Source organism: Vicugna pacos, chromosome 30 (genome assembly GCF_048564905.1).
Source record: "Vicugna pacos chromosome 30, VicPac4, whole genome shotgun sequence".
In the NCBI taxonomy this organism is placed as follows: domain Eukaryota; kingdom Metazoa; phylum Chordata; class Mammalia; order Artiodactyla; family Camelidae; genus Vicugna; species Vicugna pacos.
Window position 1 is genome coordinate 17,813,072 of NC_133016.1, and position 72,089 is coordinate 17,885,160.

The window sequence follows — 72,089 nt, forward strand, 5'->3', positions numbered from 1 at the left end:
TTTTGGGGGCTTTAATGTTGCATGTTAGGTGCCCACTTGGCAGTCAGTCCTCTCTTCTAACTAATAGTACCTGGACATCTGCAATGCGCCCAGCCCCAGGGCATGAATGATGATTGCCTAATGCAGTCATGACTGTATACACCACTAGTCAGGACTAGGATATACCCCTGCCTCATGCTCTTTTCCCAGCCTTCCTGCTGCTGGTGTGTGTGGCCAATCAGAACTCAAAGAAAGTTTGGGAAATAATGGTTATCTCCATCGAAAGAAGGAGCAATCATACAAGGACCTTTTCATGTTCCCTCCCTGGTTGCCTCACTGATTCTTGCCTTTGAATGCAAGCCTCGCACTTGAAGCAATGGCAGCCATCTTGCAGCCATGAGGTTCCAAGCAGAAGCATGAAGGCCAAACTATCAAGGATGGCAGATCTGCTTAGTAAAACACAGACTGCCTGGCTCTGGACTTTTTGTTTAATCAGCTAACTGATGTTGTGACTCCTTAAGTCACCACTAGTCAAGTTCTTTATTTGCATTCAGAAGTATTCCTGGCTTATATGGCAGATTTGTATCCAGAATATATACAGAACTTCTACAAAGCAATAATGAGACAAACAGCCCAATAAGCCAGAAGGAGAAAGAAAAATACCATATGATATTGCTTACAAGTGGAATCTGAGACAAAAGACACAAATGAACTTATCTACAAAACAGAAACAGACTCACAAACATAGAAAACAAACTTATGGTTCCCAGTGGATAAAAGGAGGTGGGAAGGGATAAATCATGAGTTTGAAATTTGTCCCTTTTGGGAAGGGATGGAAATGTTAGCTATCGTGATTGTGGTGGTGGTTTCATAGGCGTATACATCTATCAAAATTCACCCAATTGTACATCTGAAATATGTGTGGCTTACTATACAGGAATTACATAACAATAAAGGCGTCAAAATAAAAAACAGCAGTAAATTGTCTCCAAATTAAAAAAAAAAAATACAGGTGAAAGATTTTAACAGGCACTTCACAAAAGGAGATACACCAGCAGACAATAAACCTACAAAGAAGAGGCTCAGTAGGACGGCTCATTGGAGAAATGCAGATTAAAACCACAGTAAGAGGTCGCGACGCATCCACCAGAATGCCTAAAAATGAGAAAGACTGACAATACGGGTCTCAACAAGGCTGTGGCATAAGTGGGGCTCTCTTCCATGGTTGTTGGGGGTGCAAAATAGTGCAGCCACTTTGGAGGACCAATGGCAGTTGCTAACAGAGCTGGATGCCTGCCTCCACCGTGGGACAGTCTGAGCCAAACCGCAGCCCCTGGACCACAAGCACTCATGGTTTAGCACTGGTCGCACGCAGCCCTGGACCGGACGAGCTCACCACTCCAGGGGAACCAGACTCTCCCGCCCCCAGTCTCACCCATTCACGTTGCCTCCTCATGTTGCATCTTTTGTCCTTCATCGGTTCATGTGTGACAGCCCCAAACGAATTCACGGAGAGCGTTCTTATCTAATAGACAGATGTAACTCTTTTGGAACCCCCAATTAGGTATTTAGGCTGACAGCATTAGATGTAGTTATGGAGACGGGAAGTAAAAGTATGTTGTATCAGAGCTTCTCCGAATAATCTAGGACTTGTGATAAACATATTACTTTACAGCCTCATAACACCTTACTACATAAATATGCATTTTATAGATTATAAATAAACATCTGTTGATACGAATTGATTTTACAGTTAAGGCCTCAGAGAACAAATACTAAGATTTATAGATAGCTTTCCTCTGTGCACACGTTCACATGTACACATGTACACACACACACACACACACACACACACCCCTTTCATTCCTCCCGTTCATGTCAAAGCAGAAAACGCAGCAAAAAAAGGGCAGGAGTGATCCAACAGAGGGAAACTGTTGATGACGCTGGAGCAAGAGAGTACAACTGAAGGCAAGACGTCTCTGAGGAGGGTGAGGGCAAGAAACACAGTGCCCATGTGAAGGGTCTGTGCTGCATTGTCCATTATAAAGGGAAAGATGGCTCAATAAAAGGGTAGATATGAGTAGGTCAGTATATTTGGTGGTAGGAGCACGAAGAGGTCCCCCCTTCATTGCTTCTATTTTTCTAAATGAAATAAGAAGCCAAGGCACTGACTGAGAGTGAGTTATGGGGAGGAGATGTTTGAGGTTCGAAGAACAGAGAAGATGACATCTGAAGACTGAGAATGAGTTACCTGGGGAAACAGAGCAGGACATCAGGGTAGTTCCAACAACCCCCTGGAGGCTAGTGGTCCGGATTCAGTTAAAATCCCTCAGTGTGTGTATTATTTGAGATTAAATATGGTTGTGAGTATCGTGTAAATACAAAATAGCAATGCATAAACCACGTGGTGTGTTACTTTTCTATTACCGACGTTACAAAGTACCGCAAACGTAGTGGCTTAAAACAACGCAAACATATTAACTTACGATTCTGTAGGTCAGAAGTCCACAATGGATCTTGAGGGTCAAAATTGGGTATTGGTGGGTCGTAGATTATTTCTGGAGACTCTGGAGGAGAATCCATTTTGTTGCCTTTCCCAGCTTCTAAAGGACGTCTGCCCTGTTTATCTTGTGTCATCTTCCTCAATCTTCAGAGCCTGAAATGTGACATCTCTCTGATCCTGCATCCGTATATCTCTCTGACTGATTACAGCTGGGGAAGTTCTCAGTTTTAAGGGCGCATGAGACTGGATTGGATCCCCTGAATAATTCAGGCTCCTCTCAGCATCGCAAGGCCCTTAATTTAATCACCTCTGCCCAGTCCCTTTTGCCGATGTAAGGGTACAGATTCATAGACTTTTGAGATAAGGATATCTTAGGAGCCATTATTCTGCCTAACACACCAAAGTAAAAGTTCATTTCTCTCTTATAAGGGGTCCAGAGATAGGCGGTCTGGGCTTACATCACACTATGACCATCACGATCATTAGGACTCACACTCTACATCCTTAACGTGCAACCACATTACCCAAAACAGCTGATCAGGTGCCAGCCTTCACATCCACATTCCAGACAACAAGAGGGAAAAAAATTAAAGAGGTTCTCTCACTCACACACATACCGTTTCTTTGTGAACATTTCCCTAAAATTTCATAAAACAGCTCTGCTTACATCTCAATGGGCAGAAGTGTCTCCATGCAACCATGAATCCAGCTAAAATTCAGGTGTGATTCTCCTAAAGGAAAAAAAAAAAAAAAGAGGAGGAAGGGTTACTAGAGTCGAAGATTAGCAAGCTCTGTCACAGCATTGCTGGTTGGTTTCGTCTCACCTGATCGCAAGCTTGCCATTGGATAGAATCAGGGTTAAGGTTCTGCCCAGCAAGCACGTAAGAGGGAGAAAGATCAAGAGAAGCTGACGGTGTACAAGGAATGATGATAACAATGACCCATGGGGTTCAAGTCCACGAAGACAATAAGCAACAATAAAGGAGACACGAGAAAGGTAACCGACGGTGAGAAAGTACTAGGGTTATTACACTGGAAAGGGGTGGTTTGGAAGTAGTGATAAGGAGCAAGGGTGATAAGGAAGGCAAGCACTCTCCTTCCAGGCCCCGAGGACTGAGGAGTGTAGCAGGGAAGACAGCCACCACTGGGGAGGGATGAGGATAAAGATGTGCCCTCGGGAAAGAGCCCAAATTCAAAGCAAGAAGGTATAAAGGGAAAAATCTTTGAAAAGGTTGAAGATCTAAAGGTCTTTTATTATGTCCGAAATGGCCATATGGCTTAGTTTACAAACAAAGGGGGATTCTACCAATAATTACACAAGACCACAGGCAACAACTCGGACTGTCCCAAGCAAACCAGGATGTGCTGTCATTCTACTTACGACTGACTTAGTGACACCCCGGCTACAACTGAAGCACACTGGATGCCACCGTGCACTCTCCCCGCCACCGGCCTTAGACCTGGAGTTGCTTCCACCATCTCCTGTGATGCCCGGATGGATTCTCCGCTGCCTTCTCTGTGCTTCCTTAGCAAACGATTCTGGGCGGGGGTATCTGATTATTGACTGAGCCAGAATCGCCAGCCCACACTGGCTGCAAAGGAGACTAGGGAAGTATCTGGCCTCTGCAGTTTGCTACCCTGCCACCTTCTCAAGCAGGAGGAAGATTCTGTCCCCGCCCATGACTCACGAGGTGGGGGGTTCCTCAAACAAACCTGGTTTCAGACTCCAGGTAGTCAAAAACACTGGCAAATGCCCTCTTACGTCACCAGCTCCTCCTCCTTGACTGAGGCCTTGAAAAGCATCCTTTGGGTCTTTTTATTTAATCTTATAAGACAAGATTAGGCCTTTTACTTGGGAACATTTGATTAATGATAGAGTCAATCAGAACACATTTACTACTAATATCGCAACAGTCTCATATTGGAAGAGGTAATTGTGAGCCATAAATTCGCTTTCTAAAATACTAACTTTATACAAATAAAATCCATTTGAAATTGATTTACTCATAGCCACTGACATTTTCTAATAAAATATGGATGATTTAAATTATTTTTAATCGGTGTTACAGAAGGCTTGAGGTTTTCATGAGGTTTCCCACAAAGCATGTGACGACTTCATGCCTCCCTGTCTGTCTACGAACGGTGTGGCCAAGGCTTCTCCCTGCCCGGGGCACACCCTCTAATCAATGCTCCTGGGTGAGATACAGCAGTCCTCCCTGACCACAGACACACATGGGGGTGATTTTTTTTTTAAACACAGACATCTATTAACTATCAAGGTTTATTTGGCACAATATTTGCAATGAAGACTTCCTTTCAGAATAATAACAAAATAACAATAATAATATCAGACCAGATACTTCTGGCTGATCAGTATCACCCCTCATTGTCTCCCTTCCCTTTTATCCAGCCTGAAGTGTCAGAGCCCTGATAGGGAGTGAAAACGGCGAAGCAGCAGACGTGGGTTTACGTTTCGGGCTTTTGCCATTAACTTGCTGTGTGATCTGAGATGAATCAAGTAACCTCTCTGAGCCTTCTACTGAAACTATCTTTAGCTCCATTGCCCCCTCTCCAGTTTGCACTTACCTAGAAAAACCCCGATCCTTGTCAAACTGAAATATCTGTATGCCTCAAATGCCTCAAACCTTCTAACAGCTGAATGTTTCCAGAGGTGGGGGGTGGGGGAGAAACACATGTATATTATGTCAAGTCACCTTAATCTAATGACATAAATGCCGAATAAGCACTAGACACTGAATCCTACTGAAGGGCCCCAGCAATTTCCCCTTACATTCTCCAGGAGATATTTCACATCTTTTCTCCATCTTCAGCTCTCCAGTGCATGCCCCCTAGTCACCAACCTCACTACTTGGTACCTCCCCGCAAAGGCATTGAGAGCCTGGAAGCTCTGGGACAGAAGCACCTGCATCTCCCCGCCATGAGATCCACCTGACCATGTAAAGCCGCCTGAACACGCCTCCTCGTTCTCTTCCTCCTTTCACTGTCCCTCCTCCCATCAAAGGCCAGCTCCTACACTTGTACGTGTGACATCACTGCCCCTTGCCACTCAAGGCCTTTGCCCCTGCAACTGTCCCCTCCTCTGCATCATTATTTTCCCTCCTGCCTGACTCATTCCCAATATACACATACGCTCTAGTTTAGTCTCTTAAAAAAAAAAGCGAACGAACACTTCTGTCCAGGTCCCACCCACTCCAGACATCCACTCCATTTCTCTACTGAATTTCAAGACACAACCACACACTCTGTGCTAGACCTTCTTCAGGGAAATTCAAACTATGAGGGAGGGTTTTAGGAATGGGCAACTCCTGAGTCTATGTCCCCTAAATTCTTCCTCCCTTAAGTAGTAAGTCAGAAATCCCAAAGACCTTTGCAGTAATACTTTTGTTCCTGCTAAAAGCACACCATCAGATCTTTTTTCCAAGTTTTCAGGCATTTAGCCCTTGAGTAAATGAAGTCTCCAGTATCATGTTCCTGTGGGTAAGAAGAGGAAATGCATGAGAAATACTTCAATAAACCAAAAAACTCTGTCTTTGCTAATGCCGGGGTCCTTGGGGCACATGCTTCCTAAGTCTGCTTGACGGTGGTCAGGCTGGGAAACGTACTGGTGAACTGCCTGGGCTCCCAGGGAGCAGACGGAGAGACAAGGAAGGGGAGACCAGAGGAAAGAGATGGGCTTGCTTCTGTCTTTGGTAAAATCCAGGCCAGGAGGCAGTGCAAAAGCCTGGGTCTAACCTGGACTTGGGATGTGCAGGCAGGCAGGCAGCCATCAGAACTAGACACTCCTACTGACAGAGCTGAAGCTGTGACTGCGATCTAAATATGCAGGTGTCTCAGCAGAGGTGGGCTGACTGCAGGCTGGAGAAAGACTTGGTGCACATGGAAAAACGCTGCCCGAATCTGAGACTCAGGTCCCTGTTATCATCCCGTCATCACCCCTCACCTGAGTCCGTGGGTGTGGTCACTGCTCCTAATGACTTAGGCTTCCGAAAAAGACTTAGGGTCCCAGATGGACTAATGAGGGCTGTTCACAAAGCTCTGTACCCCGTGGGAGCTGGATTAGACTTCCTACTTCCAGGCCATCAGCCTAGCCTCTGTGGAGGTACAGGTGTGCACGGAAGGATGTCTATGAGGGTGACTGCGCAAGGACTTTCCTACCGGCTCAGCCTCTAATCAGCAGCATGAGGAAGGTGTTGGCTGACCTCAGTCTGGGGAGTCTGTCCCACACTGTTCCTCCGTCGCCAGGCCCAGCAGAGAAGACGCAGGTGGCTTGAGAGAAACCTCCCTTTCCACAGCTCAGTGCATTCACACACCCTCGCCGCCCCTCCTTTTATCCGCCTACCTCCTATTCACTTTTCAGAACTCAGCGTGGAGTCACTTCTCAAGTCTGCAACTGATGTCTCCCCCTTGAACTCCCGTAATTCTAGAACTCACCATGCAGGGATTGTCAGTTTGTGTGCCTAATTCCTATTATACGTCTTTTGTCTCTGTCCCCAGGGCATCAATGAATATCTGTTGGATAGTCATGGCTTACTCAGACCTTCTGAGACCATAAGGAAAAAGCAGCTTCAGTCAACCCCTGACCTTTTCATGCACCTTAAAAATTCCCCCAGCCCCGTCTTTTCTGACCTCACATGAATGCATTTCACTGCAGGGTGTGCATTTGCCAGCTGCTCAGGCTGGGCTGCCAGGAGAGACTCCCTGCCCGTGGGGAACCGTGACCGTGGGGAGCTGATCTTGCTCTGCCTCTCTTCTATGTGAGTACAGCACCGTCATATCCAGCGTTCAGCTCCCTTGTGTTTTCCCTGGCAAGGCCAATACCGAGACGCAGTGGGCAGAACGTCTGAACGTCCATTCCTGGTGGCTGGCACAGTGATGACCTTTGCTCTCCTCCATGTACTTGGATTCCTCCCCTGACTTCAGTTTCATTAATATCTTTTCCCCCCAGACTGAATGTTTTATTTCAACAGACATCCCTGGTTTGAGAAAAAGGTGGAGGGAGGGGTTCAACATTTCATCATACCCAGCAGGGAGCAAAACTCCCATCCACGAACTCAGGGCCCCTTCTGAGGCATCCCTTGAGTCTTTACCAGATCCAAGACAGAAAGGAGCTGAATTTTCTAACTTTTGTTAAGAAAAACCTATCAACAATGTAAGTTCTCACAGAGGAGAGGGCTAGGTCCTCAGGGAAAGAGATCCTGGGCTTGGAGCAGCTGGGGTCCCAGAGATGAAGCTGGGGGCCATCTGGGCTGCAGCAAATCCTAGGGGCGGTCAGGTCCAGAGTTCCAGAATCCATAGCTGGCTTGGGGCTGCCGGCCGCTAAGCCTGTTCTCCGGCCAGGTGCTCTTCAGTTCCAGCTCCCGCTCCTTAGCCCGGTGAATTAGATCTGAGCAGGGTACTCTGCTTGACAATTTCCAGTCACATTTGATTGGCTAGAACTCAATCACATGCCACACTTACATCCAAAAGAGCATGGCAGAAGGTAGACCGTGGGCAGCTGCTTCCCAGTGATGGAACTACATAGTCGGAGAGGAGCCAGCCGCCTGTGCCACTCTCTCAGGAAAAACATCAGCAAGCATTTAGAGAATATTATTATAATTTTCCCAGCACTATATTTTATTTTCTCAAAAGGCACTCACATGCACACACACGTGCACGCACACACACCCCACATAAAATGAGATCTGATTCCTCCCAGAGGCATTTCTATTTTAACAAAAACTGAAAACTTAAGCCAAAAACATATTTCAGCTTGTGGAATTCCAACTGTCAGCCATTCACCTGACAGCACGCAGAGGGGGCTGAGGGACCTCTCCGCTGCTCTGACACCTCAGTGCAAAGAGCTTCTGCCAAGACACAGGGTCAGCCCTGTCAGGCACCCCCGGCGTCTGAACACACGAAGAAAGTCAACTGTGAAGGATGCGAGAACACAGCAATGCTAGATCAAGGTCCCGCAACTGGCGAGCCCCCAGCTTCAAAGGTATTTGAATATTTGCTTCAACTTTCTGCAATTCAGCCTCTCATTTTTCGACATGAGAAGAATAAGTCAAACCCCAGAGTAAGCACCAGCCTGGGAGACGTCACACTGACTCCAATAATCCCATTGCAGGCTCTTTGTAGTCACGAACTTTGATGTGTTCTTTAGATCCAAGAAAACACTTGTTGTCAAGCCCCTCCCCTCAGTGAGATACCTTCACAAACGTCTACAAGGGCTGGCATCTGGGCTGGGTCTCGTCCCCTGCTGGATGGGGGAGGTGCTGTCTCAGGCCCCTCTTTTGGTCAAAGGACCTGAGGATGTGATTAATGAAGATTAAAGAAACACTGTCATCCAAAAGGCAATCTGAAGTAAGGGCACTCAGTTAAGACATGCTCTTTTGCCTCTTTATTGTGCCTTCCTGCCTCATACCCCCATGCTCAGTGGTTTTTTTTCATAGCCTTATTTTGTACCACTTTGCAGGAAAAATGAGTATGCTGGGAAGGTAAAGCCAATATTCCTGACTGACTCACAATGAAAAGCTAACTGGAGACTATTTCTACAGCAGAAGGTACAGAGACCCCAAAGCAAAGGGCTAATCAAGGTCTGACTCTTTTTCAGTCTCCATCCGCATGTGTCCCAGGAAGATTTAAGTCAAAGGTGGTGACGCTGTTTACACTGACCCATTGAAAAATCAATGGAGGGCCACAAACAAATGAAAAGCAACCTAGTTCTTTACTTTCCCTGGAGAAACATAAAGCATTCAATTCATCTGCTTCCTAAATTATAAATAAGGAGGCCGTGGAACAACTCAATGAAATTATAACCGAAAAAAAATAATGAAGAAATAAAGATCTGTAAGACAGAAAAAAGGGCAGAATTTTCTCTTTTTTTTAACACTTCTGCCCCCAAACTGATCAGCTAATTAATTTTCTTGATTTTTTTTTTTAGGTCAACCTGAATCTTCTAGTACAGTGGCTTTAACCAGACAGGTGTACACCAGAATTACCTGTGGAAAGGAGCAAAAATGTGTACTTGTGGGCCTGTGACAAGATTTTGATCCCTAGGGCTTTGTCATCTATGTACATGATTCTCATGAGATGTCCTGGCTCCGACCTCAGTTTGAGACCATGCTGTCAATAACTGGCCACAAAGGCATAAAGAACTCTACTCCTCTGCCCCCATCGATAACATGCTTAGCCATGTGACTTGTTTTAGCCAATGAAAGGTGGGCAAAATGATATGTGTCACTTCAAATAAAAGAGCCAGCTCATTCTTCATTAGCTTCTTTCCCTCTATCACTATGATTAGTATATCCCAGTAGAGGCTCCTCTGTCCCTCTGGACCCCACAGTGAAGAAGAAAGATGCAATTGACCCACAATGCACCTGCAGCATGAACAGAAAATAAACCTTTGCTTTATAAGTCACTGAGATTTGGGGATTGTTTGTTACTGCGGCACAATCTAGCCTATCCTGACTAATATACACTACTTCCCCAAAGGAAGTCAATGTCGTATCTCTTTCACAAGCTGCCTCTGCTTTAAGTAAAGGAGGAGACTAACATGAACTGGCGAAAACTAACTTATTAAGTGACTACTATCCACTTAGTGTTTACATATGGTGTCTTTTCAGTGTTTTAACAGCTTCATGAGGAGCTTCATGCTCATTTTATAAATAAGGAAGCTCTGACTCAGAGAGTTACGTAATTCGCCTGCGGTTAGCAGTAAATGATTGATCTTGGAATGGAACCCATTCACCATCTCTCACTCTCAAGCCCATAGCCTCCATCACAGAAAGATATGCAGAATTTATCTGCTTCCATCACTCTGCCTTTTATTTTTCCCTTCTGCTCTACCAGGCTCTCTGATCATGATATTACAAAGGAAGGCTCATAACAAGAGCTGGGAGTTCTTCCTCTCAAAAAACGAGAAAGCCACAGTGAGCCACAGTAAGAAGGACTCACTCTGGGGCACCTGGGCCAGGCCTCTTAGCATGGCTTCGCAACAGATGACCATTGGGAGCGTGTGTCACATGCCAGCAAAGAAAATGCTGATAATTTAATAAAAACGAAATCACTAATTCAAATTGCACTAAAATGTAATCTCGCTTATTTCAGAGAGAGGGAGGGTGCCGGTAACTGATTATGAAACATACCCAAAGAGCTCTGATCTCTTGCTCAACGAGTTCCATATTTATAGCCCCTTTAAAAATAAATTGTCATGCAAGTGTCATGCTGGGTTCTGAGACTCCGTTGCTCCCAAAATAAACACGGGAGTGCAGCGCAGAGCAAGCAACAAAAGGCCCCCCAGGAGCAAAGGCTTCCTCATGATCACGCCCGAGGCAGGCCGGAGACCCACCGCTGCCTCCCACTCTGCGGCTCTACCTGCTAAGTCCGTTCCCTTGCTGAGCCGTGTGCCATGGACGAGACTGAGACACCCGTCAGACCGTTTCACTCCTCCCCGGCGTAACGTGACTCGACGCGCAAAAGAGACAGTTCTTGAGATAACACGACACAGCACACACACAGACACACACACAGCATATAAAATGGGACTGCCTGCAAACCAACACGCTGCTTTCCAGAACACAGGTTCTAAGGGGAGCTTCTGCCGTGTCTCAACACAGGAGGACACGGATGTGTCAGGCACCCAACACGCCTCCCCACGCCACCAGCACCCGTTCCCTGGCAGGGAAAGCAGGCAGTCTGTCCCTGACTAAGGCGTCCTCCTCTTTCTGAGCTCCCTCCCCCACTTCCTCAGACACCTGCCTTTCGTTTCCCGTATTTATTTCATTCCAGGTCTTTACTCACCTTATTAGTCTGACTCCCCAATGATCTGATCTCATTCATAAACGTCATAACGTGAAAGAATTTGTCACAGAGTCCCCTCTCTCCAGGAATGGGCACATAAGTTGTTTCACGAGCACTGTCTTCATGATGCAATCTCAGGCACCCGTCAGCAGGTAAGGAAGGGGTCTGAGGAGGAAGGAGCCTCCCTTCCTCCTAGGCGCTCCCTTGCTTTGCCAGGAAAGGAGGCTAATCCTGAACTCTCTCCACTCCCTTCCGTGGTCACCAAAGCCTCCATCATTTAATAGGCCTCAGATCCCCCAGATGCAAAACAGTGCTTTGCTTCAGTTGGGGGAAGCTGAGCAAACATGGAAGAGTAAACCATCGCAGGTAAATTTGCTGACAGACAAACTGCCATAGTAAGGAGTTGTGCCTTCTACCATCTTTTGTCTGGGATGAGCCGTGCTGTTGCCTTGAGATGAACTCTCACTGTCTCAGGCTTCCCCACTCCGTTTTCTTACCTGCGTCTCTGTTTCTTCTCTTAACCACTGTCTGCCTGAAAGTTTTCTCTAAAATCTAGGTCGAAGAGCCCCTCTGTATGAAACGGTCTCTGATTATCCTCATTTCTCTGTGATTTCCCTCTTCTTAGAAGCTCCTTCCACACTGCCCTTCTAGGTTCTGCATTTCAGTATTTAATTACACACCAGCTGGTATTGCTTATTGTTTCCAATTCGTCTACCGTACTGCCTAGAGTGAACACAGAGATCTGTTATCTGCACAGCGTTCCTTCCTATGAGACATTTCCTCTCCTCTTTTCTAAGGTAATTCTGTTCCATCCCTGTGGTTGAGATGGGTTAGCCTGGCCACGTAAATCGGACATAAGACCCAGATTTAGCAAATCAGTGATATCACCCCCTCCCTAAGAGCCCCCTAAACTGAGATCACTTCTAGAACCATCGTCCAAGAGGGATTAGGAACTATAACAGTCAGCCCTGAGACCACCAGAGCCACGGTGCTAACACGAGAAGGAAGCCAACTGAGGGAAGCAGAGCCGAGATACGGGGGCGGTGGGGTGGGGATATTGCTTGATGCCTCTGGACCCAGCCATGCCTGGAGCTAAGGGTACTCCCCTCAAACTTAACATTTACATCAACTAATCCTTTTTCTCGTCTCGGTTAGTCTCAGCTGGCTTTCTGCCCGTTGCAATAGCTAAGAATTTTTGCTGGTGCATCTTCCCAATCCGCATAAGCTCAAGTTATTCGTCCATGTCTTATACTTCTTTGCATTCTCTAGTGGGAGAATGAATGAAACAGAAACAGCCCGGACATCGATCCCCATATCTGTGGACATCGGTATAGCTAAATAGAAGGAAATTCTCAGATCTAGTGCCTGACTCTCCGGAGAGCAACACGAGCGTACCAGACACTTACAGTAAGTACACAGGGCAGGAAAACGCTTGTCAGTTAGGTGCAGGAAGAAGTCAAAGTGTCTTTAACACAATAATACAAGGGCTTAGTAACAGGTGAAGTGGAGTCCATGTTACCTCTAGGATTCTCCGTTCTTCACGTGACATTAAACTGTGTTGTCTTCTGGAATTCTCTTGCTTTGGCCAAAGGTGCTTGCTTCCTAGGTGAACAATGAGGAAATGGGCTGTAGTTATTGGTACCAGAACACACTCTGCTCAGCCTACGGCAGCCGAGCCAACAAGCCCTTCTACTACTATCTGGCCAAAGAATGAAGCTTTGTAATTTACAGGAAGTGGGGGGACCAAAGATCCCACCTTTGCTTCTGAGGGGGGGATGGGAGGAAGAAGGCCTCTCATGAAGCTGAGGGTAAAGAAATCCAGATGGATGCATTTCAAAGGAAGGGATGCATGAAAACGGGGAAGACACAGGGACAGGAGAGGGAACATTCTCGAAGGATTCTCCATTCAAAGACCTAAGCGTGAACCTCCCTTTGGAAGCATGGTGCAGAGGAATGAATCCTGCTGGGGACAGGTTCCAGTCACTGACATTTTGACCTTCTAGGCCTCTTATGCTAAGATTCCTCTGTTATCTTCCCACAGCCTAGAGTGTTCAATCTGGTGAAGCCTGGCGAAGTGGGCGACCCTTGCCTAGTCACCCTGGGTCACACGGGCCCTGCAGGAGACCTCCTTGGGGCAGACAAGGCAGCACAGCCCAACTTCCTGATGATTAAGTGCTCTCTCCTGGGGTTGGCAAAGACTACCCCTTAGAGAAAAGAAAGAAAGAAAGAAAGAGAAAGAAAGAAAGGCAGGAGGGAGGGAGGGAGGGAAGGAAGGAAGGTAGGAAGGAAGGAAGGTAGGAAAGAAGGACAATGCTGGATCAAGTTCAAATGCCAACATCCACGGCAATGACCACTCATTCTTCCACTAATACCCAACACGTGACTATACAGTCAGACCCAGAGGTCTATATATTTCTTAGTAATGTTCATCAGAGACTCAGTTCTCTCAAAACAACATCGCTGAATAGTTTGGGATTTTCACTATTACAATGTTGTAATGTATCTACTAAATGAGAAAACACACACACACAAACATACAGAGATGACGTGTTCTTAACAGTCAGAAAATCACTGAAAGAAAGGAGACCCTCCTTGGAAAGGGCAGAGTAAAAAGGAACCTATTGGGGTATCATATGGCGTAGAGAGAATCTATTTTTCACGTCCTTTTAAGGCACTGCCTTTTCTCAGGAGAAAGTGTACCAGAAGTCCCATTTGAATGGCCAGCGAGAAGTAATCTCTCTGCAAACAACAAAATTCATTATTTGAAGATAATTCTGGCATAAAGATACTAAAAATGACAGGTAATTCAGGAAAATGACAGGTAATTCAGGCAAATGACAGCTAGCCCAGAAATCACACCCAACCAAATTAGACAAATAGGTGGGTCATTCCAAAGTTCCATCTTGAAAGCTACAATTCCGGTATGCTCAGTTTTCAGCAAATTTCATAGGAAGACTTGGAAGGCACATTGAACTATAAGTTGAAAAGACTTAAGGTTTAGTCTTGTCTCTGCCACGAATCACCTCCGTAACCTTGAATAAGTCATTCCAAGCCTTCAGAAATCAAATACGGTGATCACCAAGAGCCTTCTAACTCAAACCTTTTATGAGTAAGTAGAAACTCATTTAGGTTACAGGGAAAAAAAAAACTTAAGGAAATTTAGAGTTTGACAGTAGTATGTCATACTGATAAAAATCCACTGGTGATAATTTTATTGAAATTAAAGGAAAAGCTACCATTTAGTAAGCACTTCTTACCTGTCCAGTCCTTTGTATATGTCATTTCTAACAATTAAGCTTACAAAGAAATAGTATTATTCCTATTTGACAAATCTGGAAATTGCGACTCAGAAAATTTAGGTAAACTGCCCAAGATTTACACAATTATTAAACATTGGAGCCAAGATCTGATCACAGGTCTTCTTCAAAAAATTTTGTCACTTTTTTACTGTCACTTCCTGCCAATTCTATTATGGGTTATATAAAAATTGAAGTAAAGAGTAGAAGGAAGTTTCTGAAACCTGTGATGTGATATTTCTGAGAATTATATAAGGGGCCGTGACAGGGATGGACAGCTGACTACCAAAAATGCATGCATATCCGTCATGGGAGTATGGCTGGAAGGGAGACACACAGCCAGATACCACACTTCCTAGCACAACCCCACTTGCTCCCAGATAGGGCCATGTGGCTACTTTCCAACAGAATATGGAGGAAGTGAAATATTCCACCAGCAGACCATGGCTTTTGAGACATACATGGGACTTACGTAAAACACTAACATTTTAGGGTTTGTTTGTTACATCATCTAGCATTTCCCTAACTGACACAAGGTATCAGACGAACTAGACAATGATGACCTTATCTCTTTGCCCCTACGTTCCTCTAACATGGGTTTCTCAACCTATGAGTTGGAAGGAAGCAAGGGAGTTAAGACAGGAGGATGGGGAACTGCAATTTCATGACTTAAAGGACAGGGAAGTAGGCGAAAGCAAGGGTGTATCAAATCTCCCCCACCCATTCACAAACAATCCCATCTTGGTAATTACAACACTCACATACATTTCAGTAGTAAAGCCTTGGCGATTACGGCATGTACCGCACACACACTGCATGCACCTCCGTAACACCCCAGCCACACGTATCAATTGAGAGCCGGTGCCCTAACATTTGAAGATTGCCACTCCTTCTGGTTCAGCCTTTTACCCATCTTTAAAACCAGTCCTACCCTCATGCAGAGGCTATGTAAGAAGGACCAGACCAGCACTTTGGCGGCTCCACATTAGATTAACTTGGATACCGTGTTTGTTTCCTAGGGATGTCACAACATTACCACAAACTGGGTGGCTGAAAACAAAATTACCTCATTTTCTTATATAGTCCTGGAGGCTAGAAGTCTGAAATCAAAGAGAGTTGGTGCCCTCTGGGGTCTCTAAGGAAGAATTTGTTCCATGCCTCTCTCCTGGCTCCTGGGGGTTGTCAGCAATCCTTGGAGGGCGATAGCTGGTAAGCACGTGATTCCAGTCTCTGCCTCCATCCTCATGTAGCTTTCTTCCCTGAGTCTGTTTCCAAATTTCCGTCTTCTTATAAGGACATCAGTCCTGGATTTAACCCACTTTAATCCAGTGGGACCTTACCTTAACTTGGTTACATCTCCACGGATTCTATTTCCAACTAACATCACAATCACAGATTCAGGGTTGGGGGCGGGGGTGGTAATCTTCAACATATATTTGTGTTGCTGGGTGGAGGAAGACACAATTCAATCCACAGCAGCTACTAAGGCAGTTTTCATCTCACAGCCAGGTTCTTCTCACTGGCCCACTGTAATTTCATCTCTTGAAACCAAACCTTGTTGAACAAGGCCTCTTGGAAGAGGGTTCAAATCTTACCCTCTCATACACAGGTTCCAGCCCTGCCTTTCTCTCTTGTGTTCTAACTGGAACTGGAGTCCTGACTTCTGCAAGTCCCACCAGTGTCCTTTCCCCCTGTCCTTGAGTCTCCTGGATTAGACGCCTCTGGACTTCAGGCTGTCACCTACTGCAGTGTTGCCTTGAAGCTGACTCCCCATTCATCTGCCACAGTCACTGCTAGTGGACTGGACCTCCTGATCTCCATCAGTTTGGCACACTATCCCTTTGGCCAACTAATCACAGTAGAGATTCATCCCAGGCCAAGAATATGTGCCTCTGATCTGGGGAAGGAATCAGGAGGGTACAAATGGGATACTAGACCCAGGGAAGTGCTCAGAACAGGCAAAGCCCTTCTAGGAGAGCCCGGAGTCATGGAGACACGTGCATGTGCCAGAGTCTGTGCAGAGGATGGTACCTGAGGGGCGGGGCAGCACTCCCGATGCTACTGCAAATTCTCAGAGGCCAAAGCAGCCCAGCGATCAGAAACCCAGACTGCCCAGCATGAGCTCAGGAGGATGTGGGGGCCTGCGTCCAGGTCAAGAAGGAGGCTGGGAATCCCTGAAGAGCAGAGCATTGCTTTGGGTGGCCTGTGTCTAATCATGTCCTGTGGCAAGTCTGGCAAGAGGCAAGTTTCCTGCTCAGCCTCTGATGTACTTCCTCTTGATCTGAAACACATTCCAAGAGATGGGCAGTGCTGAGGCTACAGAAGAGGACCTGTAGGTGGAAATGGTTAAAATAGGAACACAAGGCATTTTGAAGCCAAGAGGTACTTTAGAGATCATCTTCAAGTCCTTTATTTTACAAATGAAGGATTAAGTTGCATTTGCCTGTTATAACCCATGAGTTTCAGATAGAGAGAGACAAAGACAAAGACGGAGAGGGAGAGGGAAGGAGAGAGAGAAAATGAAACAATAAATGACTGTAGTCACTTCGTGGTCAGTTGCTCACTAGGCACTGAGCGCAGGTAGAGCTACAGGTCTTCAATGTCATCGAATGCTTCACGCAGCAGGCTCTGAATGCGAAGAGCTGGCCTTCCCAGAGGGAGCAGTTACACACTCAAGGCTTCCCAGGGGACTCGCAGAGGTGGCCAGCTTGGTCCCAGTTTGGAACCCCCAGGATCGATGAGGCTGACTCTTCCCCGTTTCTCCCTGGCAGGTGGCTTTGGGTGGCAGAAGCTGGATTGGGTGGAATCACCTCCCACCTCCCAACAGTGTTGAAAGCAACAACCGGGCCAGACAAACCTCAGCCCCGTCGCACCAGACCCTGCTGAGAAGGCTGTCGGGCTTTTCAAGATGTACTCGAAGCAGAAGCGCAGCCCAGACCGGGGCAACAGGAGGTACTCGGAGAGGCTGGGCTGTAATCAGACCCCATTCATTAGCGAGCCCGACTCCTAGGACAATCAAAGTGAGGAACATTCAGGCTGGCATCGCCCGGTGTTTAATCAATCAGCGGGACAAGCTTGTTAGACGCGCCATCACAGCGGGGCCTCTGAGCTGCCTGCCAAACCATCCCTGTAAGGAGCTTCTGGAAAAGAAAAAAGGAGCGAAAGAAAACGAAAGCCAGTAAGCCGTCTGTGTGATGGGAGGTGGCTCCCATGGGACTGAGGGCAGCTTTTCCCAGGGAGGACGTGGAGCTGGGCCAACTGTGGCTGGGAGGGTCCCTCAGGCAGCCAGTCCTCTGCTCTTCAAAGAGGTATGACATTCAAGCATGTCGGCCGTTTGGGGAGGAGCACGCAGCACATCCGGAGAAAGGCTTCTCTGTGTCTCCATCTGTCCTGTTTCAGTCTCCCTGCGTCTTGCCTCGGAAGAGGACCAGAGACTCCCCATTGCCAGACCCTCTCCCTTAGCTACAGACTCCCCTCCGATCTCGGCATCACGGAGAGCTTTTGTGTTTGATGATCTTCCGTTTCCAGGAGGCAATGTTTTCCATGGGTCACTCTCCGCCTCCCGGCCTGGCTGACTTCTTGTTTAACGAGCTTCATTCCCAGAGGTTTTGTTATGCAGGATGTTACAATCAGAGGTTGTACTCAAAGGGATCTTTGAGAGCACAGAGTCCAGCCTTACCATTTTTCAGAAGAGAAAACGAGAGTGTCACAATACAGCGCTGTCTGACATCTGCCAGATGTATGATGCTTTGTAATAAACTGTTAAAAACCATAACATTTAAAACATTGAGTCAAAATTATAAAAGTCCTACAGAAGCACGTCGTGGCTAAAGCCACCTTATGTTCCTTAGCTCCAAAGTGAGGTGATGTGTTCGTTTGCTAGGCTCCCACAACGAAGTCCGACAAACTGACAGGCTTAAACCACAGAAATTTATTCCCTCTCAGTTCTGGAAGCTACAAGTTGGAAATCAAGGTGTCAGCAGAGTTAGTTCCCCCTGAGAGCCTTGAGGGAGAATTAGTCCCATGCCTCTCTCCTAGCTTCTAGTGACGGCTGGCAATCCTGGGGTTCCTTGATGCATAGAAGCACCACTTAAACCTCTGCCTCCATCACATGGCTTCCCCAGTGTCTCTTCACATCATCGCCCTTTGTGTACATCTCCTTTTATCTTCTTATAAGGACCCCAGTCATCAATTTACAATCCACCCTCATCACATATGACCTCATCTTAACTTGATCACATCTGCAAAGATCCTATTTCCAAGTAAAGTCACATTCACAGGTACCAGGGGTTGGGATGTCATCTCTTTCGGAGGACACAGTTCAACCACAACAGGCGGCCATTGCTTTCCCACCAACTTTACGCTTGAGGATAATAGATGGTAAAGGGTTTTGAAGAGCATACAGTTTGCAGACATAGTTTTAAACTTGATAAACAAACTGTGTTTCCCAACACCCTTTCACATCTGTTTTCCTTAAAAGTAATGGATATAAAACATATATCTTGAGCCCCATTTCACTTCCTCCCTGGGCAGTATGACTAATACCCACGTTGCTTCTTCAGAAACCCAAGCTGTGTGTACACGATGGCTAGCGATGGCCAAGGGGCAGGTTTCCCTAGGCCAAGTCTGATTTCACATTCACCCACGCTTTCAGCGAAGACAGCCAACGTCCCGCCCCACCAGTGGCCTGCCTGCCATCTTTCAGTGACCGTGAGATCCTCTTGGATGTGTTTGCATGTGTGTCTGTGTCTCTGTGTGTTATGAAGAATTGGAGAGTAAGGAGACTGGAAGCAAACTTAGCTTCTTTTTAGGAATTTAAAAGATGGGAAAAACCTTACATTTGTAAGTTTCAACTTTCCTTTCAGAACTTCATCCACCCCATTCGCCATGTCTCTTTAGCATCCCACTGACTCCTTGTGGCTTTGATGATGAGATGGCTGGGGTTGAGAGGCCACCTCACCAGCCCAAGATTAACCAACTAGTTACTGGCAAAAACTAGGACTGGGCTGTAGAACTTCCATTCTTCACGTTCAGAGCTTTCTTTTACATGCTTCAGCTCTGCAGACGTCTGAGATTCTTAGAAATACAAATGGTCTCTGGGTTTGGAGTTTAAGCAAGAATGTCAAAGTCTAAGGGAAAACAATTCAAAGGTGGATCCCACAAGAGTTGGAATGAGTCGAGGAACTAAGAATGAGTTGTAGCTTTCACGTATATTCTTACTGACCATTAAGAATGCAACTTTTCTTAGGAGGAATCAGATTTTAAGCTCAACTCACTATAGTTACTTCAAAGTGAACCAAGGTCTGAAGCACTAGGTCTGACTGAAAGACGGGGAGGCCGTTTGGTCTCTTCCAGTCCACATGCAATTAAACACCTATGAGGGGCCAGGATCACTACCCTCTGAGCACTTGGGGGTCCCATGACTCTGCTTCTTCCCTCAAGGACCTTGGAATATCATGGGGAGACCTGACTGACATATCTGAAATGAAGAGTTTTAAATGAGAGCGTAAGATGCAGTGCTAAATAAAATAAAATCGAGGGTACCACGTGCAGCAGAAACCATTTCTGGGAGTCCCCAGAAGGAGGGGTGGCTATTGCGTGGATTGATGGGGAAGACTCTCTATGGGGTCAGTCCTCCCCAGCCTGGCTTGACCTGGCTACAGTTTCTGAAACCTTCCACTTGCAGCTCCGGAACAATTCCTACTGTTAACTCCAGTTTTTCTCAACTTTTTGATCACAACACAGAGTCTAAATAAATAAATAAATACATACTTCCTGCCGCAACTCCGTGCTCACAAAAGCATCCAGAAGCCATATTATTCTGGATTTGCTCTTTCTGCTCTTCCAGATCCACTCTCCACCCTCCTCCAGCCAATGCACATGGACCAGATCAACAAACTCTTCTGCTCTCCATCCAAAGGTAGTTTTGGTTGACGGGAAGCACCAGCAGGAGATGGGGGCGGCAGGAGGGGAGTGGGGCTGGCCATTATTTTACACTGAGTCTCTCCTGCCAGCTGGCTGAGGGATGTCTGCCTGCCTCTTCTGAAGATCACAGCCCTCTCCTTAGAGTATTCTGGAGACTCTCTTTCTCTTTCCCTTTTCAGGCCTAGGAAGGATAAGGTCTCCCGCTGATATTAGGCCCAGACACTGTGTCATCTCTTGCTGCATCTGCCTTTGCAAACAGTTTTTTTATTAACTTCTCCTCAAGTTTAAAACTCAAGTTCAACTTGAGTGTCATCTGTTTCCTGAAAATATCTCACTGATACAAAGCCTGACCATGTGTGATGCACAAGTGTTTTGCTCAAAAACTCCATTCTTAAAAACAAACGTGCCAAAAGACTATGTATCTCACTTAACTGATTTCACAATCAACTAATGGGTAGTGACCCATAATGTGGGAAATAAAACCAGTTTTTTATCAAAAATAGCTGACCTTTCTGTTCTAACATAAACCACATTCCCATCAGTGGGGTGTCTGGAGCTAGTCTCATGGTGCTGATGAGCCCCCCTGGCCCGCCAGCATGCCCTGACCTGCAGCCTCTCCTTTACACCTCGCCCCCTTCTGAGCACCTCATCCCTGTGACTGGGCCCCTTCCAGTGCTTGTTACTGGTTTTACCCAAGACCTTGTGGGCCTATAACCTGGCCTGGGTCTGAGCCTCGTGTCCTGGTGGATTTGTTTACCAGGGTTTCTGTACCACATACTAGGTGGCTGAAAGCAACATAAATTCATTCTCTCACAGTACTGGAAGCCAGAAATCTGAAATTAAGGTGTCAGCAAGGCCACACCTCCTCCAGAGGCTCTGAGAGAGGTTCTGTTCTTTGTCTCTTCCAGCTTCTGGTAGCTGCAGGCACCCCTGGGCCCGTGGCTGCACCCGTCCAGTGTCTGCCTGTCCTCACAGGGCCTCCTCTTCTCCGTGTCTCTTCCTCTGTGTGTCTCTTGCAAGGACACTTGTCACTGGATTTAGGGCCTACCTGGATAATCCAGAATGATCTCATCTCAAGATCTTTAACTTAATTACATCTGCAAGGAACCTGTTTCCAAATAAGCCTTTTTTTTTTTTTTACTTCATAGGGCCTGTGGATCAGAATGTAGACATATCTTCCAGAGCCACCATTCAACACACCACATTTAGTAACTTGACAAACCTGCTAGTTCTTGAAAGCTCCCTGGCAGAACTTGTTCCTGTACATTCAACTTGGACAGACCCTCAAAACCAAGACACTGGCAGCCACCTCTTCAGGATAACTACCACCATTCAAAGGCTGCTGGACATGACCCCACCAAACAGATCAGCACCTGCAGATGGCCATGCTAGGAAGGACAGGCTTTAAGCCATTATATTTTGGGCTGAAAGTCACATTGCTTGGCAGCTAACTATCTAGCTGAGTCTGTGCCTCTGCTCTGGCAAAATCCAGACACAGTTTCTTATTCTCCTGATCAGCCAACCCAAGGCAGCATGAGACATTAAACCATAAAACAAGAAGGATGGATCCTGCAGAATAGAAAAGGTTTTAAAAAGTGAGAGAAAGAGTGAAAATATATGAGGGGGAAAAAAACACGAACAAAGACGCAAGCTAGCCCTATTCTTTAATCAAGAACAAATCTGATTTGAAGCTCCGAATGGCAATAATGTCTTCTTTGAATTTCTCTGCAAGTGAAGGGAGCATCTTTCCTGCATGACTCAAATTTTCTGGGTACTAATATCCCTCAGACATTGAAAAAAAAATCTTCCTGCAAAAATTAAAAAATCCTACTGGCTTTTTCAAAGATCATTTCATTAAACTGGCTGATCCTAGGAGTCTGTCTCCATCCCGTGTTCAAGGGCGCTGGAGCAAGTCCATCCCCTGTGCCAAGGCCCTGGGCTCAGCAAGTCAGCATGCTGCGTCTTGCTGGTGTATCTGAACAGCATGTGTGGAACCGGGAATAAATGGTTGGCGTTTTCATGAGCATTTACCCTGTATCACCTGTTCAAATCTATGAAAGAATAAATTAAGGTCTTAAAATCTCAATAATCCACTTTGTACTTATTATTCACCGAGCTGAGGGGCTGTAATATTGAATACTGGCAGCACTGAGTATGACACAGGGAGGTAGCTCTCAGCTGAGCCTTCTGAATGTTGGCAGGAGGAGAAAGCTGCAGTTTTCATTCTGTTGCCTCATAAGGAATGAGCACACTGGCTAAGATGGGGAAGAAAGTGTCTTCCTCTACCCAGGGGAGTGGAGACTACCCGGCCTGGCCCTTTGTGGGAACCGCCTCATCTGAAAACTGTTCAGTTAGATGAAAACTGTTCAGTTAGGATCTGACAAGTTCCATGAAGAAAAGCTAGCCCGTTCCCAGGTTTTTGAGCACTTAGCGTCTGTGAAAAGCATGAGTCACCTGGGCCTGCATCAAGGGTAGACTTTTACCCTGCTGCCCAGGACTGGCCATTATCAGCGTTGTAAAGAGGCTTCGGTAATGCAGTGGGGAATAAATAGGTGGGCTTCTGACATCTGAAGTCTTGACCTTATTAACAACGATCTAATGAGCTTGGACTAGCCATTTACTAACTCTCTGAGCCTCTATTTTCTCACTGTAATTTAGGAATAATAGTAATCCTTCCATTATGGGTTTGTTATGAGAGTCAAATGAGAATATTCAATAAATATTTATTGAGCAACAATTGTCCTAGGCATTAGGGCACATAAACACACAAAAACTGAAGTCTTGTCCTTGCTGGGGTTCCAGTCTAGTGAGAGAAGCTAGACAGTAAACTATTGTTCAAGTGTTTCCCCATTTTTTCTATTGGATGATGTGTATTCTTATTATTAATCTAAAGGATTTTTGAAATAGATTCTAGACACAAACGTTTTACTTGCTAGATATGTTATGAAAATATTTTCCCACTCTGTGGTTTCATCTCTCATCATCTGTCGTCTGGTGAGCAAAAGGCTTTCATTTTAATGTCATTGAATATATCAATTCTTTATTTTATGGCTAGAGATTTTTGAGTCATTTTTCCACATCTGAGATCTTGAAGACATTCATCTATGTTACCTTCTAAAAGCTTTTATGCTTGCCAGTCACACTTAGGTCTGTATCTACCTGGAATTGTTCTTTATATATAGTATGAGAAAAGGGTCCTATTTCATTTTTGTCTACATGAATATCCACTTACCCTAGCACTATTTATTTAAAAACATGCTCTTTTCCTAGTAGTCTATGGTTACCTTTGTCACAGCTCAAGTCCATACAAATGTCACTGAATATCTGGGCCATCTCTTCTGTTCCATTGGTCAATTTTTCAATCCATTTCCCAATACTACACTAATCTTAATTACTATAAATTTATAAGTCTTAACAATTAAATATTCTATTTGGGCTTTAAAAATGATATACATTCTACAATAGTGGGGTGCAACGTTCTGTATACAAGCATTCAGTAGTTTTGTTAGTTGCACTGTTCAAATCATCTATATTATTAATAAGTTTTGTCTGTTTCTTCTATCAATTACTGAGAGATGATCATATTCCATTATGATTGCAGATTTGTCTATTTCTATTTGCAGTTCTATCAATTTTTGATGCATAAATTTTGAACATGTTATTAAAAGCATATAAATTAAAAATGTAGATACAGCCAAAAATTTAGCAAGGAAATGGAGACTAAAAAAATAACAATACATTTTCTTTTGAAAAACCTAGAAATTCTAGAATTGAAAAATAAAGCAATAACAAAAATTAAGAATTCAATGGATGGCTTTAATTCCAAATTGGACACAGCTGAAGAATTATTTAACTGAAAATTAGGTTAAAACAATCTATCAAAATTAAAGATGGACAGACAAAAGGATGGAAAAAACAGAGGCGTAGGTAAGAGACATAGACTATGCAGAGTGAATATGTAACATAATTAATTGTTCTTTCTCAAAGAGAAGTAAAAGGAATATTTGAGAAATTTCCAAAACTGGTTAATTTAAGAAGCCTAGGGGGTGCTTAAGTAGTCCAGGACCATCTTAATCCAATTTCAAGGCCTGAGGTTTTTGGTCTACCCAGAGGACTGGAAGTCACGCTGTGGCGCATGTGAGAGCTCTTTTATTTCTGCTTAGCCCTCCCTCCCAGGGCGAAATCCCTGACAGAGCCTAGATTTCTATTGTTTTTCTCTCCAGTCCCAGAAGGCTGCCAGGGTACAGCTCAGAATCTCAGATACTGTATCAGCTAGTAACCAATGAGAGAAAAGGAACCACTCTCTGTACAATTTCTAGCAGGGAGAAACTGTGTTGATCATCAGGGAACTGGTTGTAAAATGTTGAAAGAACTGGAGGAACCAAAGGAAAAGAGTGAGTCACCCAGAGATCAGGAAACCGCTCCATGCCCCAGTTTGGAGCCCATTAACCCGCAGGGTTGCCACTGCTCCTGCCACTGCTGGTGAAATTCGACCCATTGCTTCTAATCAGAAGCTCAGGAGTTAACCCCACTGAGGCTGCAGAAAGAAACACCAAAGCTGTGGGGGCCTAGAGTCACTGTCAGAGTGGAAAAAAGGCGTCTTCCTTTACTAGCTCTTCAGGGTAAGACCACCAGGGGCAAACCCATAGTCCCATAAAGTCAGATTTCTTTGCAGGTTGCAACAAGGGAAACACCAGAGCACCATGGAGCATCTCACCAAACAACAGAAACAACAGAGTTATTATAGGATTGGGGGGAAAGGATTGGACTTCAGGTGAAATTCACAGGAAGCAGAGCTTGGCCAGGCTCAAGCAAAACCAGGCTGTGAGTAAAGGGATCGTCATCAGGTCTGGACTGCAAAGTGAGTTCAGGGTTCTGTTTCCTTAAAAGTTAAAAGGTTAAGCCAGATGTGGAAGGCTGCGTCCAGCAACCACTTATCTGAAACTCCACAAATGGATTGAAACTCGAGGCTGCTTCGCTACATCAAAGTGGCTAAGATCCTTCAGGCAAAAATGAGATGTTTTATTCTTACTGATATAATTTCAAATAACCAAAGATTTTAGAGAAAAAAGCATTTTTCACAGGTAAGAAAGCAGGAGTCGCTTAGAAAAGTTGTCATGACACTTTTCAGTAGCAACATGTCCTTGGAGAAATGCTGTTCCCCACTAACTCTGCGACTGGCTTTGTTTGGTTATGTCCACCTGATGAACGGTAATGCCGGTCTTACTGTCTCAGTCTGAGTTAATTTTTAGATTCTCATTCCTTTCTTCTACTTTCAGTTTTCCACCAGTGCTTCCCATTGCCGGAACCTGACTGGAAGGCAACTGGCAAGGAAGCCTAGGATGTGTAGCTTTCAGTCTCTGTGCCCTTGAAATGTACTGGAGAGCCCAAAGGAGCATCAGTCCACAGAACACACCTCTTCAGGTTCAGTGAATGCCCGAAAGAAGAAAGTGGTCTTGAAAGATGATCTCATCTTTCTCATTTCTCACGTCTACCAAGATCTTGGTTGGTAGTTCCTAACTATCTCTTTAGTTCTTTGACACTTTGAAGAAAATAATGTTTAATTTGCCCTAGCTATTTTATTTTTTTGCTTGAACAGGATGGTTATTTCAGTGAAATTATCCAATTTACCATTACCTACCCCCTCTACTTTCAAATCAATCTGGCATATTTCTGTCCAAATAATCTACCTAAACTCAGCTCTGATCATGTCAAGAGCAAGCCCCTCCCCTCCCTCAACATGCAAATGAGAAATAATCCCAGCCAGTGTGTGTGCAACACCATTTTGCCTGTGATGCTGACCTGAAAAGGGGTATGTGAGCTCAGGACATGAGCATTTTCATTCGATCACACAATTCAGTGTCCTTACATGCAGTGCAACCCAAAATTTATTTTTCCAAACTATGAGTCATTTCACTAAAACTGAATCCACATGTTTTTAAATTCATGGACAATTGACGAATTAACAAATTGTATGGTGAGAACAAGTTGATGGCCTCAAACCTTTCAAACCTTGCAGGAATGCTTGTTTCTCTACTTACTTGCCTTAGAAACTTAAAGTTTATTATGCCAAGAAAAAAAATTAAACATGCTAACCCCAAGCTCTGCATAATCTCAATCTGCCAAGTCCTAGAGGGACTTGGAGTGTCTGTTGGGAAGGGGAGGGTGTTGTGGCCTAAGACAGCCCATGGTTCCTCCTTTGCTGGACTGGATTCTCCACTGTCTTTGACTTTCTGTTCTCACCTCCAGATCAGTGACATGAAATTTTTCATCCAATGTATTTTACAGTTTACAAAGGGCTCTCTCATCCATTGCCTCACTAGATCCTCAGTAAAACCCCACAAAGTGAGCACCTCTACCTAGCATTTTTATTCCTGTCCAACTGAGGGGAAGATAAGACTCAGAGAAGTTAGCTGTCTTCCCGCAAAGTTTCAAAGTGTGACAGCCAGCCTCCAAGATGACCCGACTGGTCCCTGGACCAATCATATTGTACCAGGATTGGGCTGTGTGACTCACAGCAGTCAGAAGAAATAATGGTATGTCATTTATAAGACTAGATGATAAAAAGGCTGTGGCTTCAGCCTTGGGGTCCTCTCTCTCTCTCTCTCTCTCTCTCTCTCTCTGTCTCTCACTCTCTTGCTTTCCCTCTCCCGCTGTCACCACTCAATCTGGAAGAAGCCCTCTGTCATACCAGAAGGACACTCAGGCCACCAAGGAGAGGCTCACATGAGGAGGACACCAAGGTCTAGCTCACGCCCCAGAGCCCCTAGATTGGATTTTCCTTCGGCCTCTGGTAGACTTGGCCATCGTTGTTGCGCTATCCTCACTCCCTATGCACAGCCTCTGACAGGAGAGGCTCTGAGCACTGCACGACCCCTGGCCACCACTGGTTGGACCAGGGATGGATGCCTGACCCAAACTGGGCCCTCTCTTCTTGAAGAAGAAAGAGATCTCTAAGGATCTGAAAACACTGGATCATGGGAGGTGGCAGACCTATCAGTTAAAGGTCATAGTGTTTAATCAGCATTGCCATTGTGCCAAGATAACTCAGAATTACAAGGGAACAGAAAATTCAGAATTGTTTAGAAGAAACTGGTCTGTGGTAGGACGCAGAGGACTGGACCAAATGCCCCAACAAAGCAGCACTGAGAAACTTTCAGATGAAGTGGCATCGAGAGCCGCTGCGGCCCCCTGAGACTGGAATGGGTAGACTCCGTTCCTGACTTTCCCTAGTTCCCCTGTGGCCTGGCAGAACTTCATTTGCTACCCTGGGATGCTTTCGGATAGTTCCTTGCAGTTCTTCGATAATCTCCCTTTGTATCTGCACTAGTCTGATGGATTTCTGTTCTTGCAATTAGCACAGACTAAATAAAACAATATCCAATATTTTTAAAGTTAAACAGGGAATAACGGGTATCAGTTGAGACTCATACTGATTCTGAAATACCAAGGTTATCTTTAGGCTGTAAAGTATACTTTTATGGCTCTCAAATGTTCCCTAGTAAAAGCTTCTCACTTTACAGATGAGGAAAAAGATACCCAGAAAGGAGAAAAAGATACCCAAGTCACACAGCAATTGATGGAACCGTGACTAGGACCCGGGTCCCCTCATGTTGCCCTGGTTCTTCCGTTACTTTGGCATCATGGAGTCTGCTCTGTGTTCACGGGGGCAGGCGAAGCAGGTCGATACTGAAGAGAAATAGCAGAGATCATTAGTGTCTCCCCAGATCAACCTCACCGATAGATTTTGGGCGAATTTCGCTTAGATCTCAGGCAGCTAAAGGAAAGGATGAGAGAGGTGCTGATGCTGCATTTCTTTAAAGAGCTGGGTCAGAGACACAGGAGAGAGAAATGAAATGAGGTTACTGGCTGCCCACTTGAAAATACAATTTACATGCATCTTAAGAGGACACTAAGAAGGAAAGTTTATCAATTTTCCCATAAAAATATGAGGTCAGTCTGCTAATAAGAAAAAAATATTGCAACTTCTTGGAGCAGTTGTGCTGAGCAGGCTGAACTGCCTACAGAATGCCCTTGTTACATACAACCTTCCTATCATGTACCCACTTGGTAATGTGGTGCTTGAAACAATCAAAATTAGTTTAGGTTACAATGTATTAGATTTCCAGTAACAGAAAAAAAAATCTTCACTGGTCCCATCTCCTTATGCATTTTAGTACCTTAAGTATTTTAGTATTATTGCAATTGAATGAAAACATTATCAAAGTATGTTAAGACAATTTATTTAAATGTCTCCAAGGTGTGACGATGAGTAAGGCGAGACATTGGAGGATAATGATGATCCTGATAGACGGGCCAAGAGGGTACCAGGGAAAGGAAAATGGTCCCACAATTAGCCCACAGTCAGGGATAAATAGGACTAAATACCCACAGAGAAGCCCCGATCACTGTGGATGAGAAAGAAGAGGAACCCTCTCCTACCTTCACCTGTAGGAAGAGTCACTACTGACACTGATGGGGCATTTACTCAAGCTAGGCACTGTGTTAAGCACTTTATATTCATTATTTCACGTAATCCTCGTAAGAACCAGATTAGGTAGGTATTATTTCTTTTATCTTCCCTATTTTGTAGATTGAAAACTACAGAGCTTAGGGAAGTTAATTTACTGTATGAGGTCCACTGGCTGACAAACGCTAGATCTCAGAGACCCAAGATCCCAGGCCTTTCTCTCCACCACATACTTGTGTTTCATTCTAAACATCAACGTCACTCTTCAGCCTCTTCTGTGTGTCAGAGAAAATGTGGATCTGGAGCCACATTCACACACTTAATTTGTACTATCTTAAATATTTTAACATCATTAACAATATCATAACAAAAGCAATGGCGGTGGAATTCAAGTGAAAACTCTCTAAATTGCTTATGAAAAATTCCCGGAAAGACTCTGGCCTGCCTTGATTTACATGCCCATCCTTGGGCCAATCATGTTCAAGAAGTTCTATGACTATCCACACCTGAGGTCACATACGCATCCCTGTGATCAATGAAACAGATGCTAAAATTGATAGCATCACCAGAATGCCATGTAGTAGGGAAGGAAGTGGATGGATGCTAAGCAGATAAAAACAGATACTCATGCATTTGCTTATCATGACAGAGATAGACCAGGAAGTAGAGAGTCCAGAGCTGTTCAAAGAAGATGCAACATGAAGAGAGGCATGAAGATGTTAAATAACACAACATGTACAGAAATCTACAAGTATTTTAGATATGTCTGGAGAACAGGATGTGCATGGCAGTGCAATGAGATCTGAACTTGAAGGCTCTGGAGAACTTGATCTGATAACCTAAGGAACTGGTACTTTGTCCTGAAAGCAATGATGAGTCGTGGAAGGGTTTTAAGCAGGGAGATAATATGATGAGTTCTAATTTTGAGAAGATGCAGTCTTAGGGTTATACAAGAAAGGTTAGGAGCAGAAAAATCGGTATGGAAACTGACAGTGGTTCAGGCAGGAGAAAAAAAGTAGTGGCAGTGGGATTGGTGATGAAGAGAGGGAGAGGACTGATGCTAAGGAGGCAAGAGTCATAAAAGAAAGCCTGAATCCTTACTGGGAATTAGATTGTCCAAGCTGTTCACTGCTGTTCAACTACCTTCATGGCAATGAACCAAAAGGCAACCAAGGGTTCCTCTTCTTTCTCATCCACAGTGATCAGGGCTATTTATCACTGACTGTGGGCTAACTGTGGGACCATCTTCCTTTCCCTGGTACCTTCTTGGCCCATCTATCAGGCTAACCATCATTCTTTAATGATGGAAAGAGAACCCACATCCTGCAGGTCTCCCAGTAGTAGCAGAAGCAACAGTAAATTGCATCCCCACCACCTACAAGCCCTACACTGAAGCTGCTGGGTTTGTCTATAAAGGACACTTTAAGCCTAGAGCCTTGGAAGTGAAATTATAAGTACCAAAGCTTTTCCTGCAGCTCTTTTAACCAACCAATAGAATTTAATAACTGGAACTCTCTGGATGTAGCCTGGCTCTGACATCTCCTGTGTTTCCTTGAACCAGGGCTTCACCTCTCTAAGCCCTAGTTTTCTCAAGAGCTATGTTCCTGGTAATAATGCCATTTCTCTCTCAGGGGTTTTGTGAGGACTAAAAATAATTACACACACATGTGACAACAAAACAAATTTCAAATGTGGTCAGAAATGAATCTGTTTGAATCACTAATGTGTTTTGCTAAAGGGGACACAGGAGCAAAAGCTAAAATATGGGGTATTCACGCTTTCTACTAACAAGTGAATTCTTGCCATTTATACCCTAAGGTGATAGAATGAAGTTAAAATGTCAAAAACATTGAATTAATAATCAGTGTGTAAACTAAAATTGAGATTAATTAATTCAATTTCTATAACAGTTTCTAATAAAATGCATTTTCTTCTTGAACTTATTATAATGAAGAAATAGAATTTCTTACCCCGCAAAAAGTAAAATTTTACAATAATCACAGCCATGTGGTTAAGGGTTACATTTCAGAAAAGAGAGCAAAAAATATTTGTACTTAAATGGTATACCATCACAGAAGAGTTTGTCTTTCTCAGCAAATAACACAGTGAGAAATTTAATTTAATAATTCAGAATACCTACAGATATGATTTCAAAAGAACCTCTGTCCCACCTGGCTAAAGATCTTTCTTGCTTGTCATTTTAGGGTAATTGATTTGTAAATAATCTTTAATCTTTTATCTTTAATCTCTCATCGTCAAGATAAAAGATAATGAACTAGCCCAAGGCTTTCTATTCCCATAGTCACTTGGGGTAAGTCTCCTTGTTAACTCCTATTTGCTTAAATATGCTCAGATTTACAGCAATAGTTCAGCCACAGCTGTGACCTAGAAAAATCGTGAACAGAAAAATACGGCTTTTAATTTTCTTTTTTCTTGTATGAAAATTACCTAGCATAGCACCTGGCAGGAGGAAGGGACTCAGGCACAAGCGAAGAGGGATCTCCCCACTTCTGGTCTGGTCTGTGCCCCACCTCACCCTGGGAAGGCTGGCGGAGGAAGTCCGACCATTCAGGTCCTCCCGGGTCACTCTCTGCCACATCTGCTGTATGGCTCTTTCTAAATCTGAACCAGAAATGGAGGCTTGTCTGGGGCCGATATAGTAATCTTTCATGAGGAACAATCATAAATCATACACGCAGAATAAATACTACCCTCCTAAAGAAAAAAATAAGTAAATTCTTGCTTTTCCATGCACCTGGCTTCTCTTGACTCTCATAGACAGGCTAAGAGCCATTATAAGAAAAGTAAATTCACCTTGCAGATAACTAGAAGGAAATAACTCGATAAAGTTAGTACAAGAAACTTCCTCCGCTTTCCAGTGGTGATGACCTCCCCTGCGAGAACACGCCTCTCACAAAGGCTCTCCTTCATCCCTCTCCAGAATAAGAGACACAAGAAGAGCCTAGTGATGAGCCCCGACTTCTACTTCATGGATGTAAAATGCCCAGGATGCTGTAAAATCACCAGCATCGTCAGCCACGCACAAACAGTAGTTCTGGCTGTTGGCTGCACTACTGTCCTCTGCCAGCCTACGGGAGGAAAAGCAGGCTTAACAAAGGATGCTCCTTCAGACCAGAAGCAGCACTAAAAGTACCCCAAATCAAGATGCACGGGAAACCATCCCAATAAACACATTTTGGACCTAAAATGAAAGAGAAAAAAAAAAAAAAACCTCGAATTGCAAAGACACATCACAGAATTCTACTACAAGTGACCCTGGATTTCAACCAACTGAACTTGTGATGCTCCCTACTTTTGCACGGCAGTCAAGACCAGACCCCATCCTGGCGATCTCTCATTTCTGCAAGCATTGCTTTAGCATTCCAAGCAGCAGCCTGAGGTGCTCACTGCCGCTGGCAGTAACTCAGCTAACAGCGTGTGCAGGTGAATTTAGAGTCAGCGGATCGCTTTCAAATTGTTCTATGCTTGATCTTTGAAAATGTTCTTTAAACTTTTTAATTACTTGCTCTTTACTGTGTTGAAGAAAAAGAAATTGTAATGGAATATGCAGAATGTCAAATCTACCCCCTCCCCAAAAAGAAAGACAGTCCATTTCTTTGAAAGGGACCCATGAGAGTTTCACTTAATGGTAGGAGAAATGAATGTGAATGAGCAAACTGCCAAGTCCAGATTGTCACCCTCAATGCACCGACACAACTCCGACGGTCAAGGAGACATATCTGAAGACAATGAAGAGCACTGAGCCAATGCAATAGATGGTCTTCAAAAAAATGAAAAGGAATTACTTATCAGATGGAAAAATCTTGCTTTATGTAATGATGGGTTCCTGAAGTCATGCTCCACTTCTTTGCTTTGTTGGATAAAGCAAGTAAGCTTGGAAAAGGTCTTCCTTAGTCAAGGAAGAATTTTAAGGGGGCTCCCTTATCTGATAGGCAGTCATTGGTCTAGAAGTTGGTATAACAGATATTTTTATGTTCTAACAAGGCACAGTTTTGAAGTGTAGAGCTGGTACCAGAAGAGGGTATTCCAAGTTGAATGATTTTCCTCCAGGCTTTTCGGGAGGGAAGGAACAAATACCCCCAATATCTGCTCCCAAAAGTTCAAAGTTAAGGAAGACTATTAGAGTAGACTAGGGTTGTCTGACCCAAGTTCTGCTGGACAGAGGAGACTCCAGGGACCCTAAAAGTAAGCTCACCAACAGGACTTCACTGGTGTCCCCGTTCCAACAGAAGAATCTAAATGTTCTGGTCCGGGCTGGAACCAGAAGCACTTCTAAAAGTGGCCACTTGATGCCATGATTCCTGGTTCAAAAAAGCAATGGGTGGGCATATGAATGAGAGCAACACACCACGAAGGCCCCAGAGATCAAGTGTGCAGCACTCAAGGCAGAATCTGGCTGAGTAAATGCATCGTTCCGTGGTCTAGAAGAGTCCACTGAAACACACAAGAGTGGCCTTGAAACAATATATAGCAGCCACAAAAGCACCAGCAGGGCTGGCCTATTTCTCCAGTTAACTGCACCAGAATTTTGAACTGATTGGGAAACTGGAGACAGAGAAGTCCACAAGATAGCAATATGAACTCTCAGCTTAAAGAACATGTCAGGGATTGAATGATTAATTTGAAAACATTATGCTAAATGAAAGAGCTCAGTACAAAAGGTTACATGTTGTATAATTCCATTTATGTGAAAAGTCCAGGAAGGGTAACTCTATGGAAACAAAGTGTATTAGTGGTTGCCTAGTGCTCGAGGGGCGGTGAGGCTAGAGAGTGACTGTTAATGGATAAAGGGTTTCTTTTATAGATGATGAAAACGTTCTAAACTTACATTGTGGTGATGGTTGCGCAGCTCTGTGAATATACTATAAATCAGTAAATTGCACATTTGAAATGGGTAAATTTTATGGATGGGTAAATTCTATGGCATTCAAATTTTATCTCACTAAAGATGTTTTTAAAAAGAAATGTGCACGTACGATATTTTATTCTCTCTAAAGAAATGGAGATAATTTTCTCTTATGTGGACCCTATAAACTTTAAAGAATCTGCTTATCTCATTTTTCTCATAAAAAGATTCAGCATGGAGAAACAATACATTATAGTAATTAACAGGACAGGCTCTGGAATCAGACTTTCTGGGTTCAAATCAGCTGTGTTTGGTACAGTTGTGTGACTCTGTGCCTCAGTTTCCCCATCTGCAAGATGCAAGAGAGTAAACCCTATTTTGCGGAGCTATTGAAAGAATTAACTAAAAGGGTTGAGCATAGTGTCTGACACGAAGTGAAGTGTAAAATGAATGCTTAATATTCAAAAGGGCTTTTTAAATACGCACATTTATTTGTGCATAAAATAGTCCTCTCGCAGGGTCTAAGAAACTGATAAGGTTTATTGCGTGAGGGAAAGAATCTGGGGGGCTGGGTGAAGGGTGCAGGAGGGAAATATTTCAGGATGCACAATCTTTTTTTTTAAATTCTCAGAATCAGATAAGTTTATTACATATGCAATGAAAACGTGAGTTTAATTAGTTTTTGGAAAAGAAACAGAACTTTATTTGTACCCAAACTAGTCTGGCAGACTCTGCTAGTTATGCTTGCATGTTCCAGGATCAGACAGAGCCAATCGGTACCTGCAAATCAGGCAACAATCTTCGTAAAGGCATCCATCTCGTCCAGAGGTCAATTCAATATAGGTGTCTTGGAAGATGCCCAGCGGAAAATTTTTTATGGAAAGCAATAAATAATTTTATTGCTTCAGACAGAAAATTGTTTAATACAAAACAGAAAGGGCATCATGATGATGTGGTAGGTAGAAACACGGAATCTATAAACTAGACTGCCTGGTTTGAATTCCAGCTTTTAACGTCCATGTGAATATTAGCTACCATAGTTATTGGAGCTCCAGGGAAACTGCACGGACACAGAGTCAGGGAAGATTTATCTGAAAAAGCTAAATGAAAATACTGAAAAGACAAGCTATCATTTAAGAAAGATGTTTCATGTTGACAAAAAAAGAAATATTTTAGAGGCAAATGTCTCAGAAATAATGCCTGTCAAAGGAAAAAAAACAGCAAGACTATAAAGTTGCAAATGATTAGTCATTTAGTTGAAAAAATTTTTAATGGAAAGAAAAAGAGACAGGAGGAGGAGAAAGAGAAACAAAAGGATGAAAAGAATATGTTGCCAGAGAAAAGATCCTTCTGCTAGTCACTATCTGAGGCAATCATGAACATCAAAATCAGAAATGGGAAATGCTGGGAGAGGGAACTCGAATTTTGAACACTGTTCAAAGGCACTTAGAGAACAAAGAAGTCCCGTGTTGCTGGAAAGAGGTTTCCAAGAAGGAGCTATCTTTTGTTCAAACTTCACTGTATACTTATTTGAACACTTCACTGGACACACTATATGAGATCTTTGCGGAAAAATATGTAAGATCTGGTACATATGTGACACATACATAAAGGAGAAAACATAATAAAATAGACACATACATGGATCTATAATCTACTTAATGGTTGGAGTATTACCAAAATCATTGTATCTACACGTGATCTTACCCCTGCTCATTCACTCCCCAGCTTCCTTCTCAACATACTGTTTAAGTTGTTCTTGGTTTTAAGCATTTTAAAAATGGCTTCACTCTTATGTATTATCCTATGACTTATTTTTTCTCATTCAAATATTCATCCATAATTATGCATGATTTATATATATATATACACATATATATATATATAAAATACATGAATGAGACGCCTATTTTTCACTGATATATAACATTCCATGTAAAGATATTCCAGAATTGATTGTATTCCTGTCAAGAGGCATTTTTGATTGTTTTAGGATTTTGGCTCTTACAAACAATATTGCTATAAGCAGTCTTGAATGTATCTCCCCCCACCCAGGTTTATTAAAGTATAATTGACAAATTAAAATTGTATGCATTTACAATCTACACCACAACGTTTTGATGTACATGCACATTGTGAAATGATGACCACAGTAAAGCTAATTAACATACCCATCACCTCACAGAGATATCATTTTGTGTGTGAAGGTCATGAGAACATTTAAGATTTACTATCTTAGCAAACTTCAAGTATTAAACATAGTATTAAGTATAATCACCACGCTGTGCTTTAGCTCTGCAGAACTTATTCATCTTGTGTAAATAAAAGTTCAGACTCACTTACCAACACCTCCCTTGACAACCAGAATTCTACTCTCTGCTTCTGTGAGTTCATTTTTTTTTTAGATTCCACATATAAGTGAGATCATGCATTATCTGTCCACCTGTGCCTGGCTTATTTCACTTAGCATAACGTATGCCAGGTTCATCCATGTTGTCATATATGACAGGCTGAATATTCCATATTCATGTATGTGTATATCTATCTATCTATCTATCTATCTATCTATCTATCTATCTATCTATCTATATATAGACAGAGAGAAAGAGAAGGGAGTCACATTTCTTAATCCATTCATCTGTCGATGGAGACAGGTTGACTCCATATCTTGACCACTGTGAATAATTCTGCAATGAACATGGAGTAGAGATGTCTCTTTGAGATCTCGAGTTCATTTCCTTTGGATATATGCCCACAAGAGGAATTGCTGGATCGCATGGGAATTCTATTTTTAATTTTGGTGGGGGAACTTCCATTCTGTTTTCCCTAATGGCTATACCATTGCATGTGTCTTATTAATACATTTTTAGAGCATTTCCGCATGACATTTATGAGCAAAATTGCTCATCTGCAGAGAAATGAAATGCTCAGCTTGACAAGAGAATGAAAAATTGTTTTCCAAAGTAGTTGTATTAACCTGCCCTCCCATAGGAAGTGCATGGGAATCCCTATCGCTCCACATCCTCACCTGCACTTGGTCCTAGCAGAGGTCTTAACTTCTGAGTGTTTATATGCACTTGATCTTCATTCTCCTGATAACTAATGATGTGAATGTCTTTTCTTCTTCTATTTGCCGTTTGTGTTTCCTCTTCTGTGAAATGGCTAAAAGCTTTTTCCTGTGAACTGAATTGTTACAGTTACCTTTTTCTTTATGATACGTAATCCTCTGCAAATTACATTCATTTGCTGTGGTGGCTCCTCTTTTCATATTTTTTGATGAAGGCTTTTGATTTCTTAACATTAATGTAATCTAATTTATCAGTCTTTTTATCTCTTTTAAAAATTATTTCCCTACTCAAAGCTTCATAAGAAGTTTTAAAATTTTACTTTTCACACTTAACTAATTCATTGACTTGGGAACTGATTTTTGCGTACAAGACAGGGAGTTGAATTCCTTTTTTTTTTTTTTCCATATGGAACTCCAACTTTACCAGCACCATTTCTTGCTTCTTCTGTTTTTCCTTAGTGATTTGCAAAACTACTGCATCAAATATAGAATTCCCCAATATGCTTGAGGCTGTCCTGAACTCTCATTTTTCTATCATTGCCATTTTATTTATCATATTAACAACACTTGTATTGGCTTAATCCCTACAGCTTTATAATAATATACTTTATTTCAATACGAAAGGAGAATCTCCCCATCCCCTCACTTCACTGGGCTTCAGGACTTGGTGGGTTTCGGGCTTAGCTACTCCATACAATGCTCTAACAGAGAACAGAGAACACTGGCCCCATAATAGGCTACCTTATGTTCTGGTAACAAACAACCCCCATAAGCCCCATGGTTTAAAAAAAAAAAGTTGATTTCTTACTCACGGTATATATCCCTTGTGTTAGCATTTTCCCATGAAGCCTCCATTCTAGGGCTCAGGGTAACACAACAGCGATAGAAGGCTCACTGCTGGTCTGCGTCAGAGAGAAACAGAGACCCAGAGGAAGGTGCCCTGCCAAGTGGATGCCAGCAAGAAATGACACACACACACTTCCAGACATAACTCAGCGGCCAGAACTGGCCATGGGAGCCTCTCCCCAAACTCCAAGGAAGCCAGGAAATGCTATCGACCACGGCTCTGGAAAGCAGCCAGAAACATTTGTGGAGCTAATCACCCCCACATGCACCGTTACCTTGAAGGCCTCAGCACCCTTCCGACAGGTTTATAGACGGAACAGATGGAAACGGCATGGAGGGTGAAGAGCCCGAATTCAGAATTTAAAGAATCCCACTTCATCATTTTGCTCTGGGTCTAGTTGGTCATTTAACTGTGGAATGTTAGATTCAAATGAAGACATGGGTTCAAAAAACCTCTGGCAAATGCTGCGGAAATGGAATGATATGTCACCACCTCTCTGAGAGTGGAAACTTACTAAATCAGAGAATGGATTCCCTTTGCTTATATTAAAGGAAAGTGATGAGGCTGGTCATTTGGATCACAAATTCCTTTGTTCCAGATATTATGTTATAAACCCTTTCTTCTTTGTTAGTGAAACAGAAAACCTATCTGCTTGCTAGTCACACAGAAGAAGATATTTCAAGTAAGACTGCAATTGACTCTTTCTCCTACCGTTAAAATCTTTTAGCACAGGTCTAGTGGAACCAGCCTGAAATACGGAACATCATAGATAACTGAAAAGTCATAGAAAGGAACCTCCAATTGTTCACGAATTAAACCTAATGTTAATAAGTTCATCATTTCAGGTAAAACGTAACTGACAACGATCTCACTCCACCGGCTGTATTTTTCTTTTTCCACCTAGAGCTCAGTCCATTGTTACACGAAGTCTAAAAAACAGTCAGTGCAACTTGACAGGGTTTGAAATAGAGAGAGTTGCAATCTCCCTGCCACAGTTTACAACAAATGCAAATTGTGAAAAGTGCCTCTGGCTATTTCTACATCTCAATACAATGTCTCACTCTCCCATAAATGCGTATAACTAATCTACCGTAATCCACAATTACTAACCACAGGCTGTGGGTTCCCCTGACCTCCACTTGTCCCCACGAAGAGGAAGAGCTACTACTCACTGAAAAGGAGTGAGGCCTCTGAGTCAGGCTGCCTGGGGTTGAACCTCCGTGCCCTCTCTTTGTAGCTGTATGAACTGGGGCAATTATAACACAAGAGACTGAGAGCCAGGGCCACTCCTGTCCCAGGTGTCTGCAGATCATCCCAGAAAACAAGTTGTTCCCCACGAACACTGCCTGAATTCCAAGAGACTAGAGTTCTTGATGGCTTTGTTCAGAGATGTGTGGTTACAGCACAGCGAGGACAAGTTTGGGTCGTCCCGGCAGCCCTCCCAAGTTCAAAGGGAAGGTTTCACAGTGGGCTGAGGAAAGAATCTTCCCCAAGTTCCCATATCAAGTGGACCGCAGCCCTGAGTCCAAGCTATAAACACTCTCATGGTCAACAGAGATTCCAGACTTCCTATTTCAGCAGCACTTGGGTGTCTGGAGATAGAAGCTAACAGCATCTAGGAATTTTATTATTTTATGGGGCATTTGTAGAACCTCCATATTGGCTCTACCTCCCAGTGCTAAGAAATAATGGAGGATGCTAGTGATGGTGCTGATGAGAATGAGAGAGTAACAAAATTAGTCTCTTCGAGGCCAAGGGTCAGAGTCGGGTCGCATCCACGGAGGCCACAGCGATGCGGAAGATACAGGATGCTCATGACCCGCAGCCAGCCCAGCTCTGCCTGTGGCTTTGCCTGGAGAACCGTGCTTATTGGTAACAGGTCACAGCTCTCCAGTGCCTTCTCACTCACCTCCCATGGGCACCTTTGGGCTTCTCCCTCACCTTGCTGATGCTTATTTGCTCTGATGACAGATTTCCACTCAGGGACCAGCCAGCTCAGCTAGCCATAACCCTCCCCGCCCCCATTTCCTGCCCAGATGCCCTTTTATGAATAACCATATTCATCCCACGCAGGGGCGAAATTGGCTGATTTCTAAATGCTGATGAATGCAACGTCCAACGCGAGCTCTCTTCCAACAAAGTAACCTGTTTACCTCACAACAGACCAGCTCATGAACTCTGAGGGGCATGTGTATGATCTAATACAGCAACAAAAAGCCAGGAGTTTCTCACTTATATCACCCATTTGGTAATCATTTATGCAACTTCTTCCCTTTCTCCCTTTTATTTGGTTGATTGGTTGGACATTTTTCCCCTTACAGGGGGAAATTCAGCTATCATCAATTAAGATTTTATCTGAATTCTATATCAAAAGAGATGATAAAACGTATGGTCCAGATGGGCCTGTGGGTGTAGTTAGTTCCTGAAAGGATCTCAGATCCTAAAAATGGGGAAAATCCTCTCCTTCTCACTTTATAAGAAACTGAAGGGCCACAGTGATGGTCACAAACTTAGGAAGATGACAGTCTGCGAGCAGAAAGCATTAAGTCGTCGTGTACTGAAAACCTCCATTATTAGAACCAAGGCCAATCTCCTATTTATTTCCAGGCACCATGTTAGTTGCTGTTGAGAAGCAAAAAGTTGCCACATTGCCCTCGTTGTTGGGGGCTCACCAACCACAGAGGGGAAACAAAACATTCACAAAGAACTCCAGTTCAAAGTGCAATGACATAAATGCCTTAAAAGCACAAAATAAAAGGAGCTGTGAGTTGACATGGAGGGAAAGAGACAAAGACAAAATGGGAAGACCAAGGACAACCTCGTGAAGGAAACGGGGCTTGAGCAAGACTTTAGAGGAGGGGTAGGAATTAAGCAGGCTATTATAAAGGGCTAGACAGTAAGTATTACTGGCTTGGAGGGCCACACAGTCCCTGTTACAACTACTCAGCCCTGCTTTTGGAGCCTGAAAGCAGCCAGAGACAATACGTGAAAGAATGAGCATTGCTGTGTTCCAATAAAACTTTATTTACAAAAACAGGCAGGGGGCCAAATTTGAACTGCAGGCTATAATTTGCCAATGTCTGGCCTTTATAAATCAAAGGCAAGGAAATCACTGCACTGTATGTTATCAATCAGTTTGTGTAAATGTGTGAGAAAAAGATATATGATTGATATCTGCATCATGAATTGATTACTCGAATACAGAGTTTAGACCCTGGGTTCTTCTAAGGAACAAAGTTTGTGTTCACTCACATTAACTTTCCTAGGCCTGAGTTGAAACTTGGCTTCATTCCCTCCATGGCATTTTGAACAGTTACCAAATACGCTGAGCAAACACCCAAACATGTGTCAGAAACACTGGAGCAGATGTCCCCGGGAGAACTTCCTTTCATGATTCAAATTTAAATTTCTCTGTTTGAAGTGTCTGGATGACTCGGCACTCTTCTCATCAAGTACAAATGCACACGGGATGAAATATTAATCTCTTTTGTGGGCATGTCACGTAGAAATCCCAACTGTCAGTGTGCCAGAGTCACAATGAGATGAAGACAGCAAGAAAATAATATTCCCCAGATAGTCCACTAGTCAGAACTAGGGGCTTAGGAGGGAGCTGATCATGGCCTCAAACACATTGGAAGGAAAGTCTATGCAAGCATGGCGAGAGCCGAAGCAATTAGGCAGAGAAATTCGGGCTGTCAAGAAGTGGAGTCCAGGAAATCAGCTAAGGTGTAAAGGGCCAGACAAGTCCCTGTGGGCAGGTCAGGGTAAAAAAATCTATAAAATTTAATCAAGACTGGAAGATTCAGGCATCTAGATATTTATTGGCTCAGAGAAGTCAGTAAAGGCAGCTGAACTGGCTGCACTTCAATAAAAATATATTTTAAAAAATTAATAAAACTAAAAAATAAAATTAATCTGGGTTAATAGAAAAGAAATCAAGTAAATTTTTAAAATTAAAAAAAAAAAAAGGCAGCTGAAAGAGGAGTGCCCGTTGGCCACATACCAGATTGTTTTTCGGGTAATGGTTTGCTAGCCCTCCCTCTTCCCACCATTGTCCTATTTATGTGGATTTCTTTGTTGTATGATCGATGAATGTTGGTGAAGAAGACTTTAAAAAGGCATAACCGGGTTCTTTATCCAACCTCTGATTAAATAAATCAAATATATTAAGTTAAGTCAAAGGTCTGTTTCCTATTTATCATTTCCCATTCCTACACCTCTTATGACTAAGAGAGTGATGTAAATTAATCTATAAATAGGAGTTATGTGGCCAATTCATCTCCTCATGAACTTGAGCATATAGGTAAATTACCTTCACAGCCTTCCTGTCAGCCATATGTCTGACCTCCAGCCAATGGGATGGAAATAAGAAGTAATGCTTCTTTCAGTATTGGTCCATCAAAATTTTCCAAACATAGTCTTCCATCTTCTTTCCTCTCTCAGCTGGTTGGAAAGGAAAAGGCCCCGAGGGAAAACTGAGAGTCATATATATAACATGGTGAAGATTAAAGATTGAAGGAAATTGGGTTCCTGAATCACCGCGTGGAGGAGAGGCACTGCGTCAGGCAGGAGTCCGGGAGAACCATCATCATACTGTGATATGAATTTTAAGTTTTAAGCCTCTGACACTGGAGGCTGATCTACTATAGCAGTTAGCATTACCTTAACAGAAGAACACAATTTAATATTGGAAATTTTTCTCATATATTGCCTGACCTTACAGAGTCTGAGCACTGAAAAAAATCAGTGTGAAAAAAAAGGAATAAGAAGAAATAAACTAGGTTAAAATAACATTTTTCTTACATAAGCACAGTTCAACCATATTTCCTATGCATATGGGAAAGGAAAAAGCAAACAAAATAGTCTTTGGGAACTGGGATAGACCTGGAGGATCTATACTGGTGTTAATTCCTGTAGACCATTGAGAAAATGGTGAAAATAAGGGACTTCCAAAGATGGTCACCCAGGGGAATGCATCTGAGGACCACTAGCAGACACCAAAGAACATTTGCTTTTGCTTTTCCTTTTGCCTTAAAATTTTCTGTAATTTTTTCTTCCTTTTTTTAATCTTCCTATTCTCTGAGCTATCATAGTATTGACTGGTACCACCTATCTAACTCTTGATCATATATTTTACTTATTTTACTTATTCCAACTAAACTGCAATTCCATAAGTACAGGGACCAAGTCTTAAACATTTTTCCTTTTATCCTTCAGAGACCCAAAATTGAGTCCATAATACTGCTCAACTCAAGGTCCACCATCATCATTGATCTGTGGCAAGTTCTTACTTTGATTTGATTTAGTTTATTGATTTTTCCCCTTTACCCTCTATCTTCAATCTCAGTTTCCCTTTCTCCAACATAAGCACTCAGTTTAGTCTATTTAATGCATATATATCTATTCCTTCCATCATTCCTAGTGTTAGTTAGATATGTACTCAGGCTGGAAAAACATGTAGCATTGTTTTTGTGCATACGTGTTGTGCACATAAACGGTATTTCTCCATCAGTCTCCACCAGGTGCAGTCTAAGACCGTACCTTACTTTTTTCAGCCTTTTGTTTCTGAGATCCACCCATGTTGCTACATGTAAATTAAGCTTATGTCTTCTGACTCATGCGTAGTATTCTCTAGCATCATAGTTGACTCTGAATCCATCATCATGTTATAAAATATAAATATAATGCAAGAATTTGATGAGAAAGTTTCTAGTTGGCCACCAATTGTCTGGATTAGTCTGGGAGTTTATTAAATTTAACTACTTGGTTAATGATCGAGAATCAGAATTGCCAGTGTGTTCATTTCACTCATAAATGGTAATAGTTTGGGAAGTAAAGAGAATGGCAGGATGACACCGCCACTCCCCCTCCTCTCCCTGCCTGCTGTCTCTGTCATAATGACCTCGGTCTTAATCCGATTGTAAATTTGTAAGAAATTAACTGCAGAAGCTTCTCATTTCATACAGCTTCTAGCAAACTGTGGCATGTTTGGGCAGTTCTTGGGAAGATAGAAGCTACTTACTGAAGCTTTCACTTCCTGATTTAGATGTCAACAGTTCCATCTTTACCTTCCCTCCACCCTGCACCCTTCATCAACTCCCTCCTTCATTCAAAAGATCTGCAATTACAATCTCCTGAAACAAAGAGTCTTAGGTCAGTGTTTCTTAAGGTATAGTACACAGAGTCACATGGGCAGCAGCATGCCTTAGGCGTTTGCTAAAAATGAGAGTTCCAGAGCCTTTCCCAGCTGAATCTGAGTCTCCTGGGTGAGACCTAAGATCTGTACTTTTAACAACCTCCTTTGGTGATCACTGTGAGTTTTAAGGATTGAATCTGTCTATCTTGAACCAAGATAATCCTGGGTTATCTTAGTTACATATTTAGCGTGCCCAGGTGATAACAGACTTCATGGTTATAGAATGCTGAAATGGGAGCTGCTTACCTGTTTCACCTGATCTTGACATTTATAGTAACAAGGGTCTACCTAATCCATGTATTTATATTAAACAATATCCAAAGAGGATTATTTTACTTGGCATTTTATAAAGATGACAGATTAGTTCAAGCTATTCTAACAGCAAACTGCATTCCATTTTCTATACACACTTACAGGTAACTGAGTTTTGAACATAGTCTCCTAATTGAAAAAAAAATGTTGAGCATCTCTAAAAGAGGCCGAAGCTTATCTAGTCTTCATTCTCTTCTCTTCTGTTGGGACACAGATGCCCTCTCTACTGCTAGGACTGTCCACATTCACCACTGGACACACTTTTGCCAGCACTTGACTTAAGAAAATAGAGGTTTTACTGTGCCCGCATCCTCTCTTACTACAACTGGAAGACTTTTTGTTTAACTCATTGTTACAGGCACAGATCCTTCCTTTTGGAATCAAGACAGAAGGGGAGCCCTCGTTCCTTGCTCAGAAAGTAAAAGCCTTGCCCCAGTCACTTCTTGTGCAACATCATTAAGCACAACCCTCATGGTCATGAGGCTCATATTGGTTGGCGCACACGAGGGAGCAGGGGTGTACGCATCTCTGCCTCCGGCTCCGAGGGCCACCTTTGGAGGGCAATAGGGAGAGGAGAGAGGCAACACAGGATCTCCAGACCCAGGCTCCATGGAAAGCCCTCACACCCAGGTGTGTACCAAGCCACAAAGCACAAGCTGAGCACCCATTCGCCTCTGGCCACCACAAAGCACCTGGTCACCAAAGACCTAAAGGTTCTCAATTCAATGAAGTAGTCTTGGAACAGTTTGATGCAGCTTCCTTCATCATCAAATAAAGGTGCAGACCAGGCCACTATTTTTTGGATGACAGTCACTTCAAACAAATGTTACCATCACCATCTCTGGTAATCAACAACTGATTTGGAAATTAATGGAATGATTTGATGAACAATTGCCACCTCATTTTAAATGGCTCTATAAGCAATGTTGTAATACATACACTTTATACATGTATTATATGTAACATATATGTATTATATTACTTTCCAAATGTTAAATATTTTGCGTATCACCTTGGAGTGCACACGTGTGCATGTTTGTGCACACACAAGTGTGTCTGGATGGAGGAGCATGGTGAAGATTAGGGTTCAATTTCTTTTTGCCCAGTTTTACATAAGAGAAACCTGACTTTAGATTATAGAACCAAGTTCATATTTTGATGGAGATGTTCTCAACCTGATCCTAATTAATGGACTAGCTGGGCTTCTGATCACTTTTTTCAGTCCAAAGGTGGGAAGAGTGGTGCATCTTATTTCAGCTTATAACCCTTCAGAAAGTATCTGTCCATTTATCAAGACCCCATATGGTCCTCAGTCTTTGGGGCAACCTAATAAATGTTTGAAGACATCCAAAGATTTATACAAGACCCCAATTACCAGCAGAATATAGATCAAACTCCTTAACTACCAAAAGCCTCCACGGTCAATTTCAAATACAGCTCATCACTCAACAATCCATCACCATCCACCTTCACTCTATTCTAATTAAACTCTTCAACGCTGTCTACAAAATGTGCTTCATGTCACATGTAGTCATGCCTCTTTCCTTTGTCACCCCATGTACCAATTTCCCTCTATCTTGTTCCAAACTGAATTACCTCCCTCATCCCTTTCAGCTTCTCCAAATCCTGTTCATTCTTTAGGATCCAAAAGTTGTCCCAGCTGTGTAATGTGTATGACCTTCCCTGAGGCCCAGCCCTTCAACAATCTCTGCTCCATCTAAGATCTTGCAGCAAAAACCATACACTCTTGTTGCTCATGCACTATTGGAGTCTCAATCTTGCTCATGCACTATTGGGGTCTCAATCTGTTCTGTGCTTTATTTGTCTGTTGCATTGCTCTGAACCTTTCGGATGCATTATGTCTTCCATGTCTAGGGAGGTTGTTAAGTTCCCGAGGATGGACGGGCTATGTCTCATTATTTTTGGAGTCATAGCAGCTCTGGGTTCAGGGTCTTGCCCAGAGAAGCAGCTCGTCAGAATCTTCTCATTGGATTTCTCTGCTGCTTCAAGCACATCTTTGTCAGCAGGCTCCCAGGTTTGAATAAATTGCCTGTCTTATCCATTCAACCCCTCATACAGTGCTCAGCCTTCTCTCCTAGCAAATGTCTTTCTTCCCATTCATGACTTTTTTTTTTTTAGTAGAAAAGATGTGAACAACATCGCTTTAAAATAAACTAACATAGCCTTTCAGGGACAGGAGAAAAACAGTTATTCTTGGCTAAAATATATTTTGAAAATGATTACCTAGGGTCAAAGATTCTGGATTGTAAACTCTACTAGATACAGTAGCATTCTAAAGATGAAAGGCACCCCTCAAAGTGATACCTTTTAATTCATGATTCCTGTTTAGACTGCCTCTCACAGGCAAGAGTAACCTGTAGCAAAGGCACCTTCACCTTAAAAACAGCGGTTTAGCAAGTCATTGTCAATGATGCTCAGACTCTTTCATGCAGTGCAGGAAGTCACAATACCCTTACTCTGCTTCAGGACACATACAGAGCTCTATCTGGAATGCAAGTTTCTCATTCAAACTTCTCTGAATGCAAAAAAGACACAGAACAGAATGGTTGGGACACAGTGGTTCTCTGTCTGACCCACTGAGGATGGATATGAGGAAAGGGAAGGTTTGCTTCATTAAAATCTAGGTCCTCGGAGTAACCTTGCAGAACATTACACCTCTCCCAACTGTGATGGAAAGAAACCAGCACGAGTCAGACAGCTTTTTCAGACAATCTTATTTTCATCACCTCTGGAGCAAACATCGAATATCATCCCTGCCTCACAGAGCTCTTGGGTTAATCCCAGAAGAGGTCAATATCATCCACAGCATCAGGGGAGTAAGTTAATGCTTCAGTGCCTAAAGTCTGCCGCTTTTGAAATCACACGAGTTTGAAACTCACGCCTTCCCTTGAATTACAATATGTGCTTCCTTGAATGTTTATCTCTCAGGAAAACTCCCTCAATGCCAATGTAAACTCTGTTCCAAGCCCAAAATTAAATCCCATCCTTGTGCAATTCACACGTCATAAAAGCAGATAAAGCTAAAGCTGAGTGAATAAAGGACATCAGTTCCCCCTTGGAAGGAAATAGAGTTTGATATATATATTTAGCTCTGAGACTTCTGAGACTCATTCTTATTATCTCTAAGATATGCAGCATAGAGATTTTCAAGAATTGAGAGAGAAGAAAGAAAGAAAGAAAGAAAGAAAGAAAGAAAGAAAGAAAGAAAAGAAAAGAAAAGAAAAGAAAGAAAAGGAAGGAAGGAAGGAAGGAAGGAAGGAAGGAAGGAAGAAAGGAAGAAAGGAAGAAAGGAAGAAAGGAAGAAAGAAAGAAAGAAAGAAAGAAAGAAAGAAAGAAAGAAAGAAAGAAAGAAAGAAGAAAAAGAAAAGAAAAAAACTTTCAAAAAAGAAAAAACACATTTTAAAATCTTAACCATTGCCTTGAGGGCCTGTGGGTATAACACTATCTTATCTGATCGGTTGTCCATTGCTGTATGACAAACCATTCCAAAACTTAGTGGCTTAAAAATAACAATCATTTTATTTGCTCACGACTCTATGGGTCAACAATTTGAGCTGGGCTCAGAGGGGTGGTTCTTAGCTGGTACCACTTAGGGTTGCTGACTGACAGGTGTCTGAAGGCACAGCTGCAGCTCATTTGGTGTATGTGGCCTCACATGCCAAGTGGCTGGTGTGGCTGTCGGCTGGGTCACATGCCCCCAACAAGCTAGCGTGGGCTTCTCCCCAGGGCAGCTGGTTAGTAGGGGGTGAGAACAGAAGCCTGGACCTCGGCTTAGAATTCCCACTGTCCTTGCTGCTGCTTTCTATCAGCCAAAGGAGCCACAAGGCCAGTGCAAATCCAAGGGTAGGAAAACAGAGCCCACTCTCAATGGCAGGAGCTGCAAAGGCACTGTGGCCCCTTTAAATCAACCACACCATTCGATTTCCAAAACACGGAGATGGAGAGGACTGAATATTTTGATCTCAGCAGAGTTTTATTGATTTTTTTTTTCATTTCATTTTGTGACAATATCAAGACTATCTATCAGTTTTAAAAAGACTCCAGGTTAAGGAATATTCAACATGGAATCAGAACATAAATAATGCAAATCAATTATTCACGAACTGAAAAGTCTAACAGCTATAAATATATATATATATATACACACACACACAAATGTATACATATATATTTATATCTTGACCATTAGAATAAACTGGAAAAAATCTGCAAACTCTTCATGTCAAGTCCCATCTCAGATGTACAAAATAAGGGGCCCCTGGATCAGTGTTTCTTTCATTTTTAAAAAATTTTTATAATAAAGATTTTCAAAGATACCTAAAAGTAGAAAAATATCATAAATTCTCATGTATTCATCCCTCACCTTCAACCGTTAACAACCTTTGGCCAATTTTCATTCATCTTTCAGTCCTCCCCCACTTTTTTTATTTTATAGTAATGTCAAAGCAAGTTTCAGAAAATACAGTATTTTCCTTGATGTGTGTTGACTAAAGATTTCCCAGATGGCTGATATGTAGGTGGCTGTGAAAGAAACAGGGGTCACCATATCCTCCAGGGGCTCCCGTACGATTTCCAGTCTTGTTTCTACCTGGGTCAGGGCCACGTGACCCGTCCCAGCCAAGAGCTACGGGCAGTGGTAACTGGCATCCTTCTGGGCTGAGGCATTAAGAGCCAGGGGCCTCCTGCATTGCTCTGCCCTCCTGCTTCAGTGACCTTGGGATTCTGATGCTCCAAGCGACATCAGCTCAAGATGGAGGGAGGCTGCTATCTTACAGCAGATTTTACAAGTCTTATTCTCTTAAGCTACTAAAATTGGGGACTTTATCTTTCATCTCAGCATAGCCTGGTTAAAAAGAAAACACAATGTTAGGAGCCCTATTTGCTACTAGCTTACCATGTGACCAGACACAACTTGGCAAAACTCTTTAAGCCTCAGTTTCTTCATCCACAGAATGGGCAACAATAACACCTGTAGTCTCTACCTCAAGGTTATCACGAGAGTGAGACAGTGGGAGCAAAATTGCTTGAAAAGTTACAAATTAAGCAAAATTTAGTGGTTTGTTAGACTATTGTTCAGGCTAGCAAAACCCGCTTCCATCAAGAATTGAAAACTATGTTAAGGACCACGCACAACATGTCACACAGGAAAGTTTTTACTAGTTTGTCCACAATAGTAAGATCCGCAAGGTTATTATATTTTAGATGATTATCACTGGGATTGCAGGGACTTCTAGTCGCAATTTTAAAACCTCAGCAGTAGGGCATGGGGAGAAAGGATCATTCTGAACCGATTCATCCATTCTCTGTAACTCTGCGGGAGGCAGTCCTGGGTGCTTGGAGGGGGTGCGGGTCACTGCCTGCAGAGTGTCCTGCCTGTGTGCTTGAGCTCATCCACGTTCCTAACCCCAACGACATATTCAGTCGGAACAACAAGTTCACATGACAGGAGGGCTGTGCTGTAACTCGCCATCCAAACCCAGACATTTCTGAGAGTGAAAGGAGTGGTATCAGTAATTATGCAACCTGGGAACCTGGGAACCTGGGAAGTATGATAACCCTACACTTCCATGCAAACAGAGGGTAGGGAAAAAGAGTGGTAGGAAGACTTTCATAACTGACCAGCAGAGAAATATTTATGCCTGTTTTTTGCAAAGAGGAGGAGGGGAAGGAAGAGGGAGAGAGGAAGCAAGAGAAGAGAGAATGGAAAAGAGGAAGCTGGCAAAGGAAGTGGAAAAGGGAAGGAGAGGGGAGGGGAGGAGAGAAGAGGGGGTGGGAAAGGAAGGAAAAAAGCACTGGTCCCCTAACCTCTGTGGGTAATGGGATTTAACTGTGGGAAAACTGCTTTACTTGCTCAAATTGACAAGCCTTTGAGGGTAGCAAACCACGCCCTTGAAGGTCAAGGGACGGCCCTCCTCAGGGCATGTGACTTGACCACTATGACTGGGCATTTCTGAGATGGGTTTGGAGAAAATAATTGAATAGCCAGGGGGGTAGCTTTCTGGAGGCCCTGACAGCTAGGCTAAGAATTTTGGTTTCAATTCTTTAAGTTCAGTTTCTCAGAGTTCCCATGTCCCCGGGAATACCCAGTGGGGAGTCAGAGGGTGTGAGAAGACACAGAACAGATGCATATTTTGAATGGGTCAGATTTTTTAGACAAGTGGTGGAGTATGTGCAGGGATTGAAATTTGCCACCAAAGATTACTTCAAGACGCTTACACTACAACATTCAGAAGTATGTTATGAAGTGCAAAAGCTTTATGTCTTTATGGACAAAACACAAGGATTCATTTTTTAAACGTTTGCTTTGCAATTTTGCAAACTTCATCTATGTGAGCTCTATCCCCAGGCCATGGAATTTTGCATTTATTCTTTTCTTCAGAGAGGAGCACTTGGGTTTGAAATGACCTTTTTTTAGCAGCAGGACATCAGCAAAGAAAGAAGACAGCAGGGGGCTGTGACATAAATGTTGTCTTGGAAAGGTTACTCCGGCACTTGGGGGGTCAATGGAGTACAGAGCAGTGTAAGCAGATAGGAATAGACAGTCAGGCTCACAAAAGACCAAGCAAGGAAGGCTGGGGCCTGGCTGATGAGTGTAACTGGGGCTGAGAAGAGTGGGATGCCCCAGGCGTCCCTTCTGTTGTCTCTGAAACCAGTCCTTTGTCACCATTCTCAGCAACTTTATGATGTCTCAATACAAAGATACCAAAAAAAAGCACTAGACACAGGAGTTTCCTCTTGTACCTCAGCAGCCCATACAACGCCTGGAATTTAAGAGGTACCCAATAAATGTTTGTAAGCAGGGATGGGATGGGATGGGATGCAATGTTGGGATAAGATGGGATGATGGGATAGGATGGGAAGGAATGGAAGTGGTAAGATTTATTGACCAAATGAATAATTATGTGAGAAAGAAAATCAACAGAAAATTCCTCGCCTGTCTTATGAGGAACAGCACGTAAGTTAATTTGAAATGCAATGTAATGTGTGCACTATTATTACAACACAGATTCAGTGCTGTGCAAACTAAGAGCTCCCTACATGTATGAAGCATTCTGCCCAGAAATGCAGTAATGCTAGTGGTTCGTTATATCCTGGATGAAGGAGCAGTAACACCAGAGGAACTGGCTCTGGGTACAGACCCCAGGACACCACCGTCAGCCCACCAGCCTCGGAAAGCTGCCAGAGGACCACCTTGTGAAAGGGCAGGCAAAGTGTGAAGCAAGGTGAAGAACCTCCCTAAGACCTCTGCAGCACCCTCAGCTCTGGGCTCCTGGGTCAGATTCAGCTGCTTCGGTCACCGCGGTCCCTGGCTCCTTCACTGTCAGCGGGCTGGGAAGGGCATCTGCGGCCCTGGCTCTGAGTCTGGCACTCAGAGGTGTGTGTGAGGCTGCAGAGCCTGGAAAATGCCTGCCCTGAGGTAAATTTCAGACATTTGGTCTCTCTGGAAGAACGCATATAGTATATTCATGTATGACTGAAGCACTGCGCTCTACACCAGAAATTGTACATTGTAAACTGACTATACTTCAATAAAAATATGTATACCAAAAAAAAAAAAAAGAAAAAGAACGTATATAATCTCTCTTGATAGAAAATGATATGATATCATATTTCTTTATTTCATATTAGCAACTATAGATTTGAATGCTTTGTCTACCTACACCAATTTGATTGCTAAAAGTACTTCCTCATTTTATTCCCATTTCACAAATCTGTTTACATGTTTTAATCTACCTTGATTCCACATGTGAAACTAGCAAACAGATGAGGATTTTCTTCCCAGCACATACTCACTCAGTGCTGGTGCTCACACCCTACACGTCTCCTGGGAAACCACAATCCCCTCCTCTCCGGGATGGGGCATGAGACTCAGGTCTAGCCAATCAGAGCACCACAACCTCCTGGCCACATGACACCGTCAGAGCCAATGAGATGTAAGGACACTTTTGCCACGACTGTCTGAAGTGAGCACGCTCAGTTTTTTTGCTGGAGCTACTAGCATGTAACACACATACTTCAGAATTAAAACCAACAGAGAAGGGCCAAGAGGTGGAGAAAGTAAGGTTCATTCTTAGTGACATCCTGTGAGCCCCTGAATCCACCTGTGCTTGAAGATAGAATCATTCCTGGATTTTTCCAGAATGGGAACTAACAAATTCCAGTTTTGTTTGAGCCAAATTGGGATGTTTCTGTCCCTTGCAGCTGGAAGAGCCCTAATTGGCAGTGAGTCATTAGGACTAGACAGGGCATAGACTCTCGCTTTCAAGTAGGAAGCTTTGGAGGTTTTGAACGCATTAGATGGATATACAGTCCCCACTGCAGTGGCAGGTAGAGTTAGACACTGCTCAGGTGTTTTGAAGGGAGTATAGTTTACATTGCATCTCTCACCATGCACCAGTCATGGAAGATACCAGAAAAGTCCTGCAGAGGTGGAGAACATATCCAACTACATTGAAAAAGTTGGGAGAAAGCTGGGGAAAATGTGATGACTTCTGAAGCCAGTGGACCTCGTGTAGGACATAGAGGAAGCCTGGAGTGCGAGGGAATCAGGGAGAGGACCAGAATGCCACAGACTCAGAAGGGTAGGTCGAGGTTTCTGGATGCTCTGCACTGGCTGGACAGGGAGCTCCAATACAGACCCCCAGGCCAGAGAGAGCTGAACTGAGCCTCTCCACCACTGCCAGGGACAGGACTGTGCCTCGAGGTCCTGCAACAGAGGGCCCTACAAAGCAACTTGTCTGCCTCAAGCTTCAATCCCCTAAATAGCGCTGCCTCTGCGGGGGTTGGAGGAGAGTAAGTAGGGCAGCCATAATAGAGCCAGCTAGAGGCAGAGTGGCTCAAAAACCCAAACCAGTCTCACACAAGACATCAGGAGAGGCCTTCAGCTGGGCGACCCTCAAATGCAAGGCAGAGCCTGACGAACCTCCAGCCTTACTGAGAAAACCACAAGCTTGGATCACAGCTTTTACTAATACACACACAAATCCACACATCCAGACACACTCTTCACATGAAACTCAGAGGCAGCCAAGTCTCAAGTTTCTGTGGATGAGCTCCCAGCGAAACACTTTATGTTAAAAGCCTGAGCACTACGTGAGAAAGACAGTAAGTCAAATGCCCTATATCATAGTAATTCATTCTAACTAAAGAGATGGAAAAGAAAGCTAAAACCCAGCCATTGTAATAACCCCAGAGAGGTAAGAATAGATATTGAAAACACAAAGCAAGACCAGATGATTGTACTAAGATGAATGATGATCCCTCCAAGATGGCCACATTCCAATCCCCAGTATCTGTGTATATGTGACATTGCCAGGCAAAAGGGACTTTGCAGATGTGATTAAGGTTACAGATCTTGAGGAGGGTGGGTATGACTCAGTGGTAGAGTACCTGCTTAGCATGCACTAGGTCCTGGATTCAATCCCCAGTACCTCCATTAAAAAAAGAGGAGAAAAAGATTACAGATCTTGAGATGGGGAGATTATCCTGGATTATACAAGTGGGTCCAGTCTAATTAAATGAGCTCTTAAAAATCCACTAAATTCTGTGAGCGAGAGAGAGAGGGGAGTCATGACAAGGATTCAATGGATGTTGCCAGTTTTACAGACAAAGGTACTCATGAGCCAAGGCATGTGAGCTGCTGCTGGAACCTGAGAACTATGCCCCGATGACAGCTAGCAAGGAAAGAGGAACCGCAGTCCAACAACCACATGGACCCGAGTTCTGCCAAGAGCATAATGCGAGCCTAGGGGAGCCCTATCTCACTGTGGTTTTGATTAGTGTTTTTCTGATGATTCGTGATGCTACGCATCTCTTTGTGTATTTGTGAGCCATTTGGATGTCTTGTTGGAAAAATTTCTATTCAGTTCTTCTGCCTATTTTTAAATTGAATTGTTTGCTTTTTCACTATTAAGTTGTATGAGTTCTTTATATATATTTTGGATCTCAACCCTAGATTCTCCCCAAAAGACTCCAGTCAGGAACACAGTCCTGCTCACACCTTGGTTCTAACCCAGTGAGACCTGAGTCAGACTTCTGACCTACAGAACTGCAAGATGATGAACCCATGCCACTAAGATTGTGGTAAATTGTCGCAGCAATAACAGAAAGTCAATACAGTGGCCATTAAAATTTGTTTGTCAGAATAAAAAACCGGATATACATAATGAAAGATAGACTTGGAAAAGCCAAAGGGTAAATTTGTAAGATTAGAGACAAAAGAAAAAAAAAAACCAGAAAAACAGAATGAATGAAGAGATGGAAGGTAGGTATACAAACAGTGTTAAGAAATACTAGGTCAGAAGCAGAAGTGCCAATAGCAACTTAATAAAAATCCAAAAAAGGACAAGAAAAGGAGGCTGTAGAAGAGGCAATATTTGAAGACCTAATAACCGAGAAATTCCCTAATAGTTAAAAATAATTATAATACAAATTGAAAAAGATTATAGAATGCCTACCAAGGATACATAATAATATTTTTAATAAATAGAAATAAATAAACAAACCCACACCCAGATATATCCGAATTTATATCAAAAACAGAAAAATCTAAAAGTTTACAGAGGGGAAAAAAGCAAAATAAGAATCAGGTAAGCATCTACCTTCACAAAAGATTTAGTGGAAAATAAAAAAATAACTTTTATGTTTTCATGATGACTGTGGGGGATAAAATAAAGATATTTTCAGTCAAAACAAGACTTAAAAGTATTCCAGCAAAAACAAAAATTAACCCAAAGGGAAGCAATGGGATAAATAAAGAAATATGTTAAAAGAAAAGAAATATCTAACTACAAAAATATATATTGATTAGCTACCTGGAAATAAAATCTTAAATAATACTTAAAATTGTGAGACCTGGAGCAGGAGAGGAGACCAAAAGAGCTGAAAGTCCAGTGAGGTTCTTATTCTGTCTGAGGTGAAGACATTGTTAGCGATAAGCCTTAGACATTGATAGGGGGAAATGAGCATATGGATGGCTCTGAGTAAGTAAGAATATAACTGGCAGAAAATACAGAAATAGAATGTACGCTTCTCACCAGTAGAAAACAGAAAAAACTAACAAAAATTCTTGTTCTTTCAAATAAATTATAGCAAAATAGAAAAGTCAGAATAGGAAAAATAAATAAGGAAGCATAGAAAATAGAAAACACACACTCATGCTCACAAATGTCATAAATAAGTCTTAATATATTAGTAATTATAATAAGTAGAATAAATTAAACTTAGTGACTAAACTGAGGAAATGATCAGATTGTATCCTCCAAAAAGATGCAGCATCGTTGTCTGTAGAAGACCAAAAGGGGGAGGTGGCACAGAGAAGTTGAAAACAAAAAGATTTGATACCAGTTCAGAACTTTATCGAGTTTAATTTAGTTCAGAACTTGATCATTTAATTTAGTTCAGAACTTGAGCTCAGAGCTTTACCATGAGATGGTCAACATTTTACAAAATAATGTTATCAACAGCAACACTTCTCAGAGCATCTGAATCACCTTTCCACATACCTAATCCACCTGCGTTTATACCTGTTATGTTCACAGTAATTCTCCAAATGGGTGAAGACATCTGATTACTTTAATTCTCTTTTGATATAGCTGATGACTAGTTGTTTACATATTGAAAACCACATCATTCTTTGATTAATTACTTCCTTTTTTGTTTCTCTTCCATAACACACTTAGGATATTATATAGATGTTTTAAGATTGTACGTATTGGCGGCTTATGCTATATATGAATTTTATCTCAGGACCACAAAGATAACGTTGAAGTTCAGCTGTATCAAGGAGAACTTCAAAATATTTACCACTTACAGGTGTTGTTCCATCTGTTAGAACTGGAAACCACTGGCATAGACCAACTTCCATAAGTCACGGTTAAGGTTCCTGAGGCCTGGAGCCCTATCTGAAGTCACACAACCAAGTTCATACTCATGGTGATCATATCTACTGGATTTTTTTCAGAACAGTAGGTCTCATTGTCCCTACGAATCACTGAAATATCTTTATGAAAACTCCTAGATTACCTGTTAGAACCCAAAGGACTGAAGATCAGGGCACATGGTCATCAGTTCTTTAAAAACTCCACAGATATAAGCCAGAAAGAGAAAGAAAAATACCATATGAGATCGCTCATATGTGGAATCTAAAAAACAAAAACAAAGCATAAACAGGACAGAAATGGACTCATGGACAGAGAATACAGACTTGTGGTTACCGGGGGGGGGGGTAGAGGGTGGGAAGGGATAGACTGGGATTTCAAAATTGTAGAACAGATAAACAAGATTACACTGTATAGCACAGGGAAATATACACAAAATGTTATGATAAATCACAGAGAAAAAAATGTGACAATGAGTGTGTATATGTCCATGTATGACTGAAAAATTGTACTGAACACTGGAATTTGACACAACACTGTAAAATGATTATGAATCAATAAAAATGTAAAAAAAAAAAAAAAAAAAAAAAACAAAAAAAAAAAACTCCACAGATAAGGTCCTGAGCAGTAGCTAAAGCCAACAAAACTAAACACAGTAGGAGGACACACAAACTTTCCTCTGTGGGCATTAAAAAATCTTGGGAGGGAAATTGATCGATACTATTTTCTATTTAAAAATGAACTTGCTTTGAAACTACAAAGTTTCACAAAAATATTCTGGCTAGTGAAGATAGAGAATAAAAAAAAAAAATTCAATCATTCTCAACCAAAAATATGCCCTGCTAGGATGAATATATCCAAAAATAAATACTGGATAATTTTTATCTTTATCATAAAGTTTTTTTAGAAGTTACAGAAACCCTAATGCAAATTCTCTCCAGAGGTTGAACAGTTGAGTGCCCCGTTTGCCAACAGCAGGCCCCAACCCTGTGCCCCCAGTATAGTACTATGTCCCCAATGGCCAAGACTGCCATCTAGTGGCGGTTTTAGCACATTGACCTTCTGCCGCCAAGAAGGGGAATTCTCAGGACAAGGATGTGTGCTTAGCATGAGTGAGGTCCTGGGTTCTAATCCCAGTACTCAACTAAAATAAATAAACCTAATTACCACTACCACCCCCCAAAAAAGGGAAATTGTCACTAGAAAAGACATTTATTCTGGACTTATATATGCTTTGCCGTTCACCATGCTTTTGCCAACATCATCATCTTTGACCTTACTGAATGCCTGTTCACCATGAATGTACCCTATGACATTGCTTCTGACCAAGGAACTAATTTATAGTAGATGTGAGGATTTACTGGTTTTCATGTATCATAAATCTCATCTCCAGAAGCAACCAATCTTATAAAACAGTAGATTAAGCCAGCTGAAGATACAGTTAGAACCCCATCTTGGAGACAATTCCTTGCAAGAATGAGGTGCTGTCCTAAAGCATGTGGAATATTCTTTGCCCAGAAATAAATAAAGGATCTTCTTTTTCTAGGTTTAGAAACCAAAAAGGGAACTTAGGAGTGGCATCTTTCTGTATTCTTCTGTATCTCTGATCTGTGCTGGCTTAGTAGTAATAACCCCATGGTCCCCTTCCAGTCACACCCTCTACTCTCAAATTTCTCATCACAACAGCCAGAGTGATCTATCAAGAAGGCAAATCCAACTGCTACCCAACACAGCGCCCTGCATTGGCTCACCTGCACATACAGAAGGCAATCCAAGCTCCCCGTTACGTACTATGCCTCCGTGATCTGGTCTCTGTCCCACCCCCAGCCCCATCGCTTACCACGACCCACCCCCACCTGCGCACTACACTCCACCCTTGCGGTTGGAGTTTCTCAAGCCATCCTGCTCTCTCCCCTTTCCAGGCTTTTGTCTGACTAACTGTTCTGAGCTCAGCTCCCTCAGGTGTTCCTTCTCCAAGGAACCTTCCACAACTGTCACCAGTGCCTCCCAGTGCCCAGACTACCCTGCCTTCAGCCACCTCTCCTCTCTTCCAGAGTCCACTCTGCACTCTTCCATTTCAGCATGAATCACACGTAAATTATGTCCAGCATTTGCAACCGTGGCCCCGGTGAGCAACTGGCAGACAGGAAACATATCGTATTCATCTTGGTGTATAATAGGGAGCATTTGTACGAGTGAGTGACAAGCAAAGAACTTTGGATATTCTTTTTCTTTCTTTTCTTTTTTCACTGTCTCTGTAGGGAGTTTTCCCTCCCATCCCCCACAACGATTATTTTGCCCCTTCTTCACACCTCTCGTAATTCTGACAGATTTACCCAGCTCTTCACTTCCAAAGACTCTCATTACTCCCTCCATAAGGAAACCACCAGAAGCTGAATGCCTGCCTCTGCTCACCACTGCGTCCCCTCGTCCGTCTGCGTCTCCACCCGTCTCCTGGCCTCCTCCTCTTACAGTCGCTCGAGCCTTAAAGAGCCCAACTCAGCACCATGGATTCTGAATCCCTCCGCTTCTCACCTTGTTGGGAACTGATCACAACCAAACTGCCTCCCACTCCTCCAGGTATCTTCAGCCTGCTTTCCATCAGCACCCAGACAGGCTCTATTGTCTCCAGTCTTAAAATAAAAGCAAAGAAGCCATCATTAAAACTGGAAAACTTTCCTTGACCCAGAGATTACCCTACTCCCTGACTTTCCCTTGACAGCCCAGCTACTCAAAGAACTGCCTGCCCATCCTACCTCCAGTTCCTCATTTTGCCTTTATTCTGCAGCTTCCTCATCTAGTTCCTACCTCCCACACTCTGAGAAACCCACTATTAACAGGCACATCCCAAAATTCACTTTACTACCAAAGTCTTAACTAGCCCTCCCAGCAGCTGTGTCCTCCTTTTTGGAACACTGTCGTCTCGTGGCTTCTGTGACTTCACACCCCACCTTCCCGGCTCCCCTTCCACCTCTCTGGCTGTTCTTCCCCAGCCCGGTTTGGTGGCGCTCCTCTATCTGAACATGATCGGAGTTCATCAGGGCTGGGACCCGGGCCCCCTTCACTCCTCACTCATCATTTTCTCCCTTGGCAATCTCGAACATCCCACAGCCCTTTATGTGCCAAAGGCTCTCAAATAAGCATCTCCAGCCAAGGCCTCTCTTCTGGGCTTCAAAAGGACTATCGATGAGACGCTATGTCTCACGAGCATCTGAAACTTATTATGCCCAGAGCTGAACTCTTGATACTCCCGGCCCCGAACCCTCAAACGGCTCCTCCTCCAGCTTCATCCATCTCAGTAAATGGCTCTTTCATCCAGGCAGTGGCTCACGCCAGAGAAAGGGGGAGTCATCCCCAGCCTTCTCCTTTTCCTCGTCACTCAAATCCAACCAATGACCAAATCCCGTAGGTTCTGCTTCCAATGTAAACCTCCGGCCCATTCATCGGTCCCACCACTGCCCTCGTCTGGCCACCGTCAGCCTTCCTCTGGGCTTGCTTTACTGAAAACTCTCCTGTAATTGGTCTCCCTTCCCTGCGGTCTCCAGGACGTCGTTGTTGTTGTCATTGAATCTTAACACTTCCCTGCTTAAAGTATCACTTTCTATTGCCCTTGAGATTAAATTAAAAAACCCTTTTCAAGCCCCATAAGATGTTCTACGGCCTGGCGCCTGCCTAATTCACCAATCACCAGTCAAAATGTGTCATTCTCAACCTTGTTCACGATGCCCCAGCCACAATGGTCTTTTTTCCTTTCCTGAAAATTACCGTGCATGTTTCTATTCCTGCCACTGGCATGTCTTAACACGCTAATCCTATGTCCCTCTGTCCCTCCCCCGGCTAGTGGCTACGCATCCTTCAGGACGAGTCCTGAGTGCTCCCTCACCAAAGAAGACGTCCTTCCTCTCGCAGGTTAAATATAATCTTACTTTCCCTTCATGTTAAGTTCTGTAATTTACCATTATTTATTTATTCATGTGATTACTTGTCAGATGACTGTTGAGCTTCATGAAAACAGGAATGGATGCTATGACGTGCAAAAAGCCACAAACTGTATGTTTCCATTGGTCTGAAATGTCCAGAACAGGAAAATCCCCAGAGACAGGAAGCAGACGAGTGATTGTCAGGGGCTGGAGAAAAGGGTAGTGGGGAGTGACTGCTAATAGGGTTTCTCTGGGGATGGTACAAGTGTTCTGAAATTAACCAGCAGTGATGGTTGCACAACTCTAGGAACAGAGCAAATATCACTGAAATGTATGTATTAAATGACTGAATTGTATGGTATACAAATTATATCTCAATAAAGGTTCTTTAAAACATAAAAAGAACACACTGCCCTTGCCTTGTCCTCGGAAGTTGCAGTGAAGATATTACACAAGCATAAAGCCAAATGTAGTAAGTGCTCGGAGAGGGGCAACCCTAAGTGTGCCCGCATGCTCTGACCCAGCGCTTGAGCAGGGTCATCTGGATTGCTGATGGCAGGAGGGGTTTCTGGCTTGATTTGATTGGCACTCTGGGCCTGACCCCGAGATAAACCTCTCTTGTGGGCAGAAAGAAAAAGGTATGCAAGACGGTCAGGAATTTTCTTTCCATTCCCTCCATCCCTGCCCTGGCCACTCCACAAATCTAGGAACAGCCTTCCCCTGACCAGACAGATGTTCCCCTGCACACGCACATTCCAACGAAACATCAGCTCGTGAAAAAGACACACAGCCCGGTGCACTGCCTCCAACCCCTGTGTCCCTCCCCAAAGAGAAGACCGGCGTGTACATATCAGCAGAGGCCTGGAGACCAACATCAAACCGCCAGTGACTGGAAAAGCTTCGCCTCACATCAGTCTCTGACTGCTCAGCATAACATTGTATAGGATCTTTTCCCTTCATTATAAAAGTATATGTCATTCCAGCCTTTCTCCATGCAAAAATTTATTCTCATATAATCATAATGTGTATAATTTAAAATTCGTAACATTATAGTAAGAGTACTTAACGTGTTATTGCCTACTTTCTTAAGCAATTGTACAAGTTTACGATGTTCCATCAAGAAGATATTTGACAGTTATCTTAACTAATCCCTCACGGTAAGACATTTAAGTGGCTCCCAGTCTTTTGCTGTTATGAAAATGTAGCAATAAACACATTTGTACATAAAGCTGTTTCCACACTTAGCTTTATTTCACTAAGATGAATTCCCCAATGTGATATTCTATTCTAATTTCTTTTTTTTTTATTCCCTTGGCAAAGACATTATTTTGCGTATGTTGGATTGAGTCCTTTGATCAGACCTTACAACTGCCTGTTTCTCAAAGTGCAAAGGAAGAAATTAAAACAATGGAAGCAATATTCACACAAAATTTCTTGGTATATTTAATATAACTAAGGGATGTAGAGGGAAAACATCCCCTTGACACTGACGTTGGACCTACCATGTGCCAAGTACAGAACTAACTGTTTTGGAAATATTAACTCATTTAACTCTTTCAACAAGTCTAAGAAGTAGTCACTATCATTATCCCTGTTTTGGCAATGAGGCCACCATGTCACAGGTGCGCAGGCAGTAAGTCATGGAGCCATGATCATGGACACTGTGGCCTGGCTCCAGAATCTGGGTTCTCAAGCACTATGCGGAACCCCGATCTGGAGTCAGAAGATCTGGGTTGGGGTTCCAGCTCCACCATTCACTGATGTATGGACAGGTCAGGAAACTGCTCCAACTGGTTTTATCATTTCTCTTATGTGCACATGTGATTTCACGTAAATGCATACACGTCATAGCGTGCATTCTTAATGCAGTCTTTTTTCCTTCTTTTTAGGTTAGTTTCACCCTTATTCTCTTCCAACCCCTCCGCCCTCACAGGCACTCACTCCCATCCCCAGAGTCCACATTAAATACCCAGAACTTGTCCTTTCATGGTGTTCTCCATACTCACATAATCACACGCATGCACATGTACCACGCACAGACTCGGTATTGATTGCCATTGTTTACACAGATTATATTTATTTCATTCAGGACACAATCAAGAAAACAGAAACAGCTCTAAGATAGTTCAGACAGAGAGGCTTGAATGCAGGAGACCAGTCACACTGGTGACAGGAAAGCTAAGAAGCCTGACAGGGGCTGGTGAGGCAGCCCAGAGGTCAGTGAGAGCAGTGGGCTACCACCAGCCCTTAGCTGTGGGTGCAAAGGAATGAAGCAATGTCATCTCATCCCAGCAGCATGGTCACCTAGTGGAAACTGTCCAGTGAGGCCAGAGCCATGGAGGGGAGACATGGCTGCCACCAAAGATCTGCCCAAGGTGGATGTCCTGACTCTGCTCTTGCCTGCATCCTGCAAAACTCCACCGTGACCCCCATTGGCTGAATTCAACACTGGAAGCCAACTGACAGGAACCTGGATACAATCCTCCAGGGTCTGCCACTTCACACGGCAAAGGAGAACAGGGGAAGAGTGAGGAATGGGTCAGGAAGCAAACATCTAAATAACCACTATAATGTTAGGCACACTTTCCCAGACCTGCTGTTTGGATCAAAGTTACCTTGGGGAAATCCCTCCAAATCAACAGGTATTGCTCTAGTACGTTCTTTTTATGGCTGCTTAATTATTCATGTAACTCTTCCGTTATGAATGAGCAGTCATTTTCTCATGTTCTTAAATGGGACTCATGTTGCCCTCCTTATACTTATCATGAGCAGCCCGCAAGTGAAAGGGAGGGAAGCTACCTTATAAACTAGAAACCTGCGTAGCAGAATGTTCTATTAGAAACAGTATGTCACTGTAAGGTGGCATTTATGCTAATTGCTGAAAAAGAATAACCTGATGGAAACACAGCCAGGCTGGAAGTTACAGTCTAACCAGAGGGAACTGATGTTCTTGGGCACCGGGGAAATACTGACCAGGCTTTGCCCCTCATGGACGATAGGTCCTAAGATCTCCTTCTGACTTTTCATCCTACTTGGCTTCCCAACACACCGTTTCTCCACTTAGAATAAACAACAAACAATACTGAATTCATGCTTTTTAGCAACACTGTCCTCCAGAACTTTCCACGATGATGGACATGTTCTATATCTGCACTGCTGAATACAGTAGCCGCGGACCACACGTGGCAATGAGCACTTGAAATGCAACTAGTATGACGGAGGAATTGTATCTTTCAATGGGATCCAACTTTAATTCATTTAAATTTAAACTGTCACATGTGACAAGTGGCTACTGCATTCGGCAGTGCAGCTTTGGAACCTCTCAATCATTCTCCCACAAGAGCAGTATTTGTTATGTGTGAGAGTCAACGGAAGCTTTTTCAAGATATGTGTACTTAACTCCACCGCAGATTTACTGATTCAGACATGCTGGTGCTTGGACCAGAAGGGTCTGTTAAGTTCCTCGAGTTCTAAATTCTCTGCGGGAGAAAGAGATGAAGAGGAGGTGCTTGTGTTGCATGACCTTGAAAATGTAATACATTAGCTCTCCTGCTCGTTAGCGGAGATGTAAATTTTTCAGACAAATTTTTTGGCTCTTCTGGTTACCTAGCTGATAATAACACCCTGCAGCAATAGGAAAAAATGGGGGAAAAAGGGAGGGGTAGGTTTTAATAGAGCAGAAAGCAGCCAAGAAAGTCCCACTCATTTGGCAATGCCCATGCCTCTAGGAACTTGGTGGCAGTTCTGGGCAGCCCAGGGTCAGCATGATGGGACTGGAGAGAGAAGCACACTGTTAAATGACTTTTACCAACTTCAAATGTTCTCCAGGGTCACCCTGGCAGTTCAGGGGGCAGTGCCAGGAGATCTGGAACTCAACTAGTCCACTATATGAAAAGGCAAGGCAGACCACGCCAAGATGGATTCGTGGCTAATGAGGCAGTCAGTTACTCTGATTGCTCAGAGGGGTGGATAACAGGGCTGCTGAAAGACAAATGATGAGGTAAAGCACTTATTAAATATAAACACCAGGGTGAAGGTGAGGTGTTAATTTTCAAGGCAACAGGCAGCCATTGAGTCCTGTCATGTAATTCCATCTCATATCAACCTTATTATGGGCAATAATGTAATCACGTTAGTGACTCACCTCTATTCCTCAACTGCAAGGAAACTGATGGCGAGCCAAAAAATTCCTAGCCCTGGAGTTAGTACATGACTTGAGGTGATGAAACTGGAATAGGGAAGATGTGAAAAATGCAGAATGAGTGCTTATAATGCTATCTTGGGCACAATTGTTCCACGTTGCTAAGAAAACATTAGCCTGCTCTTCTCTGCTCTGGATCCCGCCAACAGTGAGTGGGAACACTTCCTGCCCTTCATTACAACATCTTTAACAAGTGCAAGTGTGGATCGGTGGAGCCTTAGACACGCCCCCTTTCTCCATTCCCCTTGGAATAAACAAGGGAGGATTGACAGGAACTAAAGTGAAAAGCTCACATTTCAAAGATAAGCCGAGGAATTTACAGCTGTTGGGTTCAAGCTCCCTAACTCCCCTCTTTGATTGTGTCATCAGCCTCATTTCCTCAAGTCCCAAAGTGAAAACTTTGAATGTCTCGCCATTGTCTCTGAGATGAGCCTCCTCCCCTTTAGCCTGACATCAAAGCCTTTGTAAAGTAGCCTCAACCTCACTTCCTGTCTAATGTCACTGAATTGTGCCCCTTTGTGAGCCTTCACAGAATAATTAACAGGGAAACGCACTGGCTACACAGCAGTGACAAGTTAACTTTTATGAACAGCTTCCTTATCTGTAAAACGGACTAAGAGCATCACGGGCATAATGGAACTACTGTGAACAGTAACTAAAGCCCCTGGCACGGTGCCCGGCTTGTGAAATGCAGGTCCCCATGCCCACAAGTCAGCCTTGTCTTCTCATTATTTCTAAAACACACCTAGTAAGTTCCTACTTCCCTTTATCTCATCCCCATACTCTCACCCCACCATCGCCTCCAGGCTCCTGCTAGCATGTACACCATCACCATCCCCCGGTTCTCCCTTTAATCAATTCTCGTCATCTCCCTTTAAGGTCCAGATCCATCAGCCCCCTTCCACGAAATCAGATTCAGTTTCTGCATCAGGAGAAGGGCTTCAGACAATCTTAAATAGTCTCCCCAACTCTAACATCCAACAATGCAAAGGACACATAAATTTTACTCTGAAGGTAGGGCAAATTGAAACCTTAAACCCTAAAAAATAATAATAATAATAATTTCTCCAATTGGTGGGCAATGGGGAGAAAACAAAAATACTTCCTAATTATGTGAAAATCCTTATTACCGTAAATGGTCATTATTTTAAAGTCTTGTGTAACTTGGGGCTTATGTCATACCAGATAACAGGCTCTGTCATGAATGGAATTTTAGTTTTCCTACAAAGTCAGTGATAGAACCCAGTTTCAGGATGATCAGAAAACTGAGGCTCAAGGTCATTCACCTAGGAAGGGGATGACATGAGCTGCAGACCATGGACTACGACTGTGGTCTTAGAGAATTCTGGAATCACTCTTTCCACTATGCTTAACTTCCACAAGCCCATTTATCAGGCACTGTAGCTGCATACAAAACCCTTGGCTAGCTATTGGAAAAGATGGGCGTGTGTGTGTGTGTGTGTGTGTGTGTGTGTGTGTGTGTGTGTGATATGCTTCCTTCTCTTAAAGAGTTTAAAATCTAAAAAGAAAAATAAAGCTTGGGTATAAATAGAATATAGGAAGAAGTCACAGGATGTGTCAGACTCACACAGTATTTGAAAGAATTCAAGAATGTAGGGTTCCCTTTCAACTAACATGATCAAAGAGCAGTGTCCAGTGATCTAACTTTCCAAAACCGCATCTATCCTGCTCTAGAGAAAAGAATGAAACTCAAAAAATTCTACAACTCTTTAAAACAAAACTCCCAGAAACTCATTTTTTAATAAATCCTTCACATTCACCCTACAAAAATCTTGAAATCTCCTCCCCAGCAATAATTCTTCTGTGATTTCTCATTGGAAACGTGCTTAAGATAGAATATTAAATCAAAGCAATAAAATTGGAATATGTGACATCAGATTGAGATGTAAAACCTAACAGTTCATCTTAAAATGACTACTTTATGCAGGAGAAGATAAAATCTTTTCCTCAAATGGACTATGAAATTTCCTATTCGCATTGAAAATTATTTTTAATCCTCTTTCTTGGCAGCCAGAAACTAAGATAGTAATAATTTCCCACAAAATCCAATCCCTGAATTAATAATCCTTCTTTTGTAAGTTTGAAGTCCATCTTTCAGAATCCAGTGTGACTTGTCAGAGTTCTCTATATGAACCACATCTACACAACAGCCTTGTCCCTATATAGTCACAGCCTCTGTGCAAAAGTTCCCCCCAAAACTCTAATTTAAAAAGATAAATGCCCCCCAAAGACCACAGCAGCACTATTTACAATGGCCAAGACATGGAAGCAAACTAAATGTCCATCGTAGATGACTATATAAAGAAGTTGTGGTATATTTATACAATGGAATACTGCTCAGCCATAAAAAAGAATGAAATAATACCATTTGCAGCAACATGGATGGACTTGGAGATTGTCATTCTAAATGAAATAAACCAGAAAGAAAAAGAAAAACACCATATGTTATCACTTACATATGGAAATCTTTTAAAAAAAATGGCACAAATGAACTTATTTACAAAACAGAGAGAGACTCACAGACACAGAAAACCAAATTTTGGTTACCAATGCGGGAAAGGTGTCAGGGATGAAGAAATAAATTGAGAGTTTGAGATTTGCAGATATTAACTACTAAATATAAAATATATAAACAACAAGGTCCTACTGTATAGCACAGGGAATTATTTTGAATGTCTAATAATAGCCTATAATGAAAAGAATATGAAAAAATATGTATAACTGAATCATTATCCTGTACATCACAAATTAATGCAATATATACTTCAATTTAAAAAAAAGAAAAGAAAGAAAAAAGTTTCCTCCATAGATCAGAATTGTCCCTTATAGTTAACAGAAAATTTAAATTTATTCTTCACTTTGTCATGAAATATATCCTTAGAGCTGGTCAACAGCAAAACATTTGGGGAGCTGGGCCCACGGGACAGTTTCATTTATTTTGGAAAGGAATAATAAAAATGTATAACAATCAAAATAAGAATAGGTTACACTTATTGGGCACTCACTGGGTCCCACATGTGTTATAAGAACTTCACATGTTTTATATTATTTCATAATATTTTACACTATTGAATGATGTTTTACACTACTTAATCCTCATAAGTAACTCTGTGATGTCAGTAATATTATTTTACTCCTTGTTAAAACAATGAGACTGAGGCCCAAGCTGACCGGGATTAAGGGCAGAGACAGGACTTGACCCTGGAGCCCAGCTCTCAGTGTCAGAGCAGGAACGCAGAAGCCCCGTCTGCTCAAATGTATCAAACCAGGGAGGCATTCCTTCTCCTGCCTCCCACCCTCACCACCTGAGCCACAGAAACAATTTCATTAACCTTCCCATCCCCTGGGAGGAAGGAAAATGGTGGGCAGCAAGTGCCGATCCGGGTCAGGGAAGTAGCGACAGAGAAAAGCTGTGGATGAGGCAGGCACAGGAGAGACAGAGAGGCAGAAAGGGGGAGAGGGAGAGGACAAAGGATGTACGTTAACTGGGCCCACAGCAGGTCCGATCACCCGATCCCTGGTGGAGCCCCCCTCATCTGGTCTGAATTGGTGCTAAAAACAACAGGAAACTAATCCATGCACCCAGCCAGCTCTGGAGAGAAAAAATAAAAAAGGGAATGCCACAAAGGCTACACGTTTTCTGAGGAGCTGGGAGAAACTCCAGCATAACTAGGCCTACAGCCACCATGGTGACTCCAACTCCTGTCACTGGGGGCGGGGTGGGGAGGCTCCCTGACCTGATCTAAACTGGCTCAAGAAGAGAAGTTCCAGAACGGCAGGAGCTAACAGTCTGTGTTGGTGCCTGGAGATTTCAGCCAGGTGTCCGATGCCGTTAGTCAAATCAGGAGTTGGCAAACTCTAGGCCACATTCGGCCCGCTGTCTACATCCCCAGAGCTAAGTCTGGGTTTTACATTTTTAACTAGTTTTTTTAAGCAAAAGATGAATATTTTATAACACATGAAAAATACATGAAATTCAGATTTCTGTGCCCATAAATAAAGTTTTATAGGAACACAGATTCAATCATTTACGGATTCTCTAGGACTGCCTCCGTGGGACGCCGGCGGAGTTGAATAGTTGCGACAGAGACTGTTTGGCTGGCAATAATTAAAGTGTTTATTATCTGGGCCTTTAAGGAAAAAGTTTGCCAACCCCTACACTAGATAATAGTAAAATTTAAATAGCCCTGAGAACCTTAACACACCTGATTCATTTTGATTACTCGCATGGGAGGAGGTAAAGGGTTCGGGAATGTCCAGTTCCCAAGCAAGGTGACGGCTCTGAGGAATACGGGGCGGGTGGCCAAGGTCTGATTCCCTTGACTCCAGAGTTGTGTCCAGGGTGGACCCAGAGAGTGACTCACATGAAGAGCTGTTCCCTCAGCCCCTGCCAGAAATCCCCTTTCAGTTGGACAGGTGGGTACTTCAGATTTTTGCCACATTATCCCCCCGTCGATCTAAGTGAGGATTGCCGAGGCAGGCGGGCTCTGCAGGGCTCAGGTGGGACCAGATATGCTCTATAAGCAGAGAGGCAAGAAGAGCACCGTTTAGAGCAACCAGAGCGAAAGGTAGAAATGCAGGGCTCAAGACCAAGGGCTGAGATGACAGAGACATACTCCCTCCCTGTCACCACCCGGAAGTAAGAGCTGGACTCCTCAGTGGAAGCTCTGACTGTCTGTCATTCTGACATGACGAACGTTTTCCCAGGCTTATGACTTTTCTTCCTGGAGCTGTGGTCTAGTCGGCCAGCTCCTGAGTGTGCAAGGCATTAACCCTCCAATTAAGAATTCTGCCCTATTGAAAAAGACACCTTTATCTGGGAAGGGGCCTCTGGTATCTTTCAAACGGTAGTCAGGACTGATATAAGGCAGGCTTCAAAGAGACGACTTGCCAGGTAGAGCCTATTAGCTATTCCCTGGGTTTCCATGGGGTCAGATTGTCTAAATGTGGCTTCACTTTTTACAGATTTCTCTTCCAACTTCTCAGCCTTTCTTTTCATCTCTCCCATAACTAGACTGGGGACTAGTTCCTTGCCAGTCATTGAAAGAAAGGATTTGGTTTTAAAGCTTTTAAAGAGAATAGACGGTTTGTCCAATTCACCAACAGTCCCCAAGCAGAACTATAGACACTCCCAGCTCACCCAGCCTCTTAATAAATATCAACATGAGAACCACCTGCTCTGCACCACTGATCAGCTTGTGCTACAACTGGTGTAAACAGAATAATTTGACTACTATTCAGGAAGTCACCTGGGGGACAGGAAACACTTCAGAGAAAATGGTGTTATTGAAAAATAGCTCCCAGGTCAAAGAAAGTCCCACTGTACCCTCTCCACCATGCCAAACCCTGTCTGCAGGGTCTGATCAGTTCTGGTCCTTGAAAGCTGAGGATCTGGGTCTAGAAAGAGTATCACATGAGAATGTTTAACCAATTAGAACACTAGGGGAGAAGTGGATGCTGACTCCAGATTTTTTTATTGAAGTATAGTCAGTTTACAATGTTGTGTTGATTTCTGGTGTACAGCATAGTGATTCAGTTTTATACATATATATATATATATATTCCTCTTCATATTCTTTTTCATTATAGGCTATCACAAGGTATTGAATATAGTTCCCTGTGCTCTACAGTAGGACCTTGTTGTTTGTCTGTTCTGTATGTAGTAGCTAGTATCTGCAAATCCCCAACTCCCAATTTATCCCTCCCCACCCCCTCTCCCCGCTGGTAACTCTAAGCTTGTTTTCCGTGTCTGTGAGTCTATTTCTGTTTTGTAAATAAGTTCACTTGTGTCATTTTTTAGATTCCACATATAAGTGATAGCATATGGTATTTTTCTTTCTCTGTCTGACTGACTTGACTTAGTATGACGATTTCCGCGTCCATCTATGTTGCTGCCAACAGCATTATTTTACTCTTTTTTTTTAATCTGTCATAAGAAAGATAGAACAGAGTTATAGAAACCCAGACATGTGAGAGATGGAAAGACCCTATAGTCTAACTGGGGCCCAGAAGGGGACATTTCCAATGGTCTGGAAGAATCCAGGTCTCTGGATTCCCAGTCTGTGATCTCCACCACACACTCCCCACGCTCTCTCCTATTGAACTTCTGAGCCTGCGCTGGGGCCTTGTCCCTGGAGAGGGAGGCAGGGCTGTGCTCTTGGCTGACTCCCATCAGCCCAAGCCATCCGTGTCAGGCTGACCCAGCAACTTGCCTTTCCAGGGCAAACCTGGGTAGGTATTCCCCTCAGCCGCCCTCTGCGCCATAAACAAGAACAATGCCGCACATTCATGGAACAGTTTTCCTAATTAACCCACAGATCCCCCTTCCTGACACTGCAGGGAAGTCAGGCCAGATGATGATGATTACATAACTCAGCAGGAATGCAGTTTAGTGCAGCCATCATGGAAAACAGCATGCAGAGTCCTCAAAGGACTGAAAATAGACTTACCCTAGGATCCAGCAACCCTACTCCTGGGCACATATCCAGAGGGAATCTTAATTCAAAAAGACATGCACCCCAATGTTCATAGCACTATTTACAATAGCCAAGACATGGAAACAACCTAAATGCCCATCGACAGATGACTGGATAAAGAAGCTGTGGTATATTTATATAATGGAATACTATTCAGCCATAAAAAGTAATAAAATAATGCCATTTACAGCAACATGGATGGACCTGGAGATTGTCATTCTAAGTGAAGTAAGCCAGAAAGAGAAAGAAAAATATCATATGACATCACTTATATGTGGAATCTAAAAAAAAATGACAAATGAACTTATTTACAAAATGGAAATAGACTCACAGACAGAAAACAAACTTATAGTTACCAGGGAGGAAAGGGGGTAGGAAGGGATAAGTTGGGAATTTGAGATTTCCAGATACTAATTAATACATATAAAATGGATAAACAAGTTCATACTGCATAGCACAGCAAACTATATTCAATATCTTGTAGTAACTTACAGTGAAAAAGAATATGAAAATGAATATATGTATGTTATGTATGTTCATGTATGACTGAAGCATTATGCTGTAAACCAGAAATTGACACAACATTGTAAACTGACTATAATTCAATTAAAAAGAAAAATAAATAAATTTAAAATATATATACATATATATATATAAACACTGCACCAACACTGAAATCAGATGGTTTCTCCCCTTGCTCAAGTTTTTTAATTAGAATAAGAAAGATTCTGTCATTTCATCCTTAGAAAGTCAATGTCACAGCTAGTGATTTTGTAAAGTAGAATTTATTGTGAGAATCAAGGAAGAAACAGGGGTAAAAAAAAGCACTAGATTTGGGGAGGCAAAGTCTTAGGAAGCATGGAGGACTGTAAAGCAGAGAGACCGCAGTTAAAATCCTGGCTCCTCTTACTAACAGCGTGCTTTATCCTTCCTCTAAGCCTCGGTCCTTGTCAGCAAGACAGGGGAGAATGCCTGTGTCCCAGGCTGAGAGAACCGAACGAGGCGATGTGTCTACAGCACTGAGCACACTGCTCAGTGAAGGACTGTTAGCTGTATATAAACTCAAGGCAGGTGGGCATCGCCGGGGAACACGCGCGGCTCAGCAAGTGTTAGAGGCATCTAGCACTGCTTGCTCTGCGACTCCGACGTCAAGATCCACCACATCAGGAGTTGATCACTCTTGCCAGGTTGCTGTCTTCTCCCTCTCGACTCTTCTGACCTAAGAGTGGGTCTGCTTAGAAAGGGGACATCAGCAAAGCAGACAGAAAGTGAGTCTGCGGGGTTAACAGATTTAACTTGGGTAGGGT

The 72,089-nt window shown here is 43.0% G+C and overlaps 1 long non-coding RNA gene across 1 annotated transcript; it reads right to left on the reverse strand.

The window, feature by feature from the left end:
* Nucleotides 1–2,472: 2,472 nt before the first annotated feature.
* Nucleotides 2,473–58,766, reverse strand: LOC140690538 (uncharacterized). The gene is made up of 3 exons (XR_012065851.1): nucleotides 58,700–58,766; nucleotides 3,150–3,213; nucleotides 2,473–2,635 (listed from the first exon to the last, which is right to left on the reverse strand). It is a non-coding gene; the product is annotated as an uncharacterized lncRNA (long non-coding RNA).
* Between the last annotated feature and the right edge of the window lie 13,323 nt (nucleotides 58,767–72,089).